Consider the following 72,089-nt stretch of genomic DNA (forward strand, 5'->3'; position numbering starts at 1 on the left):
AATAGGGAATGGCGTAACTAAATGCACATAAATTGACTGATAAATAATAATTGCACAATTAATTGTGCATGGGTAGGGTCAGGATTAGACTTATGGTCAGATATATCTGATCTAATCCTAAGCCAATTATTATTTATTAGTTAATGTATTAGCGTTTAGTTGCGCCAATCCTTATTTGTCAGTCTATGCGGGTTCATTTAAATGCGCCAATCCCGATTTGTCAGTCGATGAGTGTACATCTAAAAAGCAATTTATTTAAAGAACTTTTGAAAAATTGATTTAAAAATATATAAAATTAAAAAAACATTCAATTTAATCTATATTAAATTTTGTTTTGGCGACAATAAAAACCGGCTTAGGTAATTAAAAAAAAAATTTTCCTTACGATTGATTTTTAAATGTAACTTTGGTATAAAACGTTTTTAAAAATGACAAATATCGGCGTTTTTAAGTGTAATTTTTTCAACATCGAATTAGAGCATTTTCTGTTGTTTTCAGACATGTTTGAATAAAATTCTTATTCAGCATAAAATTCTCTATCATAATCTAAAAAAATAATAAAATAAAATGTTAACGATAATAATAATGATACTATTAACGATAACAATAACAATAACAATAATAATAATAATAATAATAATAACAAAAAAATCAGTTCAATGGCTTTATAATCATTTGAACTTTAAAATAAACAAATGCAAAGCGTAACTGTTTTCCAATGCTATACACTTGTTTCTTTAAAAACAATGCGTATGATTTAATTGAAACAAATAATAGACTTTTTATTTCATAGTATTAAAGCAAAAGTAATAACATATAGCATAGTAATAAAATATATTATTACCATGATAAATTGTAAATCGCCAAAAATAAAAAACGATTTATAATTTATAAATAATTAAACATTGAAATATGTAATCTAAATACAAATAATAATATATTCGCACCTAATAAAATATGCAAATTAGAGAAATATATTTCTTCGCACGATTGGCGGCTGCTTAATGGTTTCTCTTTAACGGTTTGACAGATTTTTATAAAGCTCGCGTTTTTCATAAAAATCGGACCTCGGGAGTTGAACATTTTTTTTCTTTTTTTTCTACATGAAAAATATTATTGCTTTTTTTACGCTTGCTTTACTTTGGTAATATCGTGTTCAAAAGGCCATGTTTTTTTATTAATAGTAACAGTAACTATATATATATATATTCAAATATTCTTACTATAAAAGATACAAAAAAAAAAATTTCAAATTACAAAATGGGCCCCTAAAATTGCTAAGTCCCCCCCCCCCCCAGTTAGGGGGTGTGGGAGAACCTAGCCTCGGCTCTGCTCCCCCAATAAAGATTCCAAATGCAACCCTAATAGTAACCCTCAAAAAAAAAATTTAAACATCTAAGTCAATATATTGATAGCGAGAAAAGTTAAAGTATATAAACATTTTTCGCGTACAAATAAGCTTTTTATTATGTACCCTTATTTGTACGCGCATACAAATAATGACTTTGAATAATATATGCTCGTACATACATATATGATATGTGTATGTTAAACACTGGCGTATCTATATAACATTTATGTGTTTAATAATGTATAAAAGCATATATACATGACATGTAGTTTGATTCATAAATAGACAAATACATGTATATACTCATTCATATATATGCTTGTATATATATATATATATATATATATATATATATATATATATATATATATATATATATATATATATATATATATATATATATATATATATATATATATATAGATAGATAGATAGATAGATAGATAAATAGATAGATAGATAGATAGATAAATATATAATATATAGATGCATATTTTAATGCCAACTAAATCCATGTTTTCTTGCTACAGTCCTGTAATACAGGACTACAGTGATATATTTATTTCTAGAGTCCAGTGATACATTTATTGCTAGAGCTTTCTATATGCTCTAAGATAAAGTCCTGCAGAGGTTACATGCAACTTTCTCTGTTAAAGCCATGCCAAGTATAATTAAAAGAATTTGGACACAACTTTTTACAAAAATATCCATGTTTTTTTTGTGTTGCACTTTATTTTAAATATTATTTAAATTAATTTTAGAAGTTTTTGAAATATTGCTAATTCCTTTTTGGTTTTTAGAGAATATTCAAATATTATAATTAAAAAGTTGAATACTATTTTTTGTACGTTTCCTACTAAATAAAAATAAAAAACTTTTTTATTAAAGATTCTATTTAGCATAAAAGAAAGTTCACATAAAAACTAAAATAACTTTTGAATAATTAGTTGTCAATTTTTTTAACAGAAAGAACACAGTATAAGGTACACTGTCGCATAACTCATTTTGGAGTTAGTATATAGTTTTAACACTCGGAGAAAAACTTCCATTTTGATGCGATGAAGATGATTGCGGTTTCTTGAACAATTAAATTACTCGGTTTTAATATTTTATTCCGTTTGCAAAAGTCGAAAAAATAGAGAGAAAATGTGTAACCCATATGAGTGAAGAGACATAAACATAAAGTCTTAAATTGATACAAACTCTTTGAATTTTTCGTATTGCAGCGTGTTTTTATTAAATTTAAAAAATTACTCAGATACCATTGTTTAAAGAACCATCGGTTTTTAATCTTTTTAATTTATAATATATATATATATATATGTATACTGTTATAATCAGTCAGGGACTCAAAGACGGTAAGGTTGATGCGTTTATCATCACAATCTTTTCATAGAGCCCCTTTAGTCGCTCATTAAAATAAAAATAAAAAAGACGCTTTAATTTTTAAAGTAAAATAAAAATTTAATAAAGCAAAAATCAATATTTTTTTTTTTTTTTTTTTTTTTGTTTAAAAAAATTAAAAAAAAAAAAAAAAAAAAAAAATTAAAACACATAAGAAGAAGAAAAAAGAAAAAAGAAAAATAAAAAATAAAAAAAATGTGAAAACAAATCCTGTAAACAATAATATATATGTCAGGAATTAAGGAGATGCATTTAGTTTGTTATTAAACGATGAAATGCTTTTTAGGTCTTTAATATTTTTATTTTGGAAATGATTCCATATTGATGGACCACGGTTTGTAATTAGAAAACTTGACTGCTGTGATTTAATTTTTTCTAGTAAAAACCTTTTACTTTAAAACAACACACTTTAATTGTCTTCCTCATCGATTACATAGAGTTTATGAGTAAATACAAAATGTAATCCAAACATTGACTGTATTAAATGTAAAAAAAAAGTATTTTTAAAAGCTTTGTCAAAAGAAATGATCAAATATTTACAACCTGCGTTCAAATACCAGGAACGACCATCAAGTCGTTCCTGGTATTTGAACGCAGATTATACTTTTCAGAAAATGGTATCAGGAAGTTATCTGAAAAAACGCTTGGTAGAAGATTGTTTTTATACTTATACATAAAAATTAATATCTGTAATGTGTTAAGTTTCTCAATATCTAGAAACATCATGCTTTTCATCACTGGGGCCGGGCTTACTAACCTATTTAAATAATTAGTTGCATGGTTTTCCAGACTTTTGCAGACTGAGCCAAAGCCGGTTGTAAATATTTGAACATTTCTTTTGACAAAGCTTTTAAAAATACTTTTTTTTACATTTAATACAATCAATGTTTGGATTATATTTACTCATATAATCTATGTAATCCATGAGTAAGACAATTAAAGTGTGTTATTTTGGAGTAAAAAGTTTTTATTGCTTGACCAGCTTTTGCCATATATGGTACAACATTAAAAATGAACGGCGAAATAGTGTAGTCAAAATTTTTACAAAAACCTTCACAGATTCATCGAAATGTTTTTGCAATAGTTCTATAATAACTATTCTCAAGCTTAGCAGAGCTCAGAGAGAGTTTTTGTTTGGCAAATTCCATTTCTGGATATAATTTTCTAGTAAAAACATTTTCAATTTATCTTCTTGAAGTATTAGCTGTTTCATCAATTGATATCTACAAATAACAGTCGTAACTTTTTCTTTTAATGGCTTCATTACAAGATTTAGGTTTTAGACGGAACTTCCTGCTCTGTATACTTATGTAAGAAATCTGTAATATTTTTATTACGAATTTTTTTGGGGGGTATTTCAGCAGCATCAAAAACACTGCACATGTCATGACAAAACTTTGAATAGCTGATAGAACTGCTTGTATCCCCAATTGGTTTCTGTGTTGAAATTGCTTCATACTTAACTTTCCTTTTCAAAAAATAATATATGCTTGGCACTTCGCTTTTTTTTATTATTACTATTTTTTTTTTTTTTTGTAGCCCCTTTAATAATCAATAGGCTGTGACAACTGATTTTGATCAAAAACAATAAAAAGTAAGCTTTAGAAAACAGTTTAATAATCAGTAATAAAAAACATTTTGATAGAAAATTTTTACGTATTAAATTTTAAAAATAAAATTATACTAATAAACAAAAAGTTATGATGCGGCTTAACGGTTTTGGATGACTACTCATTACAATAAAAATGCTTAAATGCTGGGTTTTAACTCGATAGGTGTGAGTAAAAAGACCATTGTAGGTGTTGCGTGTGATTTGTCAAAAGTTTTTGACTCAGTCAATCATAATATTTTGCTCAAAAAACTTGAATGCCATGGATTAGCAGGTAAAACTCTAAGTTGGTTCTTCTCTCCAACCGAAAGCAATATGTTTTTGACAAAGATTCTAAATTTCAAACATTAATGAATATAACATATGGTATTTCACAAAGATCCATACTTGGACCACTTTTTTCATTATATACATAAATGATCTTAAAGAGGCATCGAATTTGAAGACTATAATTTTTGCAGACAACACAAACTTAACTCATTAACGTAAAAATGTAAACATATTTTTTATTAATATGAACAAAGAACTTAAAAAAAATTTTAAATTTGAAAAAACAAAATGGATACTTTTCTATCCAAGCTATAAAAAACAGATACTGCTTGTAAATGTGCTTAATTCTTTATAGATAACGTCATTCTAAAAAAGTAAAAAATGACAAAATTTTTAGGAGTTTTTATTGAAGAAAATCTTGGAGATTACTCATCAATAATATTTCTAATATAGATGCAAAAGCAATGGGATTCTATACAAATCTAGAGGTATTTTAAACAAAAGCTAATTAATACAATTATACTAATCTTTTACTCATTGTAATATAAATTATGCAAATATTATGTGGAAGTACACATAATTATAAGTGGAGGTACACATAGTTATATGTGGAAGTACAGATAAAACTAAACTAAAATCTCTTTATAATCTCGCGAAGAAAATAAATAAATATATTAGCGCGTAAATATTTCGCCAAAGCCGCATTTGGCAACATAATTTTCTCAACTAGAATTTAATTAATTTGATTTATTTCTTTTTGAAACAACGTAGTTTTCAAAAAATTTTATTTTGAATGTTTAGCTTCAGATTTAGTTTTTTTTAAATAATTTAAAAAAAAAGAATTTTAATAATGAATCTTCTGCAATACTAAAATTTTAAACTCCGTTGATAACTTCAAAAAAATAACCTTTATTGTTTACTCTGATAGTGTATAAATAAACTAAAATTGTTTAAATTTGCCACAACTCAATATTGGAACGATGGTTTAATGTGATTGGATTGTTGCAAAAACTCGGTCAACGTTACTATTAAATTGTGCAGAAATGTAAAGAACGTAATAATTAAAAAAGTAATTAACTATCTAAATTAGCGTTGCCGATTTTTAATCCATTCTGCCCGATTGTGTATCAGCTTCTTTAAAAAGTTTAAGTTAATTGAGTTCCTTATTATTTTAAATGAGCTAAAACCATAGTTCTTAAAATCTTCATATTGAGATTTAGGGTATTAGCACATAGTTAAGTTAACTAATATTAGTTAAACTAAAAACATATAATCATATATCAATATTTATAATAAATTAACTAATTTTAAAAGAAAACAAATTTATAAAATTTTACTTTCTACATTTTACTCTTTTGCTTTTCTGCAAAAATATGAGTTATGGGAAATTATTTAGGGTTTAAAAAGAATATTTAACTAATAATTTTCTAATTAAAAACTAATTAAAAATGCTTTAGGGAAATTAAAATATTAAAATTGAAGAACGCTAAATTATTTCAATAATCTTATAATAAGTATTTCTTTATTCGTATTAACTTTTTTGTCACAAACACCTTAAACAACTTAGTTACATTTAAATTACTGTTTACCAAATTAAGTTAGATTTTATTGACAATTTTTAAATTTTTTACTGATCCAGCTTGAGTAGAATACCACTCATCACCTAGGTAAACCTTGACATTTTTGAATTCACGTGCATCATTGTTTCTGACAGTAAAAATAATATTGCCATTAAGACTCACTTCGTAAACATAGTCTAAATAATCAAGTCGCTGACGTATTTCGATCTTTGACCATTGGTTTAAAGGCAACGATGATGTTGTAGTAAAGTAATAATTTTTTTTTCCATTTATAGCAGAAGCAATCAATAACTTTCCTGACCCATCATCGTGGAACCATACACCTGGTATTCTATCGCCATAATTTGCTAAATCCTCTCCGATAGTCATATGAAGCACACTATGATATCCTGTTTGATATGAAGTTGGTTTAAGTTCAAATGAAACACTGTATTGTCTCTTTAAGAGCACCAATGTCGCAACCAAGTTGTTTTTTTTAATCACAATCTCTGATGAATCGTCAATATAATCTAAAAAACCAAAAAGCCCTTTAGACATTGTTTATAAAAACTAATTACTGCATATATATATATATATATATATATATATATATATATATATATATATATATATATATATATATATATATATATGTATATATATATGTATATATATTTATATATATATATATATATATAAATATATATATATATATTATACGTGGTTAGTAATAATATATAATATTATTACTAACCACGGAAATAATACTTAGTTTAGAAAAACCGGCAAGAATTTGTAATTGTTTTGACAACATTTAAGTTTAGTATGTCCTTAAAATGAAAAATTTTTGTTTTGCAGACATACATGGAAACATATATAAACTTGAATGAATAAAAAGTATATTCGCGAACACTAAAAACTCGCCAAATCTACGAACAAACTAATTCTATTGGTTCAAAAAATACGCTGACTAAGCGAAATAATGTTCTATAGTTTTTCATTGAATTGTTTAAAAAATTGTATTATCTAATATTTGTTAATATTTGAGGTTACTAGCATATATTGTTCTAAAAATATACTATTAAACGAATCATTACTTTGATACTATGGCTCATTCTAGGAGCCACATCTGCAAAGCCGTAAAACGTCTTTTAAATTGTTATTTGTTTGCAAAAACAAGTGCTTTAAATATATATTTTTTAAATAGTCAAAAATTTGAACGTTTATTATATATTATTGATTTTAATGGTATAAAGTTAACAGAACAAATTATGAAATAAACATACAGGTAGTTTTTGGTTACTTAAAACAAACATGCATTCAAAGTAACTCGCAGATGAACAAGCACCACGCCTGAGGTCTCAACAGAACACAAAGATATGTATGTATGTATGTATGTATGTATGTATGTATGTATGTATGTATGTATGTATGTATGTATGTATGTATGTATGTATGTATGTATGTATGTATGTATGTATGTATGTATGTATGTATGTATGTATGTATGTATGTATGTATGTATGTATGTATGTATGTATGTATGTATGTATGTATGTATGTATGTATGTATGTATGTATGTATGTATGTATGTATGTATGTATGTATGTATGTATGTATGTATGTATGTATGTATGTATGTATGTATGTATGTATGTATGTATGTATGTATGTATGTATGTATGTATGTATGTATGTATGTATGTATGTATGTATGTATGTATGTATGTATGTATGTATGTATGTATGTATGTATGTATGTATGTATGTATATATATATAAATATATATATATATATATATATTGAAACTTATTAGATATAAAAAAAGTTTTTAAGTTCTTAGATATTTGTTTACTAGCTATAAACGTTTTCGCTTCAGTTGCCATTCTTATTAACTCGTTATACCTAAACGTTTTTGTGTTTTAAATACTATTTAAAATTAAAAAGCCCTCTCACTAAACATAATAAGCGGTATTGTGAAGCAGTTCCGCTTCCTCTTCATAAAGTATTTTTAACCTTTTTAGTCGATTTCTATCTAGTTAGTTTAATTTCTACAGTAACTCAATGATTTTTTTATTTTATACGTTCATCTTACTAAGAAGAATTGTTTCAAATATATTAAAATTTTCAAACCACGTAAAACGTAAAATAGTTATTCAAAAAAATTAACTTTTTTATTTATAAAATAATTTAGCTAAAATATAATTAAAGCGAGTGTTAATTTTATTAGAACCTTGTTAGACTTTTCGGGGCTGAGAGCAATTTTTAATTTGGAGTCCTTTTTATGTGCCACAGCGTAAACTGACTAAAAAAAAAAGAAATCTTTTATTTTTTAGTCATTTCGTAAAATGACTAAAAAAAAAAAGATTTCTTGACCATTTTGGGGCCCTGAACATTGTGGGGCTCAAGGATATAGCCCCCTTTAACCCCAACCCTCCTTATTCCAGCTCTGGAAATATGAAATGAGTATATGTATAAAAATTATAATTAGCTCTTTATTAAATAAAAGAACATTTGTTTAATTATAAAGCAATCGTAAGATGTTACTTTATATAAAAAATGTCGCTTCATTTTATAAAAAAAATCTTAAAGAGTGATGTTTAAAATTTATTTGTTCTAAACGTAATTTATTTTGCTTAAAGTTTTTTCGCGTTAAAAGTTATTTTCTTTTCCTAAAATATTTTTTTGTAATTGTCTCTTATCGGCCCAATTAATCTTTTTTGCGCTTTTTTTTGTTTTTTCAATTGTTCTCAAAAGGACAAGAAAATTTGGCCAGTTTTGCGCAAATAAATATTATTTCCGTGGTCAGTTCGCTCCCGCTTACCGAGGAAGCCTGGCAATGAAGTATTATTTTTATTTAATTTTTATTTTATTGAAAAAGCTGAATAAATGCATAATACTGCAAGTACCAATATGTTAGATAAAATAAGATATAGGCCACATAACAGATAATAATTAGAGATAATTTAATAGATCTGACACAATTCAAAATTTTGTTTAACTGAATCTTCCGAAATTATTTTAACTTTGATTTAACTGAATGTTACTATTTAAACTTCAACTTGCTAATTAGGGCAACTCACTTCACCTGCTTGCGAAGAAAAAAAGAAAATCAAATTAGCACCAAATAGAAAAGTTCGCCTTTTGTTATGCAACTGGGTGTCTATGGTACCATTACATATGGGTTAAATAACTGCAAACAGTTTGATGACAAAAGCACAAAAATTAATTTGAACATACAAAAGCTATCTAATTTTAAAAATAAATAAAAAGTTAATCTAATGTAAGAGTAATATACAATAGATGAAGGAGATAAAACTAAATATAGCAAAAATGAAGTACTTGTTTCAACAGAAGAAGTTATATCATCAACATAAAAAACAGTCAACCTCATACTTTATTACATAAGTTATTATTACATAAGTCATTCGACTACCTAAATTTACTTTAAAGTATCAGAGACAGAAAAGATGACTGACAAAAAGATGTAAGAAACAACAAGACCTATTAGAATATAACTTCAATTTCATACTTTTGTTTACTATTTACCACGTTTGTTTATTTTGTGTATGTGTGTGTGAGCTAACTATTTTTTATGGTTTATAGCTAACTGATTTATAGCTATTTGATTTCTATGGTTGATTTAGCCTTAACTAATTTTGAAACTCAATATAGAAACCATTACCTTGCAGGAGCAAAACAAGAGTTGTTAAATTTAATTTAATGTTTTTAAAAAAATTGAAAAATGGCTACTTAAATATTAAAGCTTTAATTTTTCTTGATTTATTTTTTTATTATGATAATTTATAAATTTTTCATTTTTATTTCTTTAAATGTAATTTCATGTCCAGTGAATTTAGGACTATTTCACTTTATTTTTACACTTAATATTTAATCGTATTTGGTTATTTTGGTTTTATTAATTTTACAACTGATATCATTTTAAATCCACTCAAAATGTCTTGAAAGAATCATTTTTTAATTACGTCAGTATCTAATACTAAACTACCAACCAAGATGTTTATTTTTTAGCACAAAAATTATTTTGTTATTAGTTTTGTAAAATTTGGACAATTGAACAACAAGTAACAGTTTGAGTGATTTTGATTCTCATTTCTGAAAAAAATAAAAACATGAGCAAATATGCTATATAAATAAATCAGATATGTGGCACATTTCTAAAATAAATGTAAAGTTATAAATCTCACAAAGTTCACAACAAAGTTAGATGTAAATTAACAAAATTTACATTTAACTTTCACTGAGAGTCAGAACTGTCAACATTAACATATTTTAAGCAACAGTCTTATTTTTAGAAGGTATGAAGAAAATGAATAACAAAATAAAATTTTTAAAAAATTAAGGTCAAATTTACCGGGTTTGATGAAATATACCCGGGGCCTTCTTTATTTATGCTGTTTCTCTAATATGTAAACAATCTAGAGTATTTTCTTTCTTTAACTAAAGCTCGTTCATACAGCATGTACAGCATTCTCTTCAAGTTTTCTTAATTCTACCTTTACCATTTAATCCTGAAGCTGCTACCTCTCTACATGCTGCTACCTAAATCAATTTAATCTTTTTTTCTAATTTTACTTTATTACTCTTGCCATCTTCATGTTTCCATTTTATATACAACCTACAACTTTTTAAGTCTTCAGTTAACCATTACCTAGTTTTTTAACCCTATCATCAATTTTAAAGTAAATCATAACTTATTAGGAGTTGCTTGCAACCTTGTTGGAAGTAAATATGAGCTTAAAAATATATAAATTTATGCCAGTATTTAACAAATAGTAAATGTAAGTATAAAGTTATAATTTAAAAAATATTTGGAATTTTTTTCTAGCCCCAGCTATCAACCCTTGTTTTCAAAAATTCTCAATTTTAGTGGGGCTCCTGTCACTTCCTATTTACAGATCAGAAGTGTTTGTAAAAATATGCTGGTACCTAAATCATTTTAATCTTCTCTAATAAACATTGTTCAACAAGACATTTCTTTCTAATCTAACTTTATTACTCTTGCCCATCTTCATGTTTCTGTTTTATATACAACTTACAACTTTTTAAGTCTTCAGTTAACCATTACCTAGTTTTTTAACCCTATCTTTAATTTTAAAGTAACTCATAACTTATTAGAAGTTGCTTGCAATATTTTTGTAAGTAAATAGGAGTTTAAAAATATATAAATTTAAGCCAGTATTTAACAAATAGTAAATGTAAGTATAAAATTATAATATAAAAAATGTTATAAATTCTTTTCTAGCCCCAGCTATCAACACTTGCTAAATCTTATAATTTTGCCGGGGCTAGTTTTCCGAAAAGTCTCATTTTTAGCAAGACCCTTGTCACTTCCTATCTACAGATCAGAAGAATTTGTAAAAATATATAGTGCAATAGCATCCATAAAAATGTGTTTTCAGTAAAATGGTCAAGACTAAAAAGAAGATGACACGTTAATCATACATGCATTTTTCCTTGAAGGAAATGCCCTGCCACATATTTGTGAGGCACATAATACCTTACCCTTAAAGTGGTCACTAAGGCAATGATAAATAAGCAAACAACATTGTGACAATAGGCATAGATGACATTATAAAAGCTGCCAGCAACAAACTTTACATTTAAAGGCTAACCACATAACTGCTTAAAGACCCATTATGAAGCGTAGAATGTTTACAACAGGTTATTTGGAAAATTTTAGCCACCCAAGCAGCAGCACTGCAAGATATATACCTATAAATTGGAAACTTCGACACTTCTATGAACCTGTACTTTGAAAGAAATAAAAGAATCTATTGATTTTAAGATTATCGACGAAGCCCGTGACTTCTCATCCACATTGCATCATCTCAATGAAGAGAAAAGCAAGATTCTCAGAGGTTCAGTACATTTAATTCTGAGTGTGGATCAGCATGTCAATGAGATTTCATAAACAAAGAACAGAACATTGGTGCACAGAAGCTAATACCATTTGCTGCCAGAAAAGTGTTCGAGCATGGCTCCAGTAATTACACCTTTCGTCTTATAACTATTGGTAAACTAATGTTGGAAAGAAGCAGATTAACATGCATTGAAAAACATTCTCAAAAAAACATTGTCAGGACCAATAGATTTCTTGCAGATTCTTTTTACACAAAAATTCATTGATTTTGATTTGCCTGAATGTCTTAAGTCAGCAAAAATGATATTATATGCAGACGATGTGTCATATACTATAGTCATAAACATCTCAATACACTCAAGAGAGTCTAAACTTGGAATTAAACAGTATAGCAAAGTCCTTTAATAATAATAAACTAATAATTATCCGAATGTAGGAAAAATGGAAGCAATGCTGTTTGAATCTGAAAAAAAAAAAATACAATGTACTTTGTTTAACTTATGAACAAGAAGTAATTAAATTAATGAAATAAAAAAAATACCTAGGTTGAATATTTGAACCAACGTTATCTATAGGAAATCAATTTACGGATAGCTATAGAAAAGCGTGCATTCATCGAAAATATTTGAGTAAATTAAAGATCTTTCTTCCTGCAAAGGATGCTCTCCAAATATATAAACAAATAAATGTTCCAATATAAATATACAATATAAAAATCAATCTGAAGTTTACAACAAAATACCAAGCCAAACTATGTTCCTTTGACAGATGAGCAAAATATATAATTGGTAGCCATCACAATCTTAAGGAAATTGAAAAAACCATCAAAAGAGACTCATGCTTATTTGTAAAGAAGTGTTTAAATAATGAACTTTATGAAAATTTTACTGATCACTTTAAAACCATTAAAAAAAAGAACTTTACCATACAAGCAATATTGTTAGAACTTCCGAAAAAAAAACTCGAAATGACAAAACACTATTTTTACTTTGCAGGAGCAAAACTTTTAAACGAGTTACTTTTAGACATTAAAAATACGGCAGAAATAACATTACGTAAAATAAAACAACTAAATAACCACTTCTTTAAAGTAGCATTTTACTAATTTCATTACTTTTTATAACTTTTGCTATTTTCAGATATTATAAATTCGGTTTTAAGTTTTAGTTTTTGAACAGAACACATGTTGATAACAGTATTTTTAACAAAAAGTATATACCCATGTAAAAATATCATTTTATTTATATATTTGAATAAATAATAAATAAAATGATATTTTTATCTGGGTAGTCTATGTATTTATTATAATATATATACATATATTATAATAAATACATAGACTACCCAGACGGCACAACTCGTTTAAGAGTTACGCGTGGTTTCTGTTGCGTGTTTAAAACTCCCGAAAACACTAAGAATAACACGTGTCAAGAATAGGGTTTTGATTCCGTAAAATTAACTACTATATTTTACCAAAAAACCAGTTTGGATATTAAGTTTTTAGTGATGGTTTTTCAGTTACAAAAATGGAGTATTAAATTATCAAAAGTTTTCGCAACGAATGTAAAACCATTACTAAAAGCACGCGATTTTTCAAATTTATTGCATTTTTATAATTCGGAAGGTTTTAGAGTGTGTAACAAGAACTTTCAGGAAAACATTTGTCGAGGATATTTATATGTTAAATAAATTCAGTTTTTGTTAAGTATTAGCATGTATATACACACACACACACATATATATATATATATATATATATATATATATATATATATATATATATATATATATATATATATATATATATATATATATATATATATATATATATATATATACACACACAAACACACACATATAAATATACACGTGTGTATATATATGTGTATATATATATATATATATATATATATATATATATATATATATATATATATATATATACACACATATATATACACACGTGTATCTATATAATTTATACAATGTATATTTTATATATGTATGTATAATACATATATAAAATATGTATGTGTTTATTTATGTATTCATATGTATATATGTGTGTATGTATAAGTCTATATATTATGTATGTATGTATATATATATATATATATATATATATATATATATATATATATATATATATATATATATATATACATATATACATATATACATATATACATACATACATACATACATACATACATACATACATACATACATACATACACTTATAAATAAATGTATATGTTATGTATACGTAATATGTACTCATATACACACATATGTGTGTGTATTTCGGCGTATGTATATTTGTGTGTATCTGTATATGTGTGTGTATTTCTGCGATATATATATATATATATATATATATATATATATATATATATATATATATATATATATATATATATATATATATATATATATAAAATACATTTTTTGTTTTAATAGTATTATTGTTATTACTATTAGTATTGTTATTATTTATATATATTTGAAAAATACTAGTGTTGTTCCTATATAAATGTGTGTGTACTAAATGCTATAGGGTATCCTATTAATGATAATTATTTAACAAAAATGAAAAGAACAAGTTCAGCGTAGTAGAAAGAATATATGAAAAAATATCGATCAGTTTTAGCTGGAAATTTATTTCCTGAATGTTTAAATTTGTCTTCGAGCTACGAGGCTGCACCAATATACTAACTATGCTTCATTGAATAAACTTTCTCTACCAATATTGACAGCAAAATCTAGTAATACTTTGTTGCAAAATACTGTCCGTAAGTAACTTTACTTATCTGTAAATCAATTGTTTATATTTGAAAATTATTATGTAAATGTTAAATTAATTTTTAATTGTTTGAGAAGATACAAAAAAGAGTCAGCAGTATAAAAAATATGGCATGAGCCGAAGCCAGCAATAAAATTTCTTGCATAGTCTATCTGATTGCAGAAATGATATTTTTTTTGCTGATAAAGGTAAGGGTCTATTATCAAGCAGACTATGGCTAGTGATATGCATTAGCACATATTGAACTTTTTTTGTTTTGTTTGTGTGTATGTATATATATATATATATATATATATATATATATATATATTTATATATATATAACATTTTTAAACCAGAATATGTGGGTTTTAATAAGCAAAAAAACATAAATTGAAAAGATTCTACTATAAGTCTTCTACTTACTTATAATCTACTAAAAGAATCTTACTAATTCTACTAAAAGTCAACTACTAAGTTTTTCACATGTTCAACGAAAAAGACGATGAGAAAAAATATTAATCGTGGTACAACTGTTAATGAAAATACTTGTATTAAAACTCTAGTTATTTATCTTTAACTTCAAAAAATTTTAAATGACACTAATATTTCTGGTAAATTTTGATTTTGCAAATTTTATCTTTTAGGAGTTTTACCGTTATCACATAATCTAGATGAAGACAATATATTTAAAGAAGACTTCAGAAACTTAATGAAGATAATAATATTAATGTTGATTAAGGTAGGTGACTATTAATGAACAGTGTGCATGTGTGCATTTGGTTTTTTTAAATATTATGTATAACTTATATTTATATTTATTACCTGTATTTGAGTGTATATTAGTCTAATTTATCTTAAAACAGGATATTTGCACTTTAACAAGCAACAAAACCTAAATGAGATGGTTTCGAATCAACCTTTAAAGATTTCTATATTTATAAGCAAAAATCAATTAAGAGAGGATTTACATCCTGGTACAAATGCTAATGAAAATACTTGTGAATACTCGGGCTTCTGGGTCATTCCAAAGTAATAACTTATTTGCATTTAATTTAAAAGTTTATAATATTTAAAAAGTACAATAGTATATTTGATGATTTATGTTTCTTAATGGGTTTCATAAATTCTTAAAGGGCGTCTCTTATTTAGGTTGAAGTTGGTGGCTCTAAAAAACAATTTGAAAAGAAGAATGAAGGGTCGATTCCGTTTAAATGTACAGACACAAACAAGCGTGATTAATAAGGAAAAAATCAATTTTACTCTTCCATTGAATCATTACTCTGGTTTTTTCAAACAGTATTTTTTATAGTGCATTTATTTAGGTAAAATACAAAACAATAGACTAAGATAATCAGTTATTTTGTTATTTATTATAAAACTTGTTTTTTTTTTTTAAATAGATTAAGGCGAATCATCAAAAACCATTACCAATACAGATCGACCAAAAAATCAGACAAACGAAACTTTTCCCATGGATGATGCCATGTTTTAGCGTAAAATGATTGTCACACCATTACATAAAAAGAAATTTGGGCTACTGCAATAGTTTTTAGATAAAGATTTGAATGAAATTAAATTTGAACAGGTTACCTCAATTGAAGAATTAGTAAAGTTCGAGACCCGACTTTTAAGAAAAGTTAAAAAGAACATTTGATGCTACTGGAATTAATTGTAAAAATGCGAAAGCGTATTGTTATACGATTTTAGATTTTATAATGACGGAAGAGGCGATCAATCGAAATTAAATATTTCGTATGGTAACCATGTGCCAAGCGTCTTTTATTAGCTTATTTTTAATGATTTGGTTTTTTTTTTCTTTGTTTATTTTTTCTTTGTAGTATTATTGTAAAATAATTTACCTTAAAAAACAAAAATAAAACAACAAAATTGTCGTAAATATAATGTAGTATATATAAAAAAAGGTTTAAACGGTTTAAAGCTATACGTGTCTAACAAAACCTACGTATTTTTGGTTTATCATCAAACCGTGCTGAACAGCTGTTAGTTCAGGCATAAATTTGGAAAACTTATGCCTGAACTAACTTATGACATTAAATAAAGTTTCCGTTTGGAAACTTTATTAAATGTCATATGTCTTAAAGTAAGTTTTAAACTATAGAAAACACGAATTTAAAACCTTATAAAACACGAGTTTAAAACCTCAAAAACACGTATTTAAAACATAAAAATACTCGTGTTTGAAACCTTAGAAAACACGTGTAAAACTCCAGTTAAACTTCCCGTGAAATCCACGTGTTTTTGGTTTACGCCTGGATCGTAACAAACACGTGTTTATACGGGTTTTAAATCCGAGATTAAAACCAGATGTGCCGTCTGGGTAGAGACAAATTTCCTCTAAAGTGAAAGTAGTAAAGCAATTGAAATACAATTTCATAGAAATTGTGAATTTGTAAACAATTTTATCATTGTGAATTATGATTGTCAATATGATTGTAAGAATATGTAAAAATGGTAGCAGGTAGCTTTAAATAATAATAGCAATTGTAATCATTTTGAAGCTTTTATGGTAATTTATCGTGGCATTTAAAAAATCACGCTTACAAAGCTGTAGATATTCCCAGCTTCTAAAATGTAAAAACAAAGAATACAATATTAAGCAAAGAAAAATGTTTTAGACAATCTAGCTATTCAACTTTTTTGTTGCGCACATGATTAGATACCAAGATAGATTGACCATAAATATGTAAGCAAAACTTACATATTTATGGTCAATCTATTAAATGCTTTGTGAAAGAGGTGCCAAGAGTTGTAAAGTTAGTGTATAGAATTGAGGGAAGAGATGGTTTCATAAGAGCTACGCACATACATACACACATAGAAAACTCATACTGCATGCCAATCAAAGTAAAACATACTTAATATTTTAACTTTATGTTAGTATGTGTATAAAATATACTTTTACATTATTATGTGTAAGCTTTAAAGATTTAAGAAACAAAAATCGTCTTACTTATTGTAAGAAACATGTGTAAAATTAAATGAATAAAATCAATACGCAAAACTAAATAAAGGCAAAAAAAAAAAAAGAATAATCGGACAAAAATATAGATTGCAAAGCTATTTTTTTTTAACAAATTCACTCCAAACAAGGCTTCAAGCAACCACTGTTGAGCTGTTAGTGAGAAAAGAATATTGTTAAAGAGTAAGGAAATAGTTGACAGAAGATTTGTAAAGTTGAAGATTATATGAGTTACGAAAAGATGATAAGAGAATTACAGAGCATTTGTGTGTGGGGGAAAAAACTTGACGAATAAACATTTTTAGAGCATGAAAGGACAGATACAGTAAAAGAATGCGACTTTGCTGAATGATTAGTAAAACATGAATGTGTTTTAGTTAATGGAACTAGAGTTTTGGTTGATGGCAGCAATCATGATTATATTTGTAGAAAAGAGGAAGTAGTGCAACCATACATCAATGGGAGAGTAACTCAAGTTAGGCAGACAAAGCAGGTCAAACTATGTTTACAATATGTTTTTGGACCTTAACTAAAAGAGAAATAGCATCATTAGAAGTACCGGCCCAAACATGACGACAATATTTCAAACAGAGGCTATTAAGAGTTTTGTACTTCGCATTCGATTGCATATATGGTTTTTCATTAGAGGTTGGTAGTAAATGATAATCCTAGAAGGCAAAAGAAAAAGAACTCAGTGAGAGAGTTGCCTCAAAATGATATAAGAATATCCACAATATTCCGGTTTCCAGTAAAAAAAAAAAAGTTTAGCTGGTATTAAAATCCACTGCCCCATAGATATTCAGATTCAGGACGGATCGTCTGTTCTAAGCAATTAGAAAGATTTTTTGTCAAGACAGGAAAAAATAGTTATGTTGTTTTAAATAGGGCCACTTGAGATGTATGTTTAACTGGAATATTATAAATGTAGATAAAAACAAAGCAGGATAAATAATAGAGCATTGAGGCACACCAAAATTTAGCGAAAAGGATAAGGGTAGTATAAGCCTTAAAGGACGACATTAATACTGCAAGTAGAAAAAAAAAATTTAATAATTTCGAAAACGTTCCCAGATAAACCATACAAAGCAAACTTATGGAATAAAAAAACAGTAAGCCAAACTTTATCAAAAGCTTTTAATATTTCCAGAGCAATGGTCCTTGCCTCGTCACCTCCATCTAATGCATAATAGAACTTTCTGTTACATCAGTTAGCAAGTTAGCTCAAGAACAAGAAAACCAAAAACCTGATGTTAGAAACTTTTTGATTAATTACTCAAAAAATATGGAACTAATAACAAGTAAACTGATCAAACAATTGTTGGAGGGGTGAAAATACTTAACAGAGTTATGAAAATCGGACCCACAAATGCCATTTTCCAGCAGGCAGGAAAAATAATTTATTTAAACACTTAAATAAATTATAAAGTTAAAAAAAACTTAAAGATAGTAAAGGGTTTTGGAAAAAATTTATAAGAAACTTTAGTTGGGATCACATGCTGTAAAAGAGTTTAATTGAGAAACGACTGTGGACAACAGAAGCCAAAGTATGTTGTCAATTATTGGATTTATTAGTTTAACTGGAACGGCAATAAAAGTGTGGCTATTAGATTCAAGATTTGAATTAGAAAAAATTTGCCTAATATCTAAAATAAATAACTGCCTACCTAAAACAAAACTATTAGTGAACATAGCTACATTGACTAATAACTAAATATATCATTAAGAAAGAATGATCAATTAAAATAATATAATTATAAGAGCATTTACGCATTAAAAAAGTAAGAAAATGAAATATTATTTTAAATACCTGCAGGCAAAATAATAACTGGTTGCAACTCATTATCTAAAAAAAATGATACAGTAAAGTAACTTATAAAAACATATTGCAAAAAGCATAGTCGCAAAATCAAATAAAAATTGAACACAAAGAATGAACACAATTATATACATACTTGAAATACCATTGATAATAAACAAATTTCTAATTAAACTATCTTGGACTTCATACCAAGGATCAGATGCATATACTTTCACGTTATCAAAACTTTGAACTTGGATATTATGGTCACAAAAGACAACTTCTCCATTTAATCGAATTGTGTATACGTAAACTGAGTTTCTCAAAAATTGACTTATTTCAACATTAGACCACTGATTTAATTCAAGCGGATTTGTAGCAAAAACTCTGTCAATGTTACCATTAATTGGTGCAGATATATATAGACCACCTCTTCCATCAGCATGAAACCAGATACCGGGAACACGATCACCATAATGACCAAAATTAGAACCAATAGAAAAATGAATAACACTATGCCAACCAGCAACAAATTTTTTTGGATAGATATCAAATGAAACTAAATACTCTTTATCTAGTTTTGGCAGTTCTGCAATTATTTTTCCTTTAACTAATGGAGTAGAAATGCTGCCAACAAGGTATTCTACAAAATAAGTTCTTTTCAATAGAAACAGTTATAAAAAAAAAGCTATCTTTTTTAAAATGTTTTTTGACATCAACTATAATGCCATTCTAACAAAAAAACTTAAGCTTACGAGTATTTCCATTGATAATTTGAAGGTTAGAGATTGAGCCATCTTGGCGAGCATACCAAGGATCAGAAGCATATACTTTTACGTTTTTAAAATCTCTAGCATCTGAATTTTCAACTCTATGGATGTTAACACCATTCAAATCAACGGAATACCAGTACTTACCATCACGCAAAAATTGATAAATTTTAATATGAGACCATTGATTTAATGGAAGTCGAGTTGTTGAAACACGATAGTTATAATTACCACTAACTGCAGCAAAAATAGTAAGTGATCCTGAACCGTCTTCATTAAACCATACACCTGGAATCCTGTCACCACAATTTCCATAATCTTTTCCCGAAGTTAAATGAAGAACATTATTCCATTCCTTAGTGTAAATATTAGGTTTAACATTAAAATCCACAGTGTACTCCTTTTTCAAAACATAGAGTGTTCCAAGTATTGATCCTTGATTAATGACTAACTCGTTTTTATGGTTGATGAATTCTGAATAAAAATAAAATTTAGCTATGTATCATTTTATAAAAACTAATTAACACTTTTTTTTAATTGCTAGTAATTGTGTTTATTAAATTTAGAAATGAAAACCATAATACTTATTTTACAAATTTCAAGTAAAAAAAAATTGTAACACTTTTTTTAGCGGATTTACAAAGGCTGTGTGTGTGTGTGTGGGTGTATATATATACAAAATAGATAATATATTATTATGGTGTAATAATAATACAAATACTCTTGCGCGTTTAAGAGTGCTCAATATTATTAAACTATAGAGCAATATTTATTTATTTATATAAAATGAATGAAAACAACTTTTAATGGAACTCTGAGTTTCATGCCTTTCGGCAATCATCAGCCATTGTGTATTCGTCACTTAAAAACCGTTTGAAAATTACAAATTAAAATTTCAGTGGAACTGTCACGGAGAAAACTGTCCGTCGGAGTAAACTGTCCAATAGGACATTTTACTCCGGAGTAGATTGTCCTACATTGGTGTAAGTTGTCCGCTTTGAATAATGTGAAATTTTAACCAATAAAATAGTTTAAATAAGATTGCGGACGTTTTGAAGTAAGATAAATAAAGAAAGTACTTAATGAGTTTTTAGAGAAAAAAAGGTTTTATTTTGTATAATTTAAGTTACTTTTAGAAATACTGTCACCATAGCTCTTATTCGTAAGAGTGTTATTATTATTAGTTCCTGAATTTAGTTATTATTATTATTCTTATTTAATAATAATATTTACTACAATAACCCTCTAAAAAATGAAGCGTTGATTTGATGTTGATCAACGTTGATTTTGCGTTGACATTAGCGATCAACAGCGATCAGCTATAAATGGACGTTGCAGCAACGGCAATATTATCAACAGCAAATCAACGTTTATTTACAAACACTGTGCGTTCGTTGATTTTCTGTTGACAAAAAACAAATTTATTGAGCCGTTTACTAACAGTAATTTGCAGAGCAAGCAGCATGTTCTGCTGGGATTTTTTTGTTATTTTTGGTGGTAATAAAACGTTTGTTCAAATTTTAATTATATTACGGTATGAAATGAATATAAACTTTATTGAAAAACATATACTTTATTTAGTAATTATATTTTCAGTTCTTGAATAAAGATTATCCTAATGAAATTAGGGTAGTTCTTTAACATTACTACTATCATAGCAAATTAGTAATGTTTATGATTGCAAGTATTTGCCTGATAAATTCTGACTGCAAACTTAAATCATATAGTACAAAATACAATTTAAATTGTTTTTTTCTGTATAAGAATAATAATTCTTTTATTTTTTTTCTTTTGTGATATAATAAAATAAAGATAATAATGTCTAAATGTGACAGAAGCCTGTACATTAGAGAATTTATGAAAGAAAAACGAGATACTGAAAAAAGAATAAAATATCTTCTTGTAGAGTGCAATATTGTTGGTAGAGGGAATTATGTTCATCTAGATTCAGACATTCAAAAGATTTTTAAAGTTTCTAAAGATGTGCACATCGATATATTGATGTTTTCAATCACTTTGCCTGAAAATAAATTTTGTTTAAGTAAAGTTGAATCTAATTATGGTGATGTTGATGACATTACTGTTGAAAATAGTTTATACAGTAGTATTGATACTCTAACTTCAACAAAAGATTTTTTATATGAGTGGACATTAAAATACTGTATAAAAGATGATGCTTTAAATGCACTTTTATTTCACTTAAATAAATTTACTCCATCTATACCAAAATGCAGGCAGACATTACAAAAATCTCTTCAAAAAGTTAATGTTTTATATGTCAGTGGAGGCGATTGTATATATCTTGGAGTTAAAAGTGCAATTGATAATTATATATCAACAGTTGGAAATAAGGAAAAGCATGATCTAATTGTAAGTATTGATGGTGCACCTATGTACAATAGTAAAAAGACTTCCATTTGGCCTATACTAATTACAACTAACAGAAAAGGAACATATGCTGTTGCAATTTGGTATGGTCAGGGAAAACCAAACAATTTGGATAAGTACTTTGAAGATTTTATTCTTGAAATGAAAAAATTGCAAACTAAAGGGTATAAACAGCTGCAGGTGACTATTAAAGCTTTTGTTTGTGATGCGCCAGCAAGAGCATTTGTTAAATGCATTATAGGGCATAGTGGCTACCATAGCTGTGAAAGATGTATGGCAGTTGGCACACAAAAAGATGGTGTAAGATTATTGGAAACAACTGCTTTACTTTGCACTGACATGGCTTTTAAAAATAATTTGTATAAAGATCATCAACTTGAGAGTCTTTCTCCGCTTGTTCAGTTAAATTTCCCAATGGTAACTGGATTCCCATTGGACTATATGCACCTTATATGTCTTGGGGTAGCTAAAAAACTTCTAATAAACTGGTGTAAAGGTCCCCAATGTATTAGAATAAGTCAATCTGTTAAAGACAGTATTTCAAATGAACTCATAAATTTACGAAGTTATACACTATCCAGTTTTCAACGTAGACCACACTCTTTAAATGAACTTGAGAAGTGGAAAAGCAACAGAGTTTCAATTCTTTCTGCTTTATGCTGGACCTGTTGTTTTAAAAAGGAAAAATAGATAAAACTAGCTATGACTTATTTATTTATATATCTTTCAATTGCTATGCACATACTGCTTTCTGATAAAATGGTGAAAAATGAATTGTTAGTTTTGCCATATGCTAAACAGTTGCTTATATGGTTTGTTAGAGAAGTGCAAATTTTGTATGGGGAGATTTTTGTAACATACAATGTTCATAGCATGATTCATTTAGCTGATGATTGTGTTAACTTTGGGGAGAGTCTTGATCATCTATCAGCTTTTCCTTTTGAAAACTTTTTGGGTCAAATTGAAAAAATGGTGCGAAAATCACATCAGACTGTTGCCCAAATAGTGAATCAACTAAATGAGAGAAAAAAATTGGATATTTTTCTTAGAGAAAGGAATGGTAAAGGAATTTCTGTCCAAGTGGGAAATAAAAAGATCACATCAAATCTATGAGAGTTTATTTCATTAAAGACAAAGGGTTTTATTTTAGTAGAAGAGGTTTGGTAGATCTTTTAAAATGCAAGGCTCTAAATCCTCATTCCGTTCAAAAGTTTTTTTCTGATTGTTCTGAAACATCTTATTTAGACGTTTGTTATGTAAATTCATTAGCCAACCTAAAAACAATTTTTCTGAAAAAAAAAGAACTTTTGAAAAAAGGCTTGATGATCAAAAAGTTCAAAAACCTGTTCAAAAAGGTGGTTATGCTTTTTTTCTGCTTAGACATAGTGATATTGCTTATGATCACTGATTTCTTCAATTAAAAACACAAATTTTGATTATACTTGCCGACCATCATTTTTTAAAGAATGTCTGTGCATGTGTCATTTTGTAAAATTTGTTATAAATTTGTCAAATATATAGTTTATTGAATAATTTTAAAGTGAGTTGAATGCATTTTAATTTATAAATTTTCTCTGTGAAACAAATATCTGGTATGTATATAGAAATAATAAAATATTTATGCTGGTGTTTTACATTAATAAATCTAAAAAGCGTTTAACAAAGTTTGTTGTTTTTAATCTCTAATGTATTTTTAATTTTATTTTGTAACTTATATAAGATTGTTTAGCATTAAATTGCACCAGAATATTAAAATGTCAATTTTTAAATGGAAAAATTAAAGAAGTGGAGGTGATTGCTAAAAGTTGGATGAAAAATGATAGGAAATGCTTCTGGCCGCCATTTAAAAATCCGCTGCATTTCGTAAAGCTGGAAGGCACTGGAAGATATACCCAGCTAGGATTTTATACACTATAGGTTTGCATATTACTATAAAAAAATGTAAAGTAATTGAATTAGATACTGAACTGTATGTTTTGACCAGTGCACTGGAGAGGATAAACATGTGCTGATGCAAATTTATTTTGGACCCCCTTTACAATATGACTATGCTCTCATTTAATATCACTTATTTTAAATCCAATATTCCAATTGGCATATGTTTAAATAATATGTTCTGAATGTCTTTAGAATGTTTAAAAAAGATTTCCAACTATTAAAAAAAGTTTTTTTATTCATTGACAAAAACATTTTTATTTTGGAGTCTTTATAAAAAACAAGTTTTTTTAACAATGTTTTTAGTTTTTTTTTAAAACTTTAATTTTTTTTTTTAAACTCTTAGTGTTTTTTAAAAACTAAAAAATTCATTAATTTTCATGGGTTTTTCATTAAAATTCATTAATTTTTATGCCGTGCACCAACTGCACCCCGTTCTCATAGGCCTGCTTTTGCCGCAAACATTTCAATTACATTTTCATTAGATATTGATAAATGATTTTACGTACATAGATTTGTGTTTAGATTTTTATAAAGAAGCTCAGTCACGCTTAGAAAAAGCAGCAGATGCTTCAAATATTGAAAATGACACCGCAGAGAAAAAAGGGACCAAGCGAAAGTAAATTTTACTAAAATTAGTTTTTAATAAATAAAAAATTTTACAATAAAGAATTACACAAATCATGTACTTTTTTTTGTTTAAAAAGTAAAGTTTATATTGAAGGAGAAAGACGGCAATGACATTCTGTGAAAGTGATGAAGATATTGTGGTTGGTAATGAAGGACTATACGGAAGACATTATTTTTGATAGTTCAAATAGCCAAAGAACATCTAACATGATTCCAAATATAGTAGGTTAACTATTTTTGTAAAAGAAAAATAATGGTTTTTTAAAATAAACATGCTTTTTTTTTAACTGAATTATAGATGTTTTTAAATCGATATCAACTCCCCATTTACACAGTGAAATAGCAAGCTTTTCAGTTGCTGAAAATAACATTGAATTCTCAAAAGAAACTAATCTATCTCAAGGGAAAATGATGTTGTCTTCAAATATATTGGTAAAAAAAAGTCCTAATATTGCGTTTGTTCTAATTAAAATCTGTGTGCGTGTGCAGTAAAAAAATTAATAGAAATCAGAACTATATGTTATAGAATATAATTTTGTTGACAAATATTTTATAAATATATGTTTGTTGACAAGTTGAAATAAAAATCACTATAGAATGTTTGAAAATTTTGTTTAATTTTTGTATGTATATTTTATCTATATCTAGGTAGAAAATGGCTCTAAAAATTGTGTTTTGGATAAAGAGGATAGCAGAGAAAGATATTGGTCTTGCCAGGGTAAATAAAATTTTTAAGAATGTATATTTCAATGTGTTAATCAAAGTTTTATTTATTTTTTCCATTTAGATAATTTTTCATGGTTAATTTTTTAAAAAATATTTTACATAAATAATAATAATATTATTTATTTTAATACATTTTTTTTTTAAGATTTTCAAAAAGTTGCGTTGAGTTGCATGGCAAAAATAGATAAAAAGGTACTACTGTTGCTTTTTATTTTAATGTCAAGGATTACATATGGCCCCCACAAATTTTCAAAATTTTCAATCAAATCAGAAAAGTGATTCAAGAATCAAAAAATCCATGTATTGAAATCAAGATAATTTCATTCATATAGAATGAACATAATATGTATTCTGACCCTTAAGTAATTTTTATTTTTTTAATAATAGATGAGTTCTCTTAGTCGTTGTGGAGGTAATACTTCATATAAATCGGCTTTTGCTTTTGGAAAGTTGTTGATGAGCGAAGACGCTGGGGCCTGTTTTAATGTCTCTAGTGGTTCATTGAAGATAAATTTTAAAACATACACCCTGTATCATATAATAGTGGGTAAGAATGGTTTTATGCATTTTTTTAGATTTTTCTTTTTACAGGAAATATATTTTGTTTATACCAGTCAGTCATTTATGTAACTATTTGCTATAATTTCTGCAGTTTGATTTTTTTCAAATTTGATTTGAATTTTCGATTTAGATGCAATTACACGACAGCATCATGATGCAAAAATTTGCGAATGTCATTCAGGCATTTCGGAATTTTTAAGGCAATCAGGAACACGACTCAATCGAAAAGTTTTAAAAATGAACAATGCTGCAAACGATAAACAAATTGTTTGAAAATGTAAATTTTGTGTTAAATTCAATAAAAAATTTTCTTACTTAACGCAGTGCCTACTTTATTTCATTATTCTTTTGAGTTAGCTTTGAATTGCTCTATCAATAAATTTTTTGCTAAATCCTTTATTTACAGCCTGTTTTTTACAAAACAAATAAATATTTGAGCAATATGTATAAATTTTATATACAAATATTTTATATATATACATACATAATATATATATATAAACTATAAATTAGTAGAAAATCACTTGACAAAAATTTTTTCATTTAACACTGTGTTCCATCAATAAAAAGACTCATCAAAAATAATGAGTTTTTTTTATTGATAAGAGCATTTCTGATGAGTCTTACAGTGTTAAATGAAAAAAATTTTGTTTAGTGATTTCCTACTAATTTATAATTGCTTTGTTCTTTTAAGAACATTGAGCACTCTATTTTGTAGAATACATTTTAAAGTTGTTTAAATATATATATATATATATATACATATATATATATATATATACATATTTCGTAAATTGTTGATATATTTTTTTTGATATATGCATCAAAAGCGATATCAAAATGCCGTCGGCTATTATAAAAATCAGTGTTGAATCACCAGAATAAATGTTTGTTGATTAAACGTTGAAAAGCAACATTCGATCAACGTTTTTTGTAAACACCAAATCAACGTTGATAAGTGGCTAACATTTTGGACAAAAAATCAATATGGAATCAATGTTGACGAGAAACATTGAATCAACATCAAATCAACGCCTCATTTTTTAGCGGGAATAATATTGTAATAACTAATTTAGTTAGTTTTAGATGGAACTAGAGATGATAGCTCCTTTAAACAGTGATATACTGCATTAAAATAAAACATACTAGTATTTATTAATTAGGCAAATATGTCGTTTTTTCCCCCGCACTTAAACCCTTTGTATCTCTCTCCCATCTTCCTGTTTTCCTGACTCATACAACCTTTAACTCTTTTAAGTCAACCGATTCCTTGCTCTATAGTTCTATTTTTTTCCAGTAACTCGTAAATTAATTCTGGCTGCTTACTGCCTTGTTGGGAGTGAATCTGAATAAAATAAAACTTAGTATATGAAATATATAATCGTTATATATTTCATATACTAAGTTTTTTTTACATTTATATATTTTTTACATATAAAATATATGTATATATATATATATATATATATATATATATATATATATATATATATATATGTGCATATATATGTATATATATATATATATATATATATATATATATATATATATATATATATATATATATATATATATATATATATATATATATATATATATATATATATATATATATATATATATATATATATATATATACTATAGCATATATAATATATACTGTATTTTTGTTACATTAATTATGAATATTCAGATTTTTCATAAATATGAATTTTCAGATAAAGAATTAAGAAACAAAGAATAATGAATGAAACACTGCTGCCCCATTCCAAACTCTTAGTCGATGTAGTAGCACGCTGCTGCAAGTCAGGCTATGTATAAATATATTAAATTTAAATTATTAGTTTACAATATTTATTATAAATTTTATTTTTCAAATTTATTTTCAATTTTATTTACAATATTTATTATAAATTTTATGTATTCACCTTGCCTTAAAATTATAAATTTTAAGGCAAGGTGAATTAATCCAAATGTTTAAATTAGTAAAAAAATTGACGAACTAAATTTGCTTAACCAATATAAATATTTTTATACTAATTGTCGAGCAAGAAGTCATAAATTAAAAATGCATAAGAAGTCAATAACACAATCAAACAAAATTTTTTCACTAATAGAGTTGTAAATGACTGGAATTTACTAGCACAAGAAATCATAGTCTCCAAACGTAAATTGATTTAAAAACAACATTTATAAATACTTTAAATTTTAACCTCAAATATCAGATTTTATGAAATGTTTTTAATCCTTGTTAACTTTTTTGGTTGTTATAAACTGAAATTCAATTTAATTTCAGTTTTAACTCTTATGAGTTACAGCGCCATTTCTATAAATTCTATAATAAAATATCTATTAATAATTTTGATTATATAAAATTTTAATATATAGTTACTACTAATAATACTAATTGTAGTATTTTGTATTTTGATAAAGACATGAGTCATATCATAATAGTATTATGATGTTATACCTTTTTTTTATTTTTGTATCTATATGTATGTGTGTGAGTTACATTTTTAGTTGTGAATGTCATAAAGTTTTTTATCAGATTTAAAATCAAGTAATCATTTTCATTGTACTACAAGTGAGATATTTGTTTGATTTTACAAGTTGTAGTTAGTTTATGATAAAAAAAATGATTCTTTTTTATTCCTTTATTTCATTGATTTTAACTTATCCATTATTTTATTTTAGTTACCTACTTTTGACATATGGTTTTAATTTAGTAAACTTCCATGAATTTAAGTTTACTTTATTAATCATTCACCAACAGTTAAGGAAAAATTGAATTTAACTCAATAAAGGTAGAATTAGTTTTATTTTCAGGTAACATTGCAAAATATGATTTAACTGTAGTTAGATAATATCTTATTGTTGTTTTGTACCATTATTTATTTACATTTATTTTACATTTATTTACATTTATTTACTCAACTATAATATGTCTGTTGTACTCTTTCTTAAACCCCACAAAGTATACCTTATCTAACCAAACAAACATATCATCGTTGTTTATGCAGTTTTAATTCATTAATGGACGGTTTATTTAATAGAATAGTGACAAACTGTTTCCAACTGCTTTAGCTTATTATTATCGCTGTTTAAAAATGATTACTGATTTTTTTTAAATTATAAAATTATCTTATCAATTATGTAATTGTTTCAGTTGGTTATTTTATTTTTATCATTGTTATTTGTATCATTAATATTATTAGCTGGTATTTACTTAAATGTTTCGTAAATGACCTACATTATTAAGTTTTTCTTGTCAAAATTTATAATTTGGTTGACAAAGTTAACCAGTTTGGTAGATGCAATTTTTAAAAAAACTTAATTTAGTTTCTTAAATAAAATGGATTAAGTGAATGATGAAAATAAAGAACAAGACTTTCTCGATGTTAATATTTACTTAACTAAAGGGGTCTATCCCACAAGTTGTACTCCCAATGAAAAGAGAATATGTTTTCCAGGTTTAGAATGGAAGGTAATCAATTGAAAAATATGACAAAGAAGGGTTTATGGGTTGAGATTACTTTTAGCAAAGAGCAGAGAAAGTAAATTATTTGTTTTTGTCATAGTAAACTTATTTTACTTATCACCTTAAAAGCACTACAAGGTTTCAGAACGTTTTTACTGGCCTGGAAATTTTCAATAAATATTTTCCTATTATAATGGCAGATCTAAACAGTTAAAGCAAAAATAAAAAATCCATTTTTTATTCAAGATAATTGTTCAAAACTTAAAATATTATCATGAGTTTACCGTGATTCAGCTACAGTCCCTTAAGTAATTATAGAAGAGTACACCCTGAAAACTTCAAGTTTTCATTTTCAATTTCATGTTTTGTACAAGGTCTAAAAAAAGAATTCTGTTTAAAACACATTTAAAAAAATTTATATTAGTAATATATGTGGCAAAAGTTAATTAGGTACTAAATAAATTGAAATAAAGGTTGCAAAAACAATTAGGTACAAAACAAAAAATTTAGTTTACTAAAAGTCAGGAAATTGCCGTTGCTATGGGCGTTACTATAGGAGCTGAAAAAACTTCACTTATTCTTATAATATTGAATAAATATATTCAATATTATAAATATATAAATCAATTATTCTTATAATATTGAATACATATATTCTAATAATATAAATATATATATATATATATATATATATATATATATATATATATATATATATATATATATATATATATATATATATATATATATATATTCTCAGAGCCGTAACAACCGGGGGAGCCTTGGCCCCTCCAAAAAACCTTTAAACTATAATTATTAGGGAAAAACATACGTTAAATAATTTTTATCATAATTTTTATCATATTTTAAACATACGTTAAATAATTTAAATATTATTTAAATAATATTTATTATCCCTTTCCACCTTTAAAAGAACCCTAGGGCCCCCTAATATCAAAGTTGTGGTTACGGCTCTGATTCTGAATCTAGAATAAATTTCAAACGAGATAACATAAAAAACATAATTTTTATTTTTTACTGTTTTTAACTTAAACGTTAAATGAAATATAAAATTCTAAATATGTCAGTGTTAACATTTTTTTAATTTTTTTTAAAACTTTTAAACCTGTAAAAAATGATCTTGTGAACTAAAAAGCTTCAAGTTTATTTGAATGAGTTACATGACGCATAATATTACTATGTTAATTATAATAATATTATGCTTAGTATATAAGGTGTATAAGCTTAGTATATAAAGCTTAGTATATATGCTTCGTATATAAAGTGTTAAAGTTTTCTTTATGCCGCAGAATAATGCGCGAGTTCTCAAACCATCGTTTAAACAAACGCTAAAACACATTGCTTAAGTGGTCCGAAGTAAATAATCCGCAAAAAAGTAGGACAGTTTACTCCAACGTAGGACAGTTTGCTCCGGAATAAATTGTCCTAGACGGACGGATAGGACAAACTAGGACGTTCTACTTCTGAGTAAAATTTCTTACTCCGCGGACAGTTTTCTCCGTGACAGAACGAGTTCTGACGTTACAAAAACAAAACAAAACAATAACAAAAAGACGTCAAAGACTTTAGTCCTCGGTGTCGAATAAGGATAGTAAAAATTTCTTTGAATGCCGGCACTTTAATAATATTTCATATCTTATTTTGAGAATGTTTTTCCCTTTATATGACAATATATGAAATTTCTCGCAGAGACAATTTCATATATTGTTAACGTTTACGATGTCATCTAAAGTTGCGAACTTTAGATGACGTCGTAAACGTAAAATTATATGGTACAACCCCTTGTTTAGCAAAACTATTGAAACTAAAATTGGAAATCGTTTCTAAGCTATAATTAACTAACACTCTCCAGTAGGACACAGGCTTCATAAAATTTTTAATCGAAACTATATTAAACTTAGCTATAGTTGCATGCCTAATGTCAAGTCTTTAATAAATGCACAAAACAATAAAGTTTTACAAAACGATAAAAATAAAACATCAAAAAAATGCAACTGCATAAACAAAAAAATTTGTCCATTAAATAGCCAATTCCTTTCATCAATCTTAATTTTACAACATCATACCAATCCAAACTATGTTGATTTGACAGAAGAGCAAAAGATATAATTGGTAGCATTCAGAATCCTGAGGAAATTGAAAAAACCATCTAAAGAGACTCATGCTTATTTGTAAAAAAGTGTTTAAATAATGAACTTTATGAAAATTTTACTTATCACTTTGAAACCGTTACAAATAGAAAATGTGCCATACAAGCAATATTGTTAACACTTCCAAAACTAAAACTCCAAAAGACAAAAACTCTTTTTACTTTGCAGGAGCAAAACTTTTCAACGCGTTACCTATGGACATTAGATTACGACAGAACTAACATTTTTTAAAAGAAAAACTAAACAACCACTTTTTTTAAAGTAGCCATGACATACACATTTTACTAATTTTATTACTTTTAATACCTTTTGTTATTTTTACATAATTTCTGTTTTATGTTTTAGTTTTTAAACAGGACACATGTTGATAACAGTATTTATAACAAAAAGTATATACCAATGTAAAAATATCATTTTATTTATATATTTGTATAAATAATAAATTATATATACATATATTATAATAAATAATAAATAAATAGACTAGAGACAAATTTCCACTGAAGTGAAAGTAGTAAAGCAATTGGAACACAATTTCATAGAAATTGTGAATTTGTAAACAATTTTATCATTGTGAAAGTAAGACGACTAAAAGAAGATAGCCATCTGGACTCTAAATATACAAATAAGGTAAAAAAAATACACGGTGGACCGCTTGCAGATAAAAACTTCACATTAGGGATAAACAACTGCAGCGAACATTTATCAAAAAAGAAGAATGAGCATAGGTGGTAAACTCAAAAGAATGAATTTAACAACTGAGGATCTCAGAGCCTTAATTAAAAATGCAGAAAAATCAGAACACAATATCATTGTAAGAATATGTAGAAATGGTAGCAGGTAATAACAAAAGCAATTGTAATCATTTTGAAGCTTTTACCGTAATTTATCGTGGCATTTAAAAAATCACGCTTACAAAGCTGTAGATATTCCCAGCTTCTAAAATGTAAAAACAAAGAATACAATATTAAGCAAAGAAAAATGTTTTAGACAATCTAGCTATTCAACTTTTTTGTTGCGCACATGATTAGATACCAAGATAGATTGACCATAAATATGTAAGCAAAACTTACATATTTATGGTCAATCTATTAAATGCTTTGTGAAAGAGGTGCCAAGAGTTGTAAAGTTAGTGTATAGAATTGAGGGAAGAGATGGTTTCATAAGAGCTACGCATATACATACACACATAGAAAACTCATACTGCATGCCAATCAAAGTAAAACATACATAATATTTTAACTTTATGTTAGTTTGTGTATAAAATATACTTTTACATTATTATGTGTAAGCTTTAAAGATTTAAGAAACAAAAATCTGTCATCTATAGTCCAAACATAATAAGTTAATCGTCTTTCTTATTGTAAGAAACATGTGTAAAATTAAATGAATAAAATCAATACGCAAAACTAAATACAGGCAAAAAAAAAAAAAGAATGATCGGACAAAAATTTAGATTGCAAAGCTATTTTTTTTTAACAAATTCACTCCAAACAAGGCTGCAAGCAACCACTGTTGAGCTGTTAGTGAGGAAAGAATATTGTTAAAGAGTAAGGAAATAGTTGACAGAAGACTTGTAAAGTTGAAGATTGTATGAGTTATGAAAAGATGATAAGAGAATTACAGAGCATTTGTGTGTGGGGGAAAAAACTTGACGAATAAATATTTTTAGAGCATGAAGTGACAGATACAGTAAAAGAATGCAACTTTGCTGAATGATCAAGTCAAACATGAATGAGTTTTAGTTAATGGACCTAGAGTTTTGGTTGATGACAGCAATCATGATAATATTTGTAGAAAAGATGAAGTAGTGCAACCATACATCAATGGGAGAGTAACTCAAGCTATGCAGACAAAGCAGGTCCAACTATGCTTACAATATGTTTTTGGACCTTAACTAGAAGTGAAAGAGCATCATTAGAAGTACCGACCCAAATATAGCAATAAAATTTCATACATAGGCTATTAAGAGATTTGTACTTCGCACTCGATTGTATGTATGGTTTTCCATAAGAGGTTAGTAGTGAAAAATAATACCAGAAGGCGTAAGCAAAATGACTGAGAGAGTTGCCTTCTAATAATATACGAATATCCACAATATTGCAGTTTCCAATAAAAAAATAAGTTTAGCTAGTATTAAAATCCAATGCCTAAAACTGAAATCAGATTCATGATGGATTCATACTGTGTTCAGGTGTTCAGAAATAAAAATGTTTAATAGTAACACTAATAATAAAAGCAAATGAAGCAAACTTATGGAATAAAAAAACAGTAAGCCAAACTTTATCAAATGCTTTTAATATTTCCAGAGCAATGGTCCTTGCCTCGTCACCTCCATCTAATGCATAATAGAATTATTCAGTTACATCAGTTAGCAAGCCAGCTCAAGAATAAGAAGACCAAAAACCAGATGTGAGAAACTTGTTGATTAAATACTCAAAAAACATGGAAATAATAACAACTAAACTGATCGAACAATTGTTGGAGGGGTCAAAATATTTAACAGAGTTTTAAAAACTGGACCCACAAGTGCCATTTTCCAGCAGGCAGGAAAAAATGATTCAGTCAAACACTTAAATAATTTAAAGAGATAAAAAATAACTTGAAGAAATTAAATGGCTTTGGAAACAGTTTATAAAACAATTTAGTCGGGAGCACAATCTGTAGAAGAGTTAATTAAGAAACGACTGTGGACAACAGAAGCCAAAGTATGTTGTCAATCATTGGATTAATCAGTTTAACTGAAACGGCAGTAAAAGTGTGGCTATTAGATTCAAGATTTGAATTAGAAAAAATTTGCCTAATATCTAAAATAAATAACTGCCTACCTAAACCAAAACTTTTAGTGAATATAGCTACATTGACTAATAACTAAATTTATCATTAAGAAAGAATGATCAATTAAAACAATATAATTTTGACAGCATTTACGCATTAAAAAAGTAAGAAAATAAAATATTATTTTAAATACCTGCAGGCAAAATAATAACTGGTTGCAACTCATTATCTAAAAAAAATGATACAGTAAAGTAACTTATAAAAACATATTGCAAAAAGCATAGTCGCAAAATCAAATAAAAATTGAACACAAAGAATGGATTCAATTAAAAACATACTCGAAATACCATTGATAATAAACAAATTTCTAATTAAACTATCTTGGACTTCATACCAAGGATCAGATGCATATACTTTCACGTTATCAAAACTTTGAACTTGGCTATTGTTTTCAGAAAAGACAACTTCTCCATTCAATCGAATTGTGTATACGTAAACTGAGTTTCTCAAAAATTGACTTATTTCAACATTAGACCACTGATTTAATTCAAGCGGATTTGTAGCAAAAACTCTGTCAATGTTACCATTAATTGGTGCAGATATATATAGACCACCTCTTCCATCAGCATGAAACCAGATACCGGGAACACGATCACCATAATGACCAAAATTAGAACCAATAGAAAAATGAATAACACTATGCCAACCAGCAACAAACTTTTTTGGATAGATATCAAATGAAACTAAATACTCTTTATCTAGTTTTGGCAGTTCTGCAATTATTTTTCCTTTAACTAATGGAGTAGAAATGCTGCCAACAAGGTATTCTACAAAATAAGTTCTTTTCAATAGAAACAGTTATAAAAAAAAAGCTATCTTTTTTAAAATGTTTTTTGACATCAACTATAATGCCATTCTAACAAAAAAACTTAAGCTTACGAGTATTTCCATTGATAATTTGAAGGTTAGAGATTGAGCCATCTTGGCGAGCATACCAAGGATCAGAAGCATATACTTTTACGTTTTTAAAATCTCTAGCATCTGAATTTTCAACTCTATGGATGTTAACACCATTCAAATCAACGGAATACCAGTACTTACCATCACGCAAAAATTGATAAATTTTAATATGAGACCATTGATTTAATGGAAGTCGAGTTGTTGAAACACGATAGTTATAATTACCACTAACTGCAGCAAAAATAGTAAGTGATCCTGAACCGTCTTCATTAAACCATACACCTGGAATCCTGTCACCATAATTTCCATAATCTTTTCCCGAAGTTAAATGAAGAACATTATTCCATTCCTTAGTGTAAATATTAGGTTTAACATTAAAATCCACAGTGTACTCCTTTTTCAAAACATAGAGTGTTCCAAGTAATGATCCTTGAGTAATGACAAACTCGTTTTTACGATTGATAAATTCTGAATAAAAATAAAATTTAGCTTCATATGATTTTAAAAAAACTGATTAATATTTTTTTAGTTTGCCAGTAATAGTTTTCATTAACTTTAGAAATGAAAACTATAAATCTTATTTTACAAATTTTAGGTAAAAAAATGATTTATCACTTTTTTTTGTGGATTTACAAAGGCTGTGGGTTTATATATATATATATATATATATATATATATATATATATATATATATATATATATATATATATATATATATATATTTATATATATATATATATATATACATATATATATATATATATATATACATATATATATATATATACATATATATATATATATATATTTATATACATATATATATTTATATATATATATGTAAGCTATGTTAGTGTATTTTACAAATAGAGTGCTCAATGTTCTTAAAGAACAGAGCAATAATAATTTCGTAAAAAACACTTATCTAACTTTTATCTTCGACTTTAAGTTTCACCATTGCTGGATCATCAGGAAGAGTTACTTAATCTTAAAAAAAAATTCAATTTATAGAAAAAAATTTTTTTCAGGAAGTTAAAAATTATTATAAAAAAATCTTTAATTACTATATTTTTTTTGTTAACGTGAAGGTACAAAATGTAATTATTAAATAATTTTCTTTGGAATGAGAATAGTTTAATTTGGTCATTTGTATTTGTAATTTTTTAAGAGGTATTTATTTTCGTTCCTACATTTTGAAATTAATTCAGACTTTTTATTCAATAAATTTTCCTGATTTAAATGAGTAATTATTTAAAATTTTTCTTGCAAACATAGCATACATTTTTTGGAAATGTTATTATAGGCAGAGACAGATTTTAGAATAGACCATTGTAAATTAAAATTTTTATTTTTTTCTTTTAAATCCAAAATATATTTTGACAGCATAGTCTCTTTTGTATATTTTTTGTGTTTAAACAATTGTTTGTGGTTGGCATAACGTTTTTTCCATTCCCCTCGGTTAAGCCAATATATTGTTTTTCAGGGTTATTTTGTGAGGAAACAATGCACTTGTAAGTTAAATTTTTCGATAGGCATTTTCCATTTAGAGGGCAATCTTTTGTTTGTTTACAATTACAGTAATCAGTGTTTTTTTATTATTATTAAAGCGTAGTTGTGTCCTTTTATAATTCTTTCTAAATTTTTTGTACAACTATAACTCACTTTAATGGTATTTCTGTTAAAAATCTTATGTAGTTTATTAAAGGGAGGAAAATATTTGTCTACTAATTTTAGAAAAATTTTACTTATACTTGTTGAAACATTTTTGCTGTACGGGGGGTTGAACCAAATTATGTTTCAATTTCTATTACCCTTTTTTGCAATTTTCTTTTCAAATTTTACAGCGAAAATGTTTCAACAAATATAGGTAAAATTTTTCTAAAATTATTAGACAAACATTTTTCTCCCTCTAATAAATGACATACATTTTTAACAGAAATACCATTAAAGTAAGCTATAGTTGTACAAAAAATTTAGAAAGAATTATAAAAGGCCACAACTACGCGTTAATTAATAAAAATGAACATATGAAAGAAAAAAACACTGATTATTGTAATTGTAAACAAAAAATAGATTGCCCTCAAAATGGAAAATGACTTTCGAAAATATAATTTACAAGTGCATTGTTTCCTCACAAAATAATCCTGATATATTGACCTAAGGTGTTACATCTCTAAATAATTTTCATATTTTCAATTTTTCACAAACATACTTTTTAAATAGTTTAAATATCAAAGAATTCAAAAAAGGGATTTGTTTTTGTAAAAAAAAGTTATAAATACCTAAAATGACACTTTATTTTAAGGTAGTAAAATTTTAGCGCCTAGCAACGCTCATAGCAACCATGTAAGACTCTTAGATAGGTGAATATTTTCTAGATAAGGGCATAGTTGATGTTTATACAAACTGCTATCCACTTTGTTTTTTATCTAAAATCCATAACTTTAAACATTTTTGAACATAGTAAAGCGGAAAGCATTTTAATGATAAAGATAAGTGTGTGTTTTTTCGGTGGATTTTTCTAAGCATTTATTTATATTACGACTTTAATATGGAATCATCTGATAGAAGAAAAAAGTCGAGAGCAAAGAGACGTCCAATTAACTTAATTACAGTACAAACTTCTATTGAAAGCAAATATACAGATATAGATAAAGTCACAACATCCACTTCTCAAAACAAATCAACTTCTGCGAAAAAAATTAAAATGGACTCTAGCTTTCCATAATACAATTAAAAATGACTCTGAATGCTATGTTTTTATGAATACTGATATACTTAGAGATATTATCAATTTTATTGGGACTTGTCCTTGTTGTCAATGCAAAAAATTACAATTAAAGCATGACATTTCTGCAAAGAAAGGATTAGCATATATGTTTTTTATTTACTGTCGATACCCAAACACTGTTCAAAAACTGTATAGGTTGCAAATACTGGGAGTTAAAAAAAGAATCATCTGCCTATAATATATGGCATGCTTCACATAACTGTACCATTAACCATAAAGGAAGTGCTGGAGCAATGGAGTCAGCTGGTGCCCTTTTAATGTTTAAACGTTCTGTCCGAATAAACAGTTTACGATATACAAAATCCAGAGGTGATGGTGATAGTAAATCATTTAAAGATATATTTGATGCAGACCCATATCCGGGATATAAAATTGTAAAAAGTGAGTTTGTTGGGCATGTTTAGGAAAGGGTTGGATCACAATTAAGAGCTTTGAAAATTAGTTACAAGGGCAAACTTTTAATTGATGGTAAGCGACTGATTGGCAAGGAAAGAATGAATGATAAAGTTATTAATATGCTTCAGAATTATTATGGCATGGCCATACGTAAAAAAATAAAGGTGATATATATGGCATAAAAAAAAGTATTGCTGCACTCATACATCATTGTTCAGCAAACGATGATCCTGAAGACCGTCATAAATTTTGCCCTCGAACTATTGAATCTTGGTGTAAGTACCAATTGGATAAGCTAAACAATACTTCTAAATACAAGGACAGTATATCTCTACCAAAGGCTGTAAGTGATATAATCAAACCAATTTTTTCTTGGAAAGATCTTGGTTCAGACAACCTTTTAAAAAGATGTTTAGATAGAGAGACTCAAAATGTTAATGAGGCTATGAACAATATTATATGGACGCGTGTTCAAAAATCTGTTTATGTTGGTAGAAGTATAATTGAGATTGCTGTAGCATCAGCAGTTTTATTATTTAACAATGGATCAAATTGTATTTTGGAAGTTTTTAAAAATTTGAATATTCAAACTAATAAAGTTTAATTACAAAGTTTAACTGAAAAAGACAAATTGCGTATTTATCAAGTAAACAAAAAGTCAACCGATTCAGGAAAAAGTCATCAAAAAAGTTAAGAGCCAATAGAAGAGGTTTTGATGATAAGAATAATGAAGAAGAGGGTGAAAATTTATGGGAAAAGAGAACTTTGAATCATTTTTATATGCTTTTAATATTATATTTTTAGCTATTTTTCTTTATTTACTGTTTTTACAAATTATCTTTTTTAATTTTCTGTCGAAGATGGTAAATTATGTATTCTACCAATTGTTTTGAAATTTGGCACAGTTTTTCCTAAGATGATTGTTTACGTTCTGAAAATTTTAAAAATTAAAAAAAAAAATTATTAAAAAAAGAACCCCCTTTTTTCTATATAATTTAAAATAAAAAATGTCTTGAAGCATATATTAAAAATTTCATATCATAAAATATTTATGATATGAAATTTTTGAAATTGCCAGAACGTGCAACTCAATTTCAACATTTCATGTAACAATTTTGAGCTTTTAAATGTTATTTGTTCAAAAGTTATTTTTGACAGAAGGTTACCCCCTTTTTTACCAAAAAAGGGCTAATTATGCAAATAACTTATTTTTTTATTATTTAAAAAAAACAAAACCTTTTTTTCTTTTTCTTTTTCAATACTACACCAGAAAAATATAACTTTATACCAGTTTATTGAAATTTATTTATTTAGAGATGTACCACCTTAACCGAGGGGAAATGGAAAAAACGTTATGCCAACCACAAACAATCGTTTAAACACAAATAATATTCAAAAGAGACTATGCTGTCAAAATATATTTTGGATTTAAAAGAAAAAAATAAAAATTTTAATTTATAATGGTCTATTCTAAAATCTGTCCCTGTCTATAATAACATTTCCAAAAAATGTATGTTATGTTTGCAAGAAAAATTTGAAATAATTACTCATTTAAATCAAGAAAATTTATTAAATAAAAAATCTGAATTAATTTCTAAATGTAGGCACGAAAATAAATACCTCTTAAAAAATTATAAAAACAAATGACCAAATTAAACTATTCCCATTCCAAAGAAAATTATTTAATAATTACTTTCTTTAATTTCCCGTTAACAAAAAAAAATATAGTAATTAAAAAATTTTTTTTAATAATTTAAAACTTCCTGAAAAATATTTTTTTCTATAAATTGAATTTTTTTTTTGATTTAGTAACTCTTCCTGATGATCCAGCAATAGTGAAACTTAAAGTAGAAGTTAAAAGTTAAATAAGTGTTTTTTACTAAATTATATATATATATATATATATATATATATATATATATATATATATATATATATATATATATATATATATATATATATATATATATATATATATATATATATATATATATATATATATATATACATAATAGATATTGGATGGAATAGTATTTTATGTACGTTAACTAAAACAGTAAAAAGCACAACTTTGCGTATTTAAAAGAAAAGCGCATAATTTTTGCATAATTATGCAACCATTGTTAAGAACTAAAATATGTTTTAAATCAATTTCTTTGAATACTTGTAAGTTAAAAGTTTGTTATTATCATTTTTCTAATTTAATCTTTTTTTCTTTTTATAGTTTTTAAAAAAACAATTTTTTTCACTTTACAAGTATTTTCAGTTTGAAAGTTCTGAAGAAAGTTCAAAATTTAATGAAATTCTTTAATTATGCTTACTCTTTTGTTTAAAAATATTTCAAAAACAAAAGAACTTTTTAATTACGTTTTTTTACGCAACGAAAAAGTTGTGCATTTTTACTGTTTTAGTTTAGGTACATAAAATACGATTCAACCTAGATAATGTATTATTATGGTATAATAATGATACAAAAGCTCTTGTGAGTTTAACAGTGCTCAATATTATTAAATAATAGAGCAATATTTATTTATTTATATAAAATGAATGAATAAAACTTTTAATGGATCTCAGAAATTCGTGCCTTTCGGCAATCATCAGCCATTTTTTATTTCGACATTTAAAAACCGTTTAAAAACTAAAAATTAAATTACGGTGGAACGAGGTCTGTCGTTACAAAAACAGTACAAAACAAAAACAAAAAGACGTCAAAGGCTTTAGTCCCCGGTGTCGAATAAGGATAGTAAAATTTTCTTTGAATGCCGGCATTTTAATACTATTTCATATCTTTTCTTTATTAAGTTTACTACTTTATATGACAATATATGAGATTTCTCGCGGAGACAAAATTTGCAAACTTTAGATACTTGATTGTAGGGCTTACATCGTGCTATTATTTTCCATTTAACAATCGGTTTTATATTTTTCGATTTTAGCATCCATATTTGTTTGGGAAGTTCAGTGTCATTTTTATATTTGGGTACATTGAAAGATTTAAGATGATTGGCATACCTTAATTTAAATGTGGTTTCACTTATACCAAAATAAACTTTGTCTTTGATTTGAGGATCTCCAGAGTTTACAGTAGCTTACTATACGACATTGTTAGAAAGGCATTGGCTATTTAACGGACAATTTTTTTGTTTATGCGGTTGCATTATTTTGATGCTTTAATTTTATCGCTTTGTAAAACTTTATTGTTATGTGCATTTATTAGAGACTTGACATTAGGTGAATAAAAATTTTATGAAGCCTGTGTCCTACTGGAAAGTGTTGGTCAATTAAAGCTAAGAAGCGATTTCCAATTTTAGTTTTAACAGTTTTGCTAAACGGGGGTTTTACCATATAATTTTACGTTTGCAATGACTTTTTTAATTTTTCATTTTTTGCGGTTGGTAAGTGAGTTTTGAATTGTATCCTGATTTACGTAAAGCCTCTTCATACGGAAGAATGGAATTATTGAAAACAGTTTCATTCACTGTCTTAGTGGATAATCGTAACTCAATAGTTTGAGGAATCTCTTTTAATACATTAGGTGGTTTGAGTCAGATTGAACATACAAAAGTCGGTTATTAGATTTACAATATGGTTGATAAGAACTGTTAATTAGGTTCACTGTTACACAAAGATATTTGACAAGTTTAATATTACATGGGATTGAGATAAGTAGGATATATTTTTAATCGAAACTATATTAAAGTTAGCTATACTTGCGTGCCTAATGTCAAGTCTTCAATAAATGCACATAACAATAAAATTTTACAAAGCGATAAAAATGAAACATCAATAAAATTCAACTGCATAAACAGAAAAATTTGTCCGTTAATTAGCCAATGCCTTTCTAACAATGTAGTATACCAAGCTATTGCAAATTATGGAGATCCTCAATTCAAAGACAAAGTTTATTTTGGTATAAGTGAAACCACATTTAAGTTAAGGTATGCCAATCATCTTAAATCTTTCAATGTACCTAAATATAAAAATGACACTGAACTTCCCAAACAAATATGGATGCTAAAATCGAAAAATATAAAACCTGTTGTTACATGGAAAATAATAGCAAAATCTAAGCCCTACAATCAAGCATCTAAAGTTTGCAACCTTTGTCACCGCAAGAAAATTCATATATTGTCATATAAAGGAGAAAATTTAATAAATTAAAAATATGAAATAGTATCAAAGTGCCGGCATACAAAGAAATTTTTACTACCCTTTTTCGAGATATATATATATATATATATATATATATAGAGAGAGAGAGAGAGAGAGAGAGAGAGAGAGAGAGAGAGAGAGAGAGAGAGAGAGAGAGGGAGAGAGAGAGAGAGAGAGAGAGAGAGAGAGAGAGAGAGAGAGAGAGAGAGAGAGAGAGAGAAAAAGAGAGAGAAGCGTGCAGTCATTTAAATTATTTGAGTAAATCAAAGATCTTCTTTCCTGCAAAGGCTACTCTCCAGATTAATAAACAAATAAATGTTCGAATATTAATATACGATTTCAAAATTAATCTTTACTTTACAACAACATACCAAGCAAACTATGTTTATTTGACAGAAGAGCGAAAGGTATAATTGGTAGCCATCATAATCTTAAGGAAATTGAGAAAACCATCAAAAGAGACTCATGCTTATTTGTAAAAAATTGTTTACATAATGAACTTTATGAAATTTTTACTCATCAGTTTGAAACCGCTAAACCCTAAGAAATATACCATACAAAGAATATTGTTAAGACTTCCAAAAATAAAACTCGAAATGACAAAAAACTTTTTTTACTTTGCAGGAGCAAAACCTTTTAACGAGTTACCTTCAGACATTAGAATACGGTAGAACTAACATTATTTAAAAAAAAACAACTAAACAACTACTTTTTCAAAAGCAGCATTTTACTAATTTCAATACTTTTTATAACTTTTGCTATTTTCAGATATTATAAATTCTGTTTTAAGTTTTAGTTTTTAAATAGGACACATGTTGATAACAGTTTTTATAACTAAAAGTGTATACCCTGTAAAAATATCATTTTAATAAATAATAAATATACAGACAAGAGACAAAATTCCTCTGAAGTGAAAGTAGTGAAGCAATTGGAACACAATTTCATAGAAATTGTAAAATTGTAAACAAATTTATCATTTTTAAATTAAGAAGACTTATAGAAGATAGCCATCATCTAAAATTACAAAAAAGGTAAAAAAAAAGCATGGTGGACCGCTTGCAGATAAAAATTTCATATTTAGGAGCAACAATTGCAGTAGACATGTATCAGAAAAGAAGAGTGAGCATAGGTGGTAAATTCAAAAGAGTGAAACAACTGACGATCTCTGAGTCTTGATAAAAAATGCAGAAAAATCAGAATACATCATCATTGTAAGGATAAATAGCAATTCAGATTCGAGGACTCTGTAGTTATTTAAATTACTCTGTAAATGTTAGAGATTCAGTTAGAGAAATAATACTGCTATATATTAAAAAAATGTAACGTCTTGGTTATATATATGCAGTTAAACTAACTGTAGTTAGTGCTTGTAAGTGGTACAATAGATTCGTCTCAACCAATTGCTTGGTAAGGAAAAATAAATTTACGTTTTTTGAGCTTTCGTAAACCCACAAGTAAAAATGTCGACCATTTTTTGTAATGTATTAACGGCAACATTTAATTTACAATTTAATTTACCTATTGACACTTAAACTAGTTTTTTAGAATGCACATTCTTTTGTCAAGTGAAATGACCTTTCCTTTCTATGCTACGTTTCTAACTCGCCTACTTCTAGCTTTTTAATCGTATTACTTCAGTCTTCAAAAACCTCACAAACTATTTGTCTCTGTAGATAGCTTAATTTGCATTCTGCGGACGGTAAGTCGCTTCGTGTGGCACTTACTTGGGCGATGATAAGCTACATTACCGTAATTCAAAACAGTGTTGTATATTCTCTTTTTAAACCCATTTCATTACTCTTACTTTTTAAGTTCTGTTCTAATTTATTTGAGAGTCTTAGGTATTCTTACTTCAAAACAATTTTTATGCATATTTAGCATATAAATATTATTTGAATCAGTTAATTTTTTCTAATATTTATTTATTAGTAAATATTATATGAATCAAATATATTTTTCTTAAATTTGTTTATTTATATAATATCATGCGTTTTCACACCATATACTGTTAAATCTCCTTACGCAATAATTTTGTTATAAAAATAACAGACATTTGATAGTTCAGGTTGCGTAAAAATGCCATGTTGTACAAAAAAGTAAATTTCTAACAAAACAAAAAAATAGCAGAAATTTGTTACAAAACCGTAACGTATTATTATCATTGTAGTTGCGGTAGACATGGAGCAGGTTGTACTAGATTAGATGATACTAGTAGCAGAGTGAACGGAATAATGCTGAACCTGAACCTGGTTTGACTACTAATCTGCTTTTTTAAGCAGTACTTTACTCAAGAGTTTTTAAATATACATTAGGAAAAACATAATCTGATGGGAAACTGGAAATTAAGGCGAGGTTTCTGTTTTATGGTTATAGTCATGGTTAGACACACCACACTAGAAGTTCAAATAAATCATAAACATGCATCAAGTAACTTACAAGTATGTTAAAACCATGCTCAAATTAAAAAAAGTACAAACGTGCAAATTTAAGACTGCATCAGTAATATTGTTATTGCGACAGCGTTAATTATTGCACTCTCATAATCTTTATTCGTTCAAATATTTTATTAATAAAATTTGCTTGCGCAAACTTTGATGTTGCTGCTTCCTAATAAAAAATTTTAGTGCGCAAGAGACTAAAACTCCAAAACAGAAGAAATTTTTTTTTCAAGTTTTAGTCTATTTACAACTTGGAAAGTCAAGTAGAAAGGTCTATAAAAAAAAGGGAGAATAATAGGCGATTAGTGCATAATGAAGCTGGAAGACGTCCAAAATCATATTTTTCTTCAAAAAGCATAATTTATATGTTTTTGAGGTTTATAAGGTTAAAAAAAAACGTTTTTAGTTAAAAAATATTTTAGATTGTTTGAGGTTAAAGATAACGTTTAGCGTTCTTTAGGTAAAAGATACGATAGCGTTCTTTAGGATGAATTAAAATATGATTTCGAATAGTTGATAAAACACAGACCTGGAACCATATAGTTAGTATTTGTATTCGTATCAAAAGTTATGACTTTTGGGTCTGCGTTTTACTAAAACTATCAAATTTTACTCTAAATCATCCGAAAGAACGTCAACCTAATATTACACATAATTAATCTGACTGGTTTGTTATTAACTCGATGAATATAAGGGATGTAAGTAAGTATGTGTCAATTTGATTATAATTTCTTAAATTTAAAGGAGTTCTAAATCTGCAAAAAAATAAATAATAATAAAAATCTTTTACTACGAATATTGTAATTATTTTCTACTCTTTCCCGGAATGCTTGGGAAAATGACGAAAATGTTACTATTAAACAAGAATAAGTTTTAACCAGAAATAATAAAACTTTTATTATTTTCCTAATAAACTCACTTTTTATCAAGTTGAACTTTTCCAAATTTAATATTTGATTAAATTTTGGCATTGAATTTCCTCTTAAAGTACATTGCGAGAAGTGAAAAAACGACAAAAGTATAAATCTGTTAATAATATAATTTGGTATTCAAAATTAAGATATTATACATGCGTTTATGAATTTATGGTTTTTCAGAAGAGGAAATTCATTTTTGTTTGTAAAATTAAAATTAGATAACTCTGACGAAACTGAACTCGTAAAATTGCAATTCTTTTTACGACATTTCACTAACTATTTATTGCTGCTTTGTACAATGAAATAACTAAGATATATCTTTATGTGTTGTAGCATTTTAGGTTGCTACAGCATAACAACAAATTTGTAGACAGTCAATTTCTACATATCGCAGCTTTGTAACTAACAATATTGTTACGATATATAACTACAGATCATAGGAATGTAGCTAACTACAACATATCAACAAATCTAAAGCTAGTTGTTGCCTACCTATAATAGCTTTTTAACTAGCGATTTTATTACAATTTAACAATATCTTCATATTATACTTTTATTGTTAGCTATTCATTAACGATAGTCTTAGAGCTAATAGGTGGATTTAGCCATCTATTACTATAGTGATATTTATGTACATACCACGGGTTTTTTGTTAGCGTTTTTAAAACAATTTATTGATAGCTACATATAGTAGTTTCTTAGCTTGCATAAAAACAACTATACATCTTAAGTTAGTCGATATTGCTAGCTAATACGCTGTGATGTATGTGGCACAGATTTTTAGTAGGCGATTTATCATTATTATATTATTGTAGCTAACTATAACATATCGAGAATTCTTTGACTATTTGATACCTACGTATCGTAGCGTTATAATTTTCGACATTTGATTAAACTAGCCGCCTGTGATAATATATAATAATAGTATTGTATACGGATAAATATGAATATATAATATAATGCGAACTTTTTTTAGCTACTTGTAGCATTTCATTGCTGCCTTTATTGTTAAGAATATCGCTAGCCGATTTCTTACTGGGGATGCTTTATCAGATCCAAACTTTAGACTAAAAATAACAATTCTTTTTACAACTTCTTCTTAAAAAAAATATTTACTTCTTCTTAAGAAGAAGATATATTTACCTCTTCTTCTTAAAAAGAACTATTTCTTTCTCTTCTTAAGTAGGAATAGGTAATAAGAATATGCATAAACTTTATCGTAAAGTGACTAATAATCTTCAACAGTTTAAACTTTAACGCAAATGTGTCAAAATATTAAATAATTGATATTGTAAATAAATGATAGATTTTGGAAAAATATTATTCAAAACTATAAACCAATTTTTATCAGCGCCGTAGTGTTGTAAAATCCAAATTTTTTTATCAAAGAAAATCAACAAGGTAACTTGACATTAGGAATAAAGAGGCAAATTCGGGCGCCAAATGTGTTCAGTAAGTTATTTAAATTTCTTTTAATAGCTTAAAATAATCATAAAATTATAAAGGAAGTGTATGTACTTGTAAGCAAATGGCTTTTAAATTTCTAAAATAATACTAAAATTCAGTAATTTATGTGGTTTTTAAATTTTAAATTATCGAATAACAAAATTCAAAAACATGCGTGAATATTTTGGATCCTTGCTCGTTAAACTTTTTTTAAATTAAATTTTTTTTTTTGGAAAACCTATTGGACGGTTGAGGTCTTCCTAGACTTTAATTTTTTTATCTTAATTTGTTCCAAGTTCAGAGAGTTGCCATTTTTTGCTAAACAATCTTATATAACATAAATATAAAAATACAAAAATTTTGACATTGCAATTTTTTTTTCTTTCTTTGAATTTTCAGTATAAGTAATATAATACCTTGAGCATTTGCAACCACGCAAAGTAAGAATGCAAGTAGAATCTTCATCTATTTGAAAAACAATTCTATTAACAATTTTTTTTCAAAAAGTAACAATAAAAGACAATAATTTATTGTTTTACGCAATAGTAATATAGAGTACATGTATATGCGAAATGTATAGTATCAGGGTTAAGCTCGGTAAATGGTAACTTGAAGTATTCACTAGTAAATTTACTGGTAAACTATTAGTATTGCAACCAATCTATCCGATGATCAAGCTTGCAAACATGGTCAATATGATGCTCCATAATGTTGTTGATTGCTGTATTAAAAATTTACCGGTGAATAAGTTAACTTATCCTTTACCATAATTACCAGCTTTACCGGGCTCAATCCTTCATAGCGTGATGGAAAAATACAACATATTATATTGTGTTAAAGCATTTATTGTGTTGCGAATGCATGTATTGTATCATTTATGCACGCATCATCTTGCAAGCTGTAGATAGACAATCACACGTTGTAAAAATATGTATATAGGTATGTTTTTTACAATACATAGTAAAATTTTTATCTAAAACATGTTTAAGATAACAATTTTGTTCTTTAAAATACTTTACTAACACTTATAAATGTCACAAAAATACTAATTAAGCAGAATTTTTATTAAACTTTTACAAAACCGCTTATGTTGTGTTTATATAAATATTTATTATAATATAACATATAAATAAATTAACCAAAATTAAATGCAGTTTTAATTTATTTGAATTTTGATTGGAATATTTTTTTACAATCTTTAATTTTTAAGTTTTCAATCTTCATCCTTAATCTTCAAGTTTTTCATTTACTTTTTAGTTTAATAGACTTTTAATAGCACCTATTTTTAAATCTTTTTTTTCAAAAAAACTTCAAGTTGGTGGTACTGCCCACTAATTAAGAACTATGAATAAAAAATATTACAAGCTAGAGGTGCAGTTATTATCAAAAATCTTTTTCGGACGGGAAAATAAAATTTGTTACTATGATGTGGTACTAATACTCGGCCTTATTTCCACTGATTCAATCAATGCATTTTTTAATTGAAGAAAATTTATTAAAATAGTTGGTACCTAATTGTTTGATTTATAAGGAATATAATAAAACGCGATACCAAATCATTATTCACAGCCAAAATGCGCCTTAATAAATATTTCTTAATCCTATGCAAACAATATGCCCGAAACATATCATAACACAGACAGAACCTATTTAACTTGGATGTAACAATAAATTAATGCCTCAACCATTTAAGATAGGCTTTACTTATAATTAACAATGTTTAAAAAGATCTCTACACAATAAGAGATTCTACTCGTTTTGGAAATCCCTACACAATAAGAGATCCTACTCGCTTCGGAAATTCCTAGACAATAAGAGATCCAACTCGTTTTAAAAATCCCTACACAATGAAATGAAGAATTAGGTAAAATAAACGAGTTGATTACAAGTAAGTGACTTTTATTAAATGCAGGAAAACTAAATTTACTCAATCATTTTACCCATATAATAATTATTATAATGGCATTGACCGTAAACATTCTCGAAGTTTTTTAAAATGGAAAATATTCTTGGCAATTTCATAAAAATTTATTGAAAGTAAAACCTGCAAATAAATTTATCGTAAACCGAAAGATACTTTTCGGACAATATGAGAGGTAAACAGAAATGGATATTGCGAACCTCTCGTGTGTAAGCTATTTTCCTGTATTAAATATTTGTATGTTAATAATAATATCCACCAAATCCAACTATTTAAATCAAATCAAAACGCTAGTCAACTCTAATAAAACTTCAAAACTACTTTAATGATGTTCCTTTAATTCACCTTTGAAAATTTAAAAAAGTTATTTCAAATTTTTACTAAATTTAATAATGCAGAACCTTTTTTTTGAAAAAATTTTCAGAGTTTAAAATATAAAACAAAGTTTAGTCTTGAACGGCAATTTTGACAGTTTTCAAGCAGTACCAAAACAGGATCATCTTAACATGGGCTTTAAGTTGTTAGATTTCAAATATCTTATTTAAAATTAATTTAATAAGCTCAAATTAAATTAACTCTTAAAAAATGCCTTAGTTATATATTTAAAAAAAATGGATTTGTTCAATAGCGAAAATGTACTTTTTTTCGTAAATTTTGTTGAAAATGGAGATGTTTAACAAAAGTTCGTAAGGTTTTTTATAAATTTTTTTTGACTAAAAACCAATATTGTTTTTAAAATCATATTTTCATTTAATATGATATATTCTTGAAAAGACTTTGATTATCATAAGGACCCGTCGAAATTGTTTAATCCCACTCCAGAGATTGAACAATTTTAATGAGTTTTATGAGTGTAAATTAGAGTATTATAAGCCCTTGAGCATAAATTTGAAATATAATCAAAAATATTTCTTCTAAAAACTGCAACAATTACCTTGCAGAGCCGTTGTTTTGAAGTAAGTTTCTGTTTTGATCGCGTTTTCGACTTGTTTCTTAATTTTCGATTGCTTACCGATCGCACGATATTTAAGCAACTGATTGAAAAAAAAACAAGACCGGAACGATTAAATATGAGAAATGATTGACGCTCAACAGATTATAATGAATTAAACATAAAATAGCAAATTTAAGTCTTTAAATTCTAAATAATGTTTCAGACACTTCGGTAATTATTTTTTAAGTTGATTATTAAGAAAAAAGAGAAAAAAAAGTTAATTGGATTTAAAGGTTTTTTCTTTAACAAATTCTTTTTTATAAAAAGTAATCTTTAATCAAAAGTTTATGTATTTCACCGTAATTTATGAGAATTATATGATTAAAAGTGGGTGATCGTATTGCCCATGCAAGCAAAGAAAAAGAAAAACCTAAAATACGGGAAGACATAGGTGACGAAAATACCAGTATATTAATAATAGGCAACAAAAAATAACGTTATAATTTTTGAAATGGGATCTAAGTTTTTGTTTGTAAAATCTCTATAAACTTTATTGCTGTTCTCTTGACTGCTAAGGCCAAAAAATTGTTCAATAAAGCTATGTTTATTTTAAACCTCCTCTAACTCCTTTATTCATCATCCACCTCATGTTTTTTTTCTTTAAAAATAGCTTTAAAGTTGTTTATTTGCACCTTTAAAGGTCTTATTTTTTAGAAATAATTATTCACAACAATTGTAAATTCAAACTGTTTATCACATTTGTCACACTTATAATACAAAAATGTAAAATAAATCCTGATAATAAAAAGAAATTTCAACCAAATGCTTTTTTTGTTTTTGTTTTTTTTCGGATTTGTTTTTAAATTTACTGTAAGATTTCTATACAGCTCAATCTTCTTCAATACTTTCTTCTTTGTTCAACAGTAAAATAGTGTTTTGTTCTCTTCGTTATGTCCTAAATTTGCCAAATCTAGCACTTGTTAAACTGCGATTTTCAAATTCAAAAAATTTTCAAATTTAAAACAATCATCAATCATAAAGCAATCATCAACCATGAAGCAATTATCAACCGAGTTCAGTTTTTCACATAGTCTGCAAAAATTTTTACAATTCTTTGTGCAAATAAATTTGTTAAACTATTTATTATGTAAAAATTAATTTTTAAAAGTTAGACAAAATGTATATTTAAAAATACAATTTTTGTCCTATAAAAATTATTTGTTAATTCGCAACAAAAAAAATATTATTATATATAATAATTATATAATATTAATATATAATGTAAAAATTACACATTATTTTGTTTATTAGACTATATTATTTTTCTCTTTGTATTGACATTTTTTCTATTTTAATTAAAATTACAAAAATTCAGTCGATATTTTTTTTTTGGCTTTATACATATATATATATATATATATATATATATATATATATATATATATATATATATATATATATATATATATATATATATATATATATATATATATATATATATATATATATATATATATATATATTCATCATGGCATTGTCAGGTGTTGCGTGTTAAAAATTTATTTGAGACAATAATAATTATATTATTTTAAATAGCGCTTATTATAAATATAATTTTCAGATAAATGTCAACTATTATAATTTTAACTATAGCATTTTATCTTATAATTTGTAAGCGCCAGTTGAGTTGAACAACAATCTCATTAAATTATCATGAGACTTATTCAATTAAAATTGTTCAAGTAAGATTGCAAAGTAGGATTATTTAAGTAAGATTGTCTATTAACACAAATTAAATCAGGATGGAGTAATAACTAACGCAATTAAATTTAAAAACCAAATAATCAAATAAAAAGCAAACAAAAGAAGTAAAAAACCAACAAACGTGTAAAAAACGTATTACTTCTATATTTATTTAATTCGTCAATATGGACTAATATTTCTCGATAACATTCTACAATGTTATTGTTAAAGTTATAATCTATATATTTCTTTGAAATCTGAATGCAGCAAGTAGAAATAACAAAAGGCAAAATATATACGTGAAATATAAAAAGATTAAATAATTAAATAATTTACAGTATGTATTTTTATAAAAAGTGTTATGTTAAAAATAAAAAAATAAAAAAATAATATATACGATAAACTGAAACTCATAAAGCTTTTACATTTCGGTCACAAAGAATAATAATTTATTAATAACACCGCTTAGTACCAATGAAAAAATTCATGGATTCCAATATCTGTTTAATACTATTTTGAATGTTCTGATTTCTAATTTGAAGTCTAATCACGCTAATCATTAAAAGTTTGAAGTCTTTTATGTGTTTCTAATCACGCATCACTTTTATGAAAAATTGTAATTTGGTTTTGGATTTTTGAGAATTTACTTGTTTTTCTGAAATATTTGGAAACATTTTTTTACTATAGTAAACTTCACAGCACTCAAATAAATTGTAATAAACACTTAAAATGACATGGTTATAAACATTTACACTCAATAAACTGTATAAACAGTTACAATTCTTACAAACAGTTTCCATGAACACCAGACGTGTTTGGTGTAATATTTTCCGCAAAAATCTGCTGGAATTGCTAGTGACCATTTTCCTTTGTAACTTTTTCCTCCATTACAGTAATGATTTGGTGAAATCACTATCCGTGTATATATAACTTACACTATCCATATTGTCAGGGAAAAGTCCATGTGTAACATATGAAAAGGGAGCTTCAGAAACATTTTACATTTAAGAGCCTCATATAAGTGGAGCAGTTGTTAAATGAGATGCATGTAGTTGGGAGGACAATAGTTGCCGAGAAATTATTTTCATACAGCTCGGAATCCTTTCCAAGCTGTCTGTTAAAAGTCATCTTTTATCTTCTCAACCTGATTACTATCCTTCAAAAATACTTTCCTTATTCTTGAAACTTTTGAACCAGTAATCTAAATTCTGCGCTTTTCTTCACAAGTTATCTAATAAGACCTAGTTTGATGTGTAGAGGTGGCAATGTCACATTTTGCCTTTCAACTAAAGGAAGGTAGCTCATATTACTGGTACCAAGAGTATCCATCTCATTTCACAATCTTTTCTTCCATAAACAAAACAAAAGCAATATATTCTGGCATTGATCTTCATTGTGAGATATATAATTAATTCTAGGATAAAACCAATTTTTCTCTCTTCACAATCGCATTCAAGAATAAAAAGAAGCCAGCTGTCCTCTGTGATTAAGTACTCAAGTTTAGTATAAATTAAGTTAGATATCTTACAAGGAGTTTCTAAGCTTAGATCTTTTTTGTTCAATTTAGTAAATGTAACTAATCTATTACAGCAATTTTGGTAGACCTGCCCAGATCAGGATTAGCCGAAGCCATAGTGACACTCTTTGGGGAAAGATACCAAGTATGGTTGTTAAGACTTTTTTATAAAGCACTACAGATATTATAATCCCAATTCTTTTGGATGATTTTAGCTGCTTTGTATGCTTCAAGGTCATTTCCTAGTGCAAGTTTAGGTTTGCTGGATTTCAAAAATGGAGAAGAAAAGTATAGGGCAACAAAAGAGTTAGCCTTAGAGACCAGAGTCTTTTGATCATTACTTAATAAATTAATAATTGGAGTTGTTCAATTATTAACTTCCTGAGTTCAGTAAGTCCCAGGTAAATGCTTTCACACATAAACCTGGCATTATGGTTAACACCTGGTTGGTACCCATCAAACTAAACAGTTATCTTGAATTGCAAGAATCTATTAACCCTGAGGGAATTAACTCACAAAAAGTATCTGATATAATGACTATTAGGAGGCAATTTCTTGCTAGGTAGAGAGCCCGGTGGAGTTTTAAAGAGGTAGACAGGCCTTCTTATATTGTAATTGGTCAGCGTTACAGCTCATTTTTTATCTTTTGTTTTTTCTCTTTTTCTAATATATTCAAAAACTTGAACAAAATATCAATCAAAATATTTAGAACAAAAAAATAATCAACTTTCCTTTGTGTGTATTGACTATTTATATTATAAGAACTAAATAGCAAACAGAGGTAAGGGTGGGCAGTCCTTCAAAATGTTTTTTACTTCCAAAACTATTTTTTGTTTTTCTTTGATCAACAATATATATGGTCTTAAATTATTTTACGTATCACCTTATTTTGGAACCTTTTTAACAAAATAAACTTATTGCATCAAACTTTAATAATTAAGTTTAAGTTAACTGCTATAATAAAGTTTTTGTAGCTAGCATAGTTAACATGATAGTTTAGTACGATAGTGCATAGTTACACTGTTAGTAACTTATGATAACAGTCAAGACAGTTCCTGAGAAAACCGCGATACACCTGTAAAGGATTATGACTATGGGATTTCAAAAATGAAAAAGTTTAAATCATTCTGCTTACTTCCGATAAAAATAAAGTTAGTTTTAAAAACTTCTTTAATTGCACTTATAAGTGAAAACTTTTCCGATCATTAACATTCAAGAAAATTTGCTGACGTAGTTTCTTCCTGTTTTGAAAACAAATTGCATTTTCGATTTGAAAAAAAAAATGATGCTATTCGGACAGGGCCGGCGCGAGTAAGTGTATTTGGGAGGGATAGGTGCAAAAACGGTCTTGGCACATTTTTGCCGACTTAAAAAACAATTCCTTTAATGCAAAATTTTTCATGCCAAAGTCCTTGCCCGAATTAAAAATTACTGCTCTGAATTTATAGCGAACAAAAAACAGAACCAATGCAACATTGCTTTAATTTTTATAGGGAAAAATACAGGCGCCCAATAAGTCTTTCAAAGTATGAAAAAATGCATGTAATGTGCCTTGTTGATTTCAACGCAAGAATTCAGTTTGGTTAAAGAAAACTTAAACCAAACTGAAATCTTGTGTTGTCCACTTAGTATGCAAGGCCATATTTTATTTATTTTATCTAAATGGGAAAATGAAAGTGCAAGTGGTCTAAAAATTTACTGTTGAGGTTGATAAATTTTACTGTGAATATTTTGTTGTTGTCAATATAGGATTTTTTGTTGTTGTAATATCTTGCCAACTTATATTCAGTGTTTCTATTTGTATTGTGAATATACTAATTGCTAATTGCTTCATGAATAAAACATAATAAACAGCAAACACACGTCAAACACAATGAGCTGCTACTATCTTTCAACGTTATAGTCAAATTAAGATTTAGTTCATTTATCCCGAAAATATATCAATACATAGAAATTCTTTATTAATACCCATTGGGCACGGGACCTAAAAAAGACATTTTGTAAGTCACTGGGTATTTATTTTAAATATGAAAAAAAAATTGACTTTAGCTTTAATCCGCCAAAATAAAAAAATGTCATAAGACCACTTTAGCTTTAATCCGCCAAAATAATAAAATGTCATAAGGAGATTAGTAAATGTTCAATATTTTAATATACAAATATTTCAAAATTAATGAAATATTTGAGAGTATTTAAGTACACTTAAAAATATTTCATAAAATTTAAACAGTTTTAGAAATTAGTAAACAAATTACTAATGAAACTGGCACAGCTATTTTATATATATATATATCATAATGTCTTTAATAAATTTATTATTGCTCATGAGCTTAAGAAGTTTTTATATAAAAAATTTTTTTAAGCTTATTATAATTTAAACATATCGTAAAGTGATTAAATTGAATTTAATTAATTATCACAGAATTACATTTTTTTGTCTATCAAAATACACATCTGTCTGGTACTTGTTTCAAATTTTTAACCCGTTACATTTGAGCTGTTTGAACGCATTTCTTTTAAATGCGACAGTTAACAGAAACGCGTTCAAATACAATAGGCGTCATTTAATTAACAGACGTTTGCTGTTAACTTTTGATGTGATCAAGTGAGATAAAGATTGTATTAAAAGATGTTAAAACACATTTAACGCATTTTTAAAAAGCAATAATATACACGCTATTAATTGTTATAAATAAGAAGAATATTGCAATAAGCCATAGAAAGCTGTTGCGTCACGTCTAAATACTTTTATTTGATTATACATCAATACGATTGAAGACGATTGTCTCAACTATCCGATAAAAAAAAAAAAAAAAATTAAAAAAGTTTTTCACATATACTTTACATAATAATGTAAAGTAAATGTGATTAAATGTATTTTACTATTTTGTTAAAAAATATTCTACATATTCTATACCCTTGTTTAACTCTTGTATACAAAAAGTTGAATACATGAAGATAAAAACTATTTCACAAAAAGTCTTTAAATTATCTGAACTCTGCTAAAATAAATACCAAATTCAAATACCAAAAAAAAAGAAAAACGAATTTGTGAATCAAAAAAGCTTTAATTTCAGTCAAAAATAAGAAACTTAAACTATTGAGAGATTGAAAAATCTTATTGCATGGAGTAGCGATTGCAAACAAAGTTTAATCTATGAATGAAAATTACTTTTACTTACAATTTTACTACAAATTCTAACTGGAATTTTTATACTTGAATATATTCACATTTTTACAAAAATGATGGTGAAATCGACGACGTATAAGTAGATGCATTATTATAGATAAAAGGTGTCGCCAATTACATAAATTCTACGCAAGTTTTAATTTTCAACATCTGTTTTTTAAAATAACTACACACAAAAAAACCCGACATTTGACCGACACTTTTGCTTTAATTAATTTCTTTCGGTAAAAATGCAATATGACTACATACTAATATGGAAATTGTAAAGTAAAAATAATTTTCTACGTGTTGCAGGTCATATCATGGATCATTTATGGATTGAACTAGAGGTTGTTTGCAATTGCTACTCGATGCAATAAGATTTCACAATTTCTTAAAAATTTAAGTTTCTCATTTTTGACTAAAATTAAAACTTTTTTTGTCTCACAACTTCGTTTTGCTATTTGTTGGTGATCGAATTTGGTAATTTAAGTTAATATAAAAGCTTTATGTAAAATAGTATTGTTATAAGCTACTTATACAGTATACAAGAGTTATACAAAGGTTAAGGAATATATAGAATAGTTTTTAACAAAATAGTAAAATATATTTAATCACAAATACTCTACGTCAAAATTTTTTTTGTTTTATTGTTTTTTATTTCATTTGGATAGATGAGATGGTCGTCGTTTTGATGTATAATTCAATAAAAAGGAATTAAATTTCGACGCGGCGTTTTGCAGATATCTTTGCATTTTAACAACGCGTTAAAAGCCCGTACATCTTCAATGAGATTAAAGATTTAAAATTAAAAATTAAAATTAATTTATGTGTCTCAGAATATATTCATATCAAGATTATAAGAGAGTTATTTTTTTCCTTAATTCCATTTTTAATTCCTCAATGTAAATTTTTTTTTTTTTTTTTTTTGTATTACTTGTCAAGTAAATGATATATAAAAACACGTTTGGCTTCAATGTTAAATTATCATGAAAACTTGTCCTGCTATCTCTAATTTCTCAAGTCAGACATTTATACATAATGTTACCAACACAATAGATTTTCAGGTGTCCACTGCAACAAACCCTTGCTTAAGATTCGCGATGTTCTGTGATAAGATATAGACTTCTGGGAGCAACTTGATAACCACAACAACAATAACAATAAAAAGATACAAAATATCATTTTAATGACGTCACACCAAATACTTATGTTTTCAAAACACCTACCCAGATCGTCTTTTTTTTTTTTTTTTTTCCAGATTTATCTTCAACAAACCACCCTTCGCCCTCTAGTAACGTAATTTTAAAAAAAAAAAAAATTTCGAAATGATCTCATCTTGTTAAGATGTAAAAATTTAAGTTTCATGTAAAGCTTCACGTCTAAATTTAAGGAAAGTAATCTCACGCATGTAGAAACACGTACAATGACGCATATAAATGAACTCTGCCCCTAGACAGTCAAACTGATTGATTTTGAGCACTTGATTTAGTTATTTTGAGAAAAGAAGAAAAAAAAAGGAAGTAAAATGATTTATACACATTTAAAAGTTCAAAAATGGCTATAAAATGCAGCCTTATAAAAAATTGCATAGACCATGCTGCTTAGGGTTTGAGCCCTAAAAATTGCACTTAAGTGCCATAGTTTAGGGCTCAAACCCTAGTTTTAATTTTAAATTAAAATTTATTTAGTAAACAAAATTTTTGACAATTTAGTTAAATTTTAAAAAGTTTTTCTTTTTTTTTTTCTTTTTTTCAGGCGTAAAAACATTATGCATCCACTAACAAGCACATTACGAGAGAGAATTACGAGAGAGGTGTATGCAATGCATACACCTCAAACTGAGAAAACTAATAATATTTCATATACTATAATACGATATAAAAATAATAATAATTATTATTATTTCAACATAAATATATTTCAAGAAATCTCTTTACCATCCACACTGGGTTGCAGGGTGGCCAAAAATCAAACAAAGTTTGGTTTAAGTTTGGATTAAACTACCCTGATTAAAAACACAATAGATAAGAAAATCCTAAATTATTATTCTTGTTTGATTTGTAGTTTTATAGATAATGGTATTTAAAGTTACAAATTTGTATCTTCAAAAAATTTTGCCTCATTGAAGGTGTTATTTTGATACGTTCCGCTAAGGTGGTATAATCAAATGAAGATATATTGTTTGAAAGTAAAGTAAAACTAATTTCAATGACAATAAAAAAAAAACTTTAATAAATCATATAAAACTTTGTAAATCAACCATTTGTTAAAGAAATATTGTTGCAAAAACATTAAAGTTCAATTTTGACGGAGCCAAAAAAAAACCCGTTCAAAATATCTCTTCCATTTTTAAACTCAATACGTCCTTAATAAATTGTACAACATAAAAAAATAAGATGCCCCGAAATAGGATATGCAGATTTGAAAATGTCTCGTTATACTGAAAATACAAATTTGTAAACTTTTAACCCAGTCATCGAGGCCCTGAGACAACTCCCTTTGGGATAAATAAAACAATGTCTTTAAAATTGAACGGCAAACAGTGTTACAGAGCACTGTGTTAAAAAAAAATTGAAAAGACAAAATACAAATTATTATAAACATAATAAATGTTATGATTGTAAATGGGATGACAAAAGTAGTGTCGAAAAATGAACTACGGAATAGTGTCGAATATATTAAAAAGGCCAAATGTCGCAAAAAAGAGGAATAGTGTCGCAAATGAATTTAATGAATAGTGTTGGCAGTTGGCTATTTCAGTATGACATCATACATGTTATCTAATCACGCATTTATAGTTATTTTTTTTGTTTTTTTTTTGTTTCTGACATTATTCATTAACGACATTATTCCTTTTTTATTTCCATAAATCCTTTACGTCATTATTTCTTTTTCTATTTTCGATACTATTCATTAAATTCATTTGCGACACTACTCCTTTTTTTTTTGTTTTTGATGCTATTCCGAGTTTACTATTTGTGACACCATTCCTTTTTTTTGTTTTTTGTATTCATTAAACTCCTTTGCGACATTATTCCTTTTTCTATTTTCGGCACTATTCATTCAATTCACTTGCGACATTCCTCATTCTTTTATTCGACACTTAATAATGCGACAATTTGCAACACTATTTCTTTTTCACATTTTCGATAATCAAATGTGCGACGATAAAAATTTGCGACATTCAAAATTTTGCAACACTATTCCGCCACACCTTGTAAATGACAATGGCAAAAACAACATAGTACAAAATAGCTATACACAATTAACCTTAATAACTGGTTTTGAAATGTGACCAGTAAGCAAAACAATTTTTACCTTGACGAAGAATTCTAGTTTCTCCTTAACTCCTAACTAAATGATTAATACAGTAAGTTTCACATCATATTAATTTACTTTAAACTCGTGTTTCAACAGTATTTAAACTAATAACGACAGTAGACAAAGAAATAAGAAAAAAAACTACAATATAAAAATAAAATAATTGAACTTTAAAAAAAAAATAACATTAAAAAAAAAAAACTACTATATTTCTTTAATCAATAAGTTCTGATATTAGTCTTGAATATTATTCGTAGAAACTTCAAATAGGTTCATAAAATATTCATAAATGTATCAGTCGTGATATAGTAGAATATCTGAAAATATATTTAGAAATGAAAAGAAGAGTATAACAAAAAGTAGATAGGCGCCTATAAAAAAGATAGGTGCTATCATGGCCTACTTTATTTATACGGCCGGATATTTTGCATTTTGAAGAAAAAAATAGAAGGCCAGTTTTTAAAATCGTAATGTTTCAAAAACTTAATACATTTTAAAAATTTTCAAAATTATTTTACTTTCTAAATTAAAAAAGTCCACTAGTCCAAAGTTGTATATATTTATAATCTTAGATATTAAACGAACATTTATTAAGAAATAAATAAATAAAAAGAGTTTTTATTTTAAAATTTAGAATTAGTAAAAACAATGTAAGAAATAAGAACAGTTATAAAAAATATTAAAATATTTTTCTTTTTTCATTAACAAATAAAATAACTATATTATAAATAATTTATTAAACATTCTCAATTTTTTTCTTTTTAAAAGATTTTACATGATCAACAGCTACTTCGCTGGTAGAGATAATTATTTTATTATTAAGAAAAATGTTGATAACAATTCTTCCAGCAAGTTTTCAATAAGTATGATCAGGATTGCTTTCATCAATATTGACACAACATAAAAATTCTTTACAACATGTACCAAAACGTTTTTTAAGTTTCTTTGCTATATATCCAGCAATATGAGCACCTACTTCCCTACTTTCTGGTGCAAGTGTCATGATTTCTGGAGTACACTCAGCTTTATCAATATCAAGAAGAAAGTTTTTTAAATCTGTTAAATTATTTTCTGACTCAAGAGGCATTTTCAAACTATCACCAAAGTTAATACTTTCTTTAACTATACTTATATTTTTTCAGAAATAGTGACATCTTTTAAACCCACCAAAAATCTTCCACCGCTCATTTGTCTATATTGTCTGAATCTCCTTTCTAATGGGTCACTTTGAAATCTCGCAGTTAAAACAAAGTAATATCCATCATTAAGTAAGTCCTCGATCAATAAGGCATGACTATTAAGTGTTCTTATTAGTGCTGCAGCTGTCTGAACACTTAAAGTAAACTTTTCACAGTTTGGTATCTTTTGTGATTGCCAAGCTTCAATCCAATGTGTCATTTCTCCAAGAAATTCAGGTTTTTTATCATCAGAAACAACTGCATTACCTAAAATATTACATGTTGAATATTGCTATTTAGAATTTGATAAAACCCACCACTTGTTAAATAATGTAAGAAAATCTGCACTACTTTTAAGATCAGAAAAATATGAGTGAATCGCTGCAGATGTAGTTTCATCAAAAATTGCAAGTGCTAAAAAAACATTTTGTTTAAAATTGCCAGGATGTAATACTTTAATTGTTATTTTTGGTGCTTTACGCAAGCCAGCATCAAGAGTGATGCCTTTTTCATAAATATTATGGAAGGTGCTCCATTTAATTTCACCCCACATACAATTATAGGATCTTTAAATCCATTAAAGTTAAAATCTGGAAATAAAAATCTTTTGCAATTTAACAAATTATTTCTGATGTTTTTAATAAGATGTACAACATCAAAACAAAGGTAAATTTTTTTTGTATTTATTGTAAATATTGTAAATAAAAAACAAATCTTCGGCTTGTTGATTCAATGCACAAAGAATTTTTTTAAAACAAGAAACATTAGAGGAATGGTTGTCACACACAATAACTCTGACATTAAATTCACATCAGTTAAAATACAAAGACATTCAAAAATTTCTTCTTTCAACAATTCAGCATTGATTTTTTTTCAGGAGACGTTTTAATCACATATGGATTGTTTTGTTTCAGGCCAACTATCATAAAACAAACTATTCCCTTATACATTTCTCCAGATTCATCACTACCAATCATCTCTACAGCAAAATACTCCTCACATTTTTGCAAGTACATTTCATCAAAAATCAAGCAAATGTCTTGAAATATCTTACCTTCTAATTTTAAACGTTTTGCACAACTTAGAGCATCAATATTTCCACTAGTTATTTTTTTAAATAATGATAATGATGGTAAAAGCAATTCTTCACGCAAAAGACTGCATAGAAGTATATCGTAATATCAGTGAATATTTTATAATATTGGCTGAATAAATAGGTTTTTTCATATATTTGATTTGCTGTAATTCAGTCAATACAGATGAAAATTGTTCGGCTTGTCATTTAATGTAGGTAGGAAAATTATGAAGAATACTTTTACAAGATAAACGACAATCTTTTCCTTGACGAAACCACTGAGGCAATGGCAGAGGTGAACCTTTGTAAAATAGTTTAACATACATCTCATTGTTTACACGAATGCACTCTGTAACTTCTGGAATAGATAAAGTACTATGACTCAATTTATAAAAAATTACATGATCATGATACTTCAAGAATGAAAAACCATCTGGAGCAAGACTTTCAGTAATATCGTCAAAGCTAATCAAATCATTCAATAAAAACTATTCATATTGATCTGGCTGAAATATTCTTTTAGTTAGTGATTTCCTTAACGAATTAGAAGATTTTATAAGTTGTGATGAACCTTCTTAAGTCAAATTTGTGTAATCAAAAATAGTTGGAATAGGCTTTAGTTTTTTTATTAATCTAAAACGTTGATTCGTGTTACCTTTCTTAAAATATTTTTTTTCAAAGTGTTTGATGCATATAACGGAAGAAATAGTAGGTGTCCAATCTTTTCTATTTACAAATTTAATCCAATTTTTTTTTAACTCTTCATTTTTTTGGAATGAAAATATTACTGTAGATACTTCACCATAATTATGATAATTTGAACGACAATTTACAACGCAACATTTGTTAACCATCTTTTTGAACTTTCAAAGCTGCTTCTTTAAAAACACTTTTCGAGAAAACTGGCCTTCTATTTTTTCTTCCAAATGCAAAATATCCGGCCGTATAAATAAAGTAGGCCATGGTGCTATAAACTAAAAAAAAAAGTGTCTTTTGAACGTTCAAAAGACGTTCAAAACGTTTAAAAGACGTCTTTTTTTGTCTCGTGCTCACAGGGTATTTATGTTCAATAAAAAAAACAAGTGTTATTTTTTTATATTTTAATCAAAATACAAAAAAATAACACCTATGTTTTTTGGTTGATGATGCTGATAGACTAACTAAAGAAATCGAAAGAAAAAAAAAGATTAATCAATTCCAGACTTAATATTTAGATACTAATTATATCAAAGTTTATACTTAGCTTTTGTTCCAAAGTGTCTTAGGAAAAAAAATTATAGACCTAAACAACGCTTGGCACTAAATGCTCTCAAGAAGAACCACAACTTTAAATAACACCACTTGACTGGGAAGGATAACAATAGTGTTCTACATACTGCCAAAGAACAATAAGTAAATATTGCCCAGCAAACTGCCGTGTAACATGGAAACAGCAGAATATAAACATATATGAATTATAAATATATAAACATACATATCATAAACTATAAATTTTGAATATTTGAAAATACAATATTTGAGTAATATTAGCCATTTGTTGTTTTATTAAATTAATTAATTTATTTTTTTAAACTTCATGCTATATTTTGCTATAAAATGCTCATATATCTAAAGATAGTTTTGGCTTAGTATAGGAATAGTCACGAATAGTCATAAAGACTGATCCAAAGTAGCGTCCACTATTGACCATCAATAAATTGAGATTTTTGAGAACCGAAGTACTATTTAAACGCAATGTTGGCGGTGACTGGATTTAAACTCGTATCGCACAATAGTCTGAGTTTTAACAATTTGTTAACGCTCTAATCATCTGAGCTATCCAGCCATTGCAATGCATGTTATAAACCTTAAAAGAGCCACACAAAAAAAATGCAAAATTTCTTTTGTAAAGTAGGGTAATTTAATTAAACCTTACCCACATCCGCACTAAAATTGCTGCTTACAGGCTATTTTGAGACTTACAGCGATGCATTATGCATCATTAGATTGCTTAGTCTTTCAGCTACAAAACTATGCAAAATGTTCTAACTTTTGTAAGAATGTTTGACATTAACATTACAAGCTGTTCAGGGTGTCAAAAGCACTGAACTTCGCCCATTTGAACTCAATTTCTGGTCAGAAAAATCGCAGTTAAAAGAAGCCGATATTAGGTGTTTTACTCAAAGAATTGTAATCAGTTTATTTTGTAAAGTTGTAAATTACAACTTTTAATTAGGAGATCATAATTTAACCTTATCTTCTTACCCAAAAAGTCTTGCTCTTACCATGGATTCTTACTTAAATTACAATATCAACTTACTATAATTACAATATAATCAAATTGTAAATATTATCCGTGCATCAAACATTTCAGGATATTTAACCCTTAAGTCTTTTAAAAGTCATGATGCACGTGTTATCGTAAAAACCTACAATACTTACATAAGACCGATTTTAGAATATTGCGCTCCGGTTTGGTCGCCAAATCGCACTGAATTAAACAAAGCAATGGAAAGAGTGCAAAGATGTTTTACCAAAAGAATATTTAAGCTACATAAGTTTTTACTTTTAATAGTCTTTGAGTTCTTGGTTTGGAACTACTGGAGATTCGCCTTAAGCAAGACACGATTACAAGCTACAAAGTTCTAAAGAATTTAGTTTGCCTAAACACTTGAAAATGCTGGAAAATATAAAAGGACAACCATTTTAAGTAGCAAATTTTATTCAAATTTGCCAGTTTGTTCATAAAAAAGTAACTTTTTATTAAGTATGGTTTTTTTAAGATTTCAGTTTTAGTATTATTTTTATATTTAAAAAAATGAGAGTATTTTTAGATTTTTCAAAAATCATATATAGTAATAAGTGAACATATCAATTTTTTGATTAAGTTCTCTGTAAAATAATAATGGAACACATAGCATTAATAATTTATTAAGAAAATTTATGGCTGAATTAATATTGTGTGACCTCATTCAGCTTTTATAATACCATTTAAAAGTTTTGGCATAGATTTCATTTTTTTTTTTGTAATATTAGAACTTAATTATCCCAAGTCTTTGTAACAGCAGTTTCTAATTCTGTCTTTCTCTTCAAGTCGTGATTACCTATTTGCTTATCTGAAATTGACCATATATTTTCAATAGGATTTATATGTGGACTTTGTGCAGGCCATTCAAGAACATTAAATGGATTTGGTTTGTAAAAATTCTTTTGCTTTTTAAAGTTATGTTTCGGAACATTGTTTGATTAATTTTAAATGTTTTTACAATATATGAAACAATGGATGTGGAACTTCATTCTTTATTTCGATCGTTCTGTAAGTTTTTTTATTGTTTAACAAAACCCAAAATTAATTTTTGCTGATTTTCATTCAAATATTGTTTTGCTGGAGCCATGATTACTAAAATATAGGCTTTGCTCCTAAATATTGCATAAAACAATTTTTTCAAGAAAAAAAATAGTGTTTTACCTTTAGAAAATTATTAATGTCCTACAAAACAAATTAAAAATTAGAATTACATAAGGTATTTTTAATGAAAAACAATTTTTCTTATTAAATTTTTCCACATAAGTTAACAAATAAATCAAGCACATCTAATTTTAAAGATTAAAAAAATACAAACAACACTGTGCACCAGAGAAATCGCAAGTTTGATTATTTACAGTCAGATAAATAGATTTACTTTGCTTCGGAGGAGAATAGTTAAAATAATCTCTATTTTAAAAAACGAAACCAGGCATTTTTTACTATATTTTGAGATACAAAAATAAAAAGGATTATAAAACTGCACTTTCAACGGCGTCTATCTTGCTGAGAGAACTGGTGCTAAACTTGCATAGCTGAAGTCAATATGAAGCTTAGGAATTGTTAATAAGTAATATAGATGAAAAATTGTTGACGGCTTGCAAAAACGAATTCCACTGTCAATTAGAGCTATTGCAATCAAATTAATCTGAAATATACACTCATTAAGATTCATTTTTTAAAGTGTTGCAATCCTGTTCTTATTGATATTATTATTCCATTGGAACCTAGATGTTTTTTGATTTTTTTGAAGATATATTGAAATTCCGTTAATTTGAATAACGTTGTTTAAAATAGGACTTGATCAAGAAATTAAAAACTCCGTTTTCTCTGTTTAATTTGATAAAATTAACCACTCCATAGGTTTGAAATCGATCAATCAGTTAAAACCTTGAAGACCAGCAGTTGTAGGACTTGGCATGATTACATCATCTGCGCATGCAATCATAATTATAATTGACATTATAAGGTTTAATTGTTGTGTTTACCATGTAAGGGATTCCTCGTTTCTACATGATGTAAGATAAATAACAATAAATATTGGATTTAGGCACTTTTGTTTATCTTTTTATAGTAAGTATGTTTACATCTTGATAAATTATATGTGGAGACGAGAGAAAATCTTTTTTAACAATGAATGCGTTCCCTCCAAATGGTCTTCCATATGCTTTTTTTTCTGCAGCATGAAAAAAAAGCATATTTTCGGCATTGCTTTGATGTTCAGCAAAAAAAATTCAATGTTTAAGAACCAATGTTCTGATATAAAGATAATATTAAATTACTTGACCAGTTCAGAAATATAAACTGAGTTTGATTTAAAACTTTGTCAGTTAAATGCAAAAAAAGAAATATTTTCAAATATTTTAATTACTTTGTTTTTTTCCTTTTTAAACTAAAATTTAGTATCTGATTTGCGTAAAATTGTTGTCTAGCAAATGAAGGTTGTTCTTCAAATGTAGAAAGTATTGGATGTTTTGCTTAATGGTTTAACGAAAATGTTATTTTCCCAAACATCAGGGTTTAGGGTTTTACTTTTTTCAGCACTATTTATTTTTTTAGCACTATTATCTTCACTCTAAATGAACAATTGTATTTATTTTCACAGTTAAGCTTAACATCAATCAGTTCAATACTTATTTCCTTTTTGATGTGGTTAGACAGAACCTCTTCTGACATCCCCCTAGGACAAAAAGTTTTATAGAATTTCTATAAACCTTTGGAACATATGGTCTATAGAAATTCTATAGAATTCTATAGAATTTCAATAGAACCTCTGTTAATTTCTATAGAAATTCTAATAGAACTTTTTTTCTACTTTTAACTTTATAGAAGAAAAAAAGTTTTATAGCAATTTCTATAGAAATTAATTGACATTCTATAAAAATTCTATAGAATTCTATAGAATTTCTATAGACCATATGTTCCAAAAGTTTATAGAAATTCTATAAAACTTTTTGTCCTGGGTAGAGTTAAAAATATCTTTTTAATTTCTCTCGGAGCCATCTTATTTTCATTTTATCATTTTATTATAGTTTTTCCCTTAATTCAACTGACTTAATAAGCACGTCCGTTCACCATAACAACAATGTAGAAAAAAAAAGAAGAAATTAATGAAAGTTTAGTCTTGCATAATTTATGGACGACCTCATACTAGAATAATCATACCAGATGTGTATGAAATAATCTATATAAGATTTTTTAATATTATAATAAGTTTGGAACAATCTACACAAGTACTGTATGGAGTAATCTATACAAGTATTGTATGGAATAATCCATACAAATATTGTATGGAACAATCCATACAAATATTGTATGGAATAATCCATACAAGTATTGTATGGAATAATCCATACAAATACTGTATGGAACAATCCATACTAAAAATGTATGGAATAATCCATACAAGTATTGTATGGAATAATCCATACAAGTATTGTATGGAACAATCCATACAAGTATGGGTGAGCAAAAATATAATATTTAAAAATAATAATTTTATAGGTAACGTTGCAGAATAGCGGCAAAAAAAAATTTATCTATTAGCGTTTTTTGCGCTCGTCTGTAAAGAACTAAATGCTTACAATGAAATCAAAAGGGTGTACTGGAACAGAAATTTTAAATTCCGGCTGAAACCCGATTTGCCGGAGTTCTCAATAAAACTCCGGCCGCAATACAAGCCTGATCATTAATTATAATAATGTTAGTTGTTTATTTTTTTTTATTTTAATATTTTAATTTTAGGTGTCCCAAGAAGTCCTTACGGTTTTATAGCAATGCATTGCGGAAGAGCATTTATTTAAATTCTCAAGACTAAAGTGAAAGCTTGCACCTTAGTACCGTGGATTTTCTTGGGGTCACAGTAGCGTCACAGAATATGCTTCCATTTTGGATACAAACCACCCTCATTTATTAAATTTAATATTAACTTGAAGTCAGTAATTTGATCAAGTCAGAAAATCAAAACCAATGTTGTCACCAGTAACATATTCGCGCATTAAATAATTTTCCCGCAAGCCTTGCAGATGACTCTAAAACAAAATCTATGTAGAAGAAGCTAAAAGAGTCTATTGGAAAAAGATTCACGAATAATGTTCCATTATAAAGTCATTTTAATGTACTAAATAGTAAAGTACATGTTTTGTCCACAGCTGTTGATCCAAGGTATAAACGGTCACTTTTTCCTAAAAAGCAACACTTTTGCTTAAAAATTGGCTTTTATCAAAGATATATATGAAGAAGCAGTGTTAAAATGGTACAGCAATAATAAGGATTACTATCCTCAAAATGCCGTATAGCAAGAAAACTTTTCTTTGCCCCTGCTTTATTTGTCTATTCAGAGAGGCTTTTTTAAAAGGCAGTTAACATATTTTAGTAATAATAATAAAAAAAAACAACCTGAAGAGCAACTGTTTTATTTTTGTTTTTGTTCTCTGTTTACATTTTTATCGTTATTTACAAAAACAAGCAAACAAGGCTTCTGAAAGAAGATCATAATAATATTATCATCAGAACCCTTTACAATTTTTTTACATCAATACATAAATAAGACTAATAAACTACAATAAATCGTGATATATAATGAAAATAAAGATCAAACCACTAAACTTATATATAAAAAATCTTGGATCTTATCTTCAGAACTTCTTAAAGCGCAAATATATAAATACATATATAATTATATATACAAAGTAAATACAGTAAGGCGTCTCTTAATAATAGGAATAATACAATAGTCTTACAAATAAAAAGATAAATACGTAGTTGTTATAAAAAGTATTAAAATTATTGTCAATAGATAATATATTAAAATACTATTTATTTAAATAAATTAATTAGGTATAACAATTTTATTCCAAAGATACTGTGCTTGAAATGTAATGCAAAACTGTAATTTTTTGTATAATGTATTTTTTTTTGTAAAATGTAATTTTTTGTACAACCGATAAAACCAAGAACGCTTTTTTTGATTTTCTGAGAACATCTCTTGTTTAATAATATAAAAACAGAGATGCATCATGTTTTACTTTGATGTAATATTAAAATTTTTTTTTGAAAACTTGCTTCAAATGTAAAAGCTAATTTTGATGAAGTATTTTTTATTACAAACATTGCCATAATTCACCTTTATTTGGTTAAATTTTTGACTTTAATACTATTTGCTAGCTTGATGTAACTGTACAAAAGAATTGTTCAGTAGAAAAACAAATATCACTGTTTTTGTTAAATCTTCCAATAGATTATTTTCCAATTTACTATTCAAATTATTTCATTAGCTTAATATCAAATTTTCATCCTATATAATACATAAAAAGAAAAATATAGACCTATGCCTTATCAGTCTTTTCAAAATTTAGGTTAAACGGTAACTTCTTCAGGGTTTAGAGATTTACATGGAACATATAAGCTAGTTTCGTAAAACGTCTGTTCTTCTTCCAAAAATTTGAATGTTTAACTATTTATAATTAACAAAATGGTATAAAGATGCAGTAAAGAGCTTAGAACACCCTCTACCTCAGTTGAAATTTATACTTTGCATACTTTAAATACTTTACCAGTACTCTGGTGCAACTGCATACAAACTTTTTATCGAGCGTGTTTTATAGAACACTAGCATGAGTTACCCGGCGTTGCCCGGGCCAATATTTAAACTGGCTTACCTGATATCTGTACACAAAAATGGGCCCAAAAAATGGTCCCCACTGATCCCGGGGTCAGGGGGGCCCATTTTTAGGCCCCCTTGACCCCGGGGGTTGGGGTACGGGGTCAAAACCCAGCTAAGAACCTTCTCCTCCTCGAGGACTACCCCCATGCCAAATTTCATCGAGATCGGTCGGGCGGTTTGGATTTCTATACAGAACAAACAAACACACACACACACATTGCCTTTTATATATATAGAAGAGAAGACAAACAAACAAACACACACAAACACACATTGCCCTTTATATATATAGCTGGAGTTACCCGGCGTTGCCCGGGCCAATATTTAAACTGGCTTACCTGATATCTGTACACAAAAATGGGCCCAAAAATGGGCCTAAAAAATTGGGCCAAAAAATGGTCCCCCCTGACCCCGGGGTCAGGGGGGCCATTTTTGGGCCCCCTTGACCCCGGGGATCGGGGTACGGGGTCAAAACCCAGCTAAGAACCTTCTCCCCCTCGAGGACTACCCCCATGCCAAATTTCATCGAGATCGGTCCGGCGGTTTGGATTTCTATAGAGAACAAACAAACAAACACACACACACACATTGCCTTTTATATATATAGAAGATGAACATTATATTTGACAAAAAACACATTTACAAATTTAGCAAAATTGCACACATGCAAGTTCAAGTTAAATATTTCAAGAGTTTATACATACAAAACACATTTATAATAACAAAAATATTCATAGCATGACAACTGATTTTTTTTTTTTTTTTTTTTGATAATTTTATTGTCTTTTTTTTATTACTCTTTTTTCATTAAAACGTTTGATTTTAACCAATTAGTTTGGTTTTTTAAATCTTTTTTTTTTTCAATTATTACAATACAAAAAATGCCACAATCATTTGCCATAATCCACTTTTATTTGGTTAACTTATTTGACTTCAATACTTTTTCTTGCTTTTAATGTCAGTGTTTATATGTAACTGGACAAAAAATAACTGTTCAGTAGAAAAACATAAATTTCACTTCTTTTTATTAAATTTTCAAATAATATAAATAAGTTAATGTAGCCTGCCAAAATTTTTTTCAAATTTTAAAAAATTGTCTAA

The 72,089-nt window shown here is 27.0% G+C and overlaps 1 protein-coding gene and 2 long non-coding RNA genes across 3 annotated transcripts; 2 read left to right on the plus strand and 1 right to left on the minus strand.

The window, feature by feature from the left end:
• Window positions 1–14,634: 14,634 nt before the first annotated feature.
• Window positions 14,635–16,726, plus strand: LOC136081863 (uncharacterized). Its single transcript, XR_010639205.1, has 5 exons — window positions 14,635–15,070; window positions 15,509–15,603; window positions 15,728–15,893; window positions 16,014–16,186; window positions 16,265–16,726. It is a non-coding gene; the product is annotated as an uncharacterized LOC136081863 (long non-coding RNA).
• Window positions 16,727–19,522: 2,796 nt separating this feature from the next.
• LOC136081406 (uncharacterized) lies at window positions 19,523–51,120 on the minus strand. Its single transcript, XM_065798720.1, has 9 exons — window positions 51,035–51,120; window positions 48,596–48,644; window positions 36,019–36,507; window positions 35,418–35,906; window positions 35,273–35,308; window positions 20,398–20,886; window positions 19,797–20,285; window positions 19,652–19,687; window positions 19,523–19,551 (listed from the first exon to the last, which is right to left on the minus strand). Exons 2-9 carry the CDS (start codon window positions 48,642–48,644, stop codon window positions 19,523–19,525), a joined length of 2,106 nt encoding a protein of 701 aa, XP_065654792.1. The 5' UTR covers window positions 51,035–51,120.
• On the plus strand, window positions 25,664–26,283 carry LOC136081035 (uncharacterized). The gene is made up of 3 exons (XR_010638834.1): window positions 25,664–25,797; window positions 26,014–26,083; window positions 26,237–26,283. It is a non-coding gene; the product is annotated as an uncharacterized LOC136081035 (long non-coding RNA).
• Window positions 51,121–72,089: the final 20,969 nt, after the last annotated feature.

This window comes from Hydra vulgaris, chromosome 06 (assembly GCF_038396675.1).
Source record: "Hydra vulgaris chromosome 06, alternate assembly HydraT2T_AEP".
NCBI lineage: Eukaryota > Metazoa > Cnidaria > Hydrozoa > Anthoathecata > Hydridae > Hydra > Hydra vulgaris.

Excerpts from the sequence above, each read along its gene's own strand:
- LOC136081406 (XM_065798720.1), bottom strand. The coding sequence starts at position 48,644 with ATGAAGATTCTACTTGCATTCTTACTTTGCGTGGTTGCAAATGCTCAA. Across the intron at positions 36,508-48,595 it reads CGTGGTTGCAAATGCTCAAG|AATTTATCAATCGTAAAAAC; the intron begins GTATTATATTAC and ends ATTTTTATTCAG. Across the intron at positions 35,309-35,417 it reads TATTATCAATGGTATTTCGA|ATAATGAGTTGCAACCAGTT; the intron begins GTATGTTTTTAA and ends CATTTTTTTTAG.